The sequence below is a fragment of the Leishmania panamensis genome (genome assembly GCF_000755165.1).
Source record: "Leishmania panamensis strain MHOM/PA/94/PSC-1 chromosome 30 sequence".
NCBI lineage: Eukaryota > Euglenozoa > Kinetoplastea > Trypanosomatida > Trypanosomatidae > Leishmania > Leishmania panamensis.
In genome coordinates this window covers 164,084-229,596 of record NC_025877.1, presented here as the reverse complement: position 1 = coordinate 229,596, position 65,513 = coordinate 164,084, and the positions used below count along the sequence as shown (strand labels likewise).

The 65,513-nt window shown below is 55.4% G+C and overlaps 23 protein-coding genes across 23 annotated transcripts in view, besides 2 other annotated features; all 23 read left to right on the top strand.

The window, feature by feature from the left end:
- LPMP_300740 (CDC16, putative) overlaps positions 1–1,311 on the top strand; it is a gene marked incomplete at both ends in the record, with an annotated part of 1,641 nt that extends 330 nt beyond the window's left edge. The window contains one exon of the mRNA XM_010702807.1: positions 1–1,311. This exon is cut by the window's left edge and continues 330 nt beyond it. Coding sequence (XP_010701109.1) covers positions 1–1,311 — 1,311 coding nt within the window.
- A 1,457-nt stretch (positions 1,312–2,768) lies between these two features.
- LPMP_300730 (fumarylacetoacetase, putative) lies at positions 2,769–3,569 on the top strand (the record flags this gene model as incomplete). Its single annotated transcript, XM_010702806.1, has 1 exon — positions 2,769–3,569. One exon carries the CDS (start codon positions 2,769–2,771, stop codon positions 3,567–3,569), a length of 801 nt encoding a protein of 266 aa, XP_010701108.1.
- Positions 3,570–3,981: 412 nt separating this feature from the next.
- LPMP_300720 (nuclear movement protein, putative) lies at positions 3,982–4,467 on the top strand (the record flags this gene model as incomplete). Its single annotated transcript, XM_010702805.1, has 1 exon — positions 3,982–4,467. The coding sequence occupies one exon, from the start codon at positions 3,982–3,984 to the stop codon at positions 4,465–4,467; it is 486 nt and encodes a 161-aa protein (XP_010701107.1).
- Positions 4,468–4,786: 319 nt separating this feature from the next.
- On the top strand, positions 4,787–4,987 carry LPMP_300710 (40S ribosomal protein S30, putative; the record flags this gene model as incomplete). The annotated part of the gene is made up of 1 exon (XM_010702804.1): positions 4,787–4,987. One exon carries the CDS (start codon positions 4,787–4,789, stop codon positions 4,985–4,987), a length of 201 nt encoding a protein of 66 aa, XP_010701106.1.
- Positions 4,988–5,450: 463 nt separating this feature from the next.
- On the top strand, positions 5,451–5,651 carry LPMP_300700 (40S ribosomal protein S30, putative; the record flags this gene model as incomplete). The annotated part of the gene is made up of 1 exon (XM_010702803.1): positions 5,451–5,651. One exon carries the CDS (start codon positions 5,451–5,453, stop codon positions 5,649–5,651), a length of 201 nt encoding a protein of 66 aa, XP_010701105.1.
- A 640-nt stretch (positions 5,652–6,291) lies between these two features.
- LPMP_300690 (40S ribosomal protein S30, putative) lies at positions 6,292–6,492 on the top strand (the record flags this gene model as incomplete). The annotated part of the gene is made up of 1 exon (XM_010702802.1): positions 6,292–6,492. One exon carries the CDS (start codon positions 6,292–6,294, stop codon positions 6,490–6,492), a length of 201 nt encoding a protein of 66 aa, XP_010701104.1.
- A 664-nt stretch (positions 6,493–7,156) lies between these two features.
- On the top strand, positions 7,157–9,352 carry LPMP_300680 (phospholipase C-like phosphodiesterase, putative; the record flags this gene model as incomplete). Its single annotated transcript, XM_010702801.1, has 1 exon — positions 7,157–9,352. One exon carries the CDS (start codon positions 7,157–7,159, stop codon positions 9,350–9,352), a length of 2,196 nt encoding a protein of 731 aa, XP_010701103.1.
- Positions 9,353–11,387: 2,035 nt separating this feature from the next.
- LPMP_300670 (hypothetical protein) lies at positions 11,388–12,581 on the top strand (the record flags this gene model as incomplete). Its single annotated transcript, XM_010702800.1, has 1 exon — positions 11,388–12,581. The coding sequence occupies one exon, from the start codon at positions 11,388–11,390 to the stop codon at positions 12,579–12,581; it is 1,194 nt and encodes a 397-aa protein (XP_010701102.1).
- Positions 12,582–13,426: 845 nt separating this feature from the next.
- Positions 13,427–14,023, top strand: LPMP_300660 (hypothetical protein; the record flags this gene model as incomplete). The annotated part of the gene is made up of 1 exon (XM_010702799.1): positions 13,427–14,023. The coding sequence occupies one exon, from the start codon at positions 13,427–13,429 to the stop codon at positions 14,021–14,023; it is 597 nt and encodes a 198-aa protein (XP_010701101.1).
- A 1,707-nt stretch (positions 14,024–15,730) lies between these two features.
- LPMP_300650 (histidyl-tRNA synthetase, putative) lies at positions 15,731–17,152 on the top strand (the record flags this gene model as incomplete). The annotated part of the gene is made up of 1 exon (XM_010702798.1): positions 15,731–17,152. The coding sequence occupies one exon, from the start codon at positions 15,731–15,733 to the stop codon at positions 17,150–17,152; it is 1,422 nt and encodes a 473-aa protein (XP_010701100.1).
- A 747-nt stretch (positions 17,153–17,899) lies between these two features.
- Positions 17,900–18,550, top strand: LPMP_300640 (ribosome biogenesis regulatory protein (RRS1), putative; the record flags this gene model as incomplete). The annotated part of the gene is made up of 1 exon (XM_010702797.1): positions 17,900–18,550. The coding sequence occupies one exon, from the start codon at positions 17,900–17,902 to the stop codon at positions 18,548–18,550; it is 651 nt and encodes a 216-aa protein (XP_010701099.1).
- A 1,053-nt stretch (positions 18,551–19,603) lies between these two features.
- Positions 19,604–21,217, top strand: LPMP_300630 (nitrate reductase, putative; the record flags this gene model as incomplete). The annotated part of the gene is made up of 1 exon (XM_010702796.1): positions 19,604–21,217. The coding sequence occupies one exon, from the start codon at positions 19,604–19,606 to the stop codon at positions 21,215–21,217; it is 1,614 nt and encodes a 537-aa protein (XP_010701098.1).
- Positions 21,218–21,445: 228 nt separating this feature from the next.
- Positions 21,446–21,729: a repeat region.
- A 3,718-nt stretch (positions 21,730–25,447) lies between these two features.
- Positions 25,448–28,207, top strand: LPMP_300620 (protein kinase, putative; the record flags this gene model as incomplete). Its single annotated transcript, XM_010702795.1, has 1 exon — positions 25,448–28,207. One exon carries the CDS (start codon positions 25,448–25,450, stop codon positions 28,205–28,207), a length of 2,760 nt encoding a protein of 919 aa, XP_010701097.1.
- A 3,880-nt stretch (positions 28,208–32,087) lies between these two features.
- Positions 32,088–32,619: a repeat region.
- Positions 32,620–35,774: 3,155 nt separating this feature from the next.
- On the top strand, positions 35,775–37,742 carry LPMP_300610 (hypothetical protein; the record flags this gene model as incomplete). The annotated part of the gene is made up of 1 exon (XM_010702794.1): positions 35,775–37,742. The coding sequence occupies one exon, from the start codon at positions 35,775–35,777 to the stop codon at positions 37,740–37,742; it is 1,968 nt and encodes a 655-aa protein (XP_010701096.1).
- A 1,306-nt stretch (positions 37,743–39,048) lies between these two features.
- LPMP_300600 (hypothetical protein) lies at positions 39,049–40,488 on the top strand (the record flags this gene model as incomplete). The annotated part of the gene is made up of 1 exon (XM_010702793.1): positions 39,049–40,488. One exon carries the CDS (start codon positions 39,049–39,051, stop codon positions 40,486–40,488), a length of 1,440 nt encoding a protein of 479 aa, XP_010701095.1.
- A 1,297-nt stretch (positions 40,489–41,785) lies between these two features.
- LPMP_300590 (spliceosome-associated protein, putative) lies at positions 41,786–43,192 on the top strand (the record flags this gene model as incomplete). Its single annotated transcript, XM_010702792.1, has 1 exon — positions 41,786–43,192. One exon carries the CDS (start codon positions 41,786–41,788, stop codon positions 43,190–43,192), a length of 1,407 nt encoding a protein of 468 aa, XP_010701094.1.
- Positions 43,193–43,755: 563 nt separating this feature from the next.
- Positions 43,756–44,733, top strand: LPMP_300580 (hypothetical protein; the record flags this gene model as incomplete). Its single annotated transcript, XM_010702791.1, has 1 exon — positions 43,756–44,733. The coding sequence occupies one exon, from the start codon at positions 43,756–43,758 to the stop codon at positions 44,731–44,733; it is 978 nt and encodes a 325-aa protein (XP_010701093.1).
- Positions 44,734–47,265: 2,532 nt separating this feature from the next.
- Positions 47,266–49,095, top strand: LPMP_300570 (hypothetical protein; the record flags this gene model as incomplete). Its single annotated transcript, XM_010702790.1, has 1 exon — positions 47,266–49,095. One exon carries the CDS (start codon positions 47,266–47,268, stop codon positions 49,093–49,095), a length of 1,830 nt encoding a protein of 609 aa, XP_010701092.1.
- A 1,289-nt stretch (positions 49,096–50,384) lies between these two features.
- LPMP_300560 (nuclear cap binding protein, putative) lies at positions 50,385–50,951 on the top strand (the record flags this gene model as incomplete). Its single annotated transcript, XM_010702789.1, has 1 exon — positions 50,385–50,951. The coding sequence occupies one exon, from the start codon at positions 50,385–50,387 to the stop codon at positions 50,949–50,951; it is 567 nt and encodes a 188-aa protein (XP_010701091.1).
- A 710-nt stretch (positions 50,952–51,661) lies between these two features.
- Positions 51,662–52,972, top strand: LPMP_300550 (glycosyltransferase family 28 protein, putative; the record flags this gene model as incomplete). The annotated part of the gene is made up of 1 exon (XM_010702788.1): positions 51,662–52,972. One exon carries the CDS (start codon positions 51,662–51,664, stop codon positions 52,970–52,972), a length of 1,311 nt encoding a protein of 436 aa, XP_010701090.1.
- Positions 52,973–53,812: 840 nt separating this feature from the next.
- On the top strand, positions 53,813–56,512 carry LPMP_300540 (hypothetical protein; the record flags this gene model as incomplete). The annotated part of the gene is made up of 1 exon (XM_010702787.1): positions 53,813–56,512. One exon carries the CDS (start codon positions 53,813–53,815, stop codon positions 56,510–56,512), a length of 2,700 nt encoding a protein of 899 aa, XP_010701089.1.
- An 882-nt stretch (positions 56,513–57,394) lies between these two features.
- LPMP_300530 (hypothetical protein) lies at positions 57,395–60,823 on the top strand (the record flags this gene model as incomplete). Its single annotated transcript, XM_010702786.1, has 1 exon — positions 57,395–60,823. The coding sequence occupies one exon, from the start codon at positions 57,395–57,397 to the stop codon at positions 60,821–60,823; it is 3,429 nt and encodes a 1,142-aa protein (XP_010701088.1).
- A 1,412-nt stretch (positions 60,824–62,235) lies between these two features.
- On the top strand, positions 62,236–63,684 carry LPMP_300520 (hypothetical protein; the record flags this gene model as incomplete). The annotated part of the gene is made up of 1 exon (XM_010702785.1): positions 62,236–63,684. One exon carries the CDS (start codon positions 62,236–62,238, stop codon positions 63,682–63,684), a length of 1,449 nt encoding a protein of 482 aa, XP_010701087.1.
- Positions 63,685–65,513: the final 1,829 nt, after the last annotated feature.

Below are 65,513 nucleotides of genomic sequence, written 5' to 3'. Positions count from 1 at the left end.
TTTGTAGCCAAAGCTGCTGAGCTTTCCGGCGACCCCGCGAAAGCTGTGCATTTTTACAAAATGGCACTTGAAGCTGACCCATTTTGTGGCGAGGCATTCAGTGCACTGACAGAGCGTCATCTTCTAGATCACTGGGAAATACTGGAGCTTATCAATTCACTCCGCATACCACCTGAGATTGAGGTTTATCGAAGTTCTCTGAAAGCACGCATCGGCTGTGATTATATCACATCTGGTATCAGCGGTGTGCCTCGGACGCTCGTGCTTCTTGCTGGAGCAAAAAAAGAGTATGAGCGCAATAATTTGCGCCAGGCACTCTCGTTGACAACAGAAATTCTGGAGATGGAACCGTATCACCGCCAGACATTGTGTCTGCATCTATGCATCCTTGTTGATTCAAAGGCAACACCACTGCTTTTCGAAAAGGCACACTTTCTTTCCAAAAACAAATGTTACACAGAGTTGGCAGTGTACGCAATCGGCTGTTTCTACTATTCACTATCGAACTACGAGCGAGCGGGACGGTACTTTAGCCGAGCAAGTGAACTCGATTGCTATTTCGCTGAAGCGTGGATAGCATACGGCCACTGCTACGCGAAGCTGGAAGAGGGTGAACAAGCATTGAATGTCTATCGCCGTGCCATGAACTTTTTCCCCGGACTTAGCGTCTGCTGCACGTACGTTGGTATGCAGTACAGTAGGGTTAACCAGCGCTCTGTTGCACGCTGCTTTTTCGAGGAGTCACTGCGAAAAAACCCTGTCGATTCACTTGTGCTGAACGAGCTTGGCGTTCTGGCGCTCGCAGAGGATAATCCAAAGCAAGCACTTGGGCTGTTTCAAAAAGCGTACGACAGTCTTCCGAATCGAGAGAATCCATCTGAACACAGTGATTGCATCTTGTTTAATTTGGCCACTATGTACCGCAAGCTACGACAATACGAAGCTGCTATTGATTACTACAATCAATACGTCAGAAGCCGACCAAACGCCAGCCACGGTCACTGTGCTCTTGGCTTCACATATCATCTCTCAGGAAACATCAAGGCTGCTATCAGCTGCTATCACACAGCCGAGAGCATCAAGCCAGACTCGTTTTGCCGAGATCTACTGCGGAGAGCACTTGAACTTGACTTTGGAATTCGCGGAAGGCTTTCATGGGATTCTGAGAGGCCATATTCATCCTTCTCGCCTGGAGAAGTCTCTTTTTCCGCGGTTTCGCGAAGGCTTCGGTCCGAGTCGACTGATGCAGACAGTGTAACCGCCTCACCACCTCCTAGTGTCGGTCGAAGCTTAGATTTTCAGCCACAATGACAGTGTCACACAAAAAATAAAATCACCCTCGATATGTGATATCCTTCTTCTGGCAACTAATATGAATACTTAGTTTATGCTCGCTTTATATATGGATATGCCTTCACATGGTGAGCCTGCCAAAGTATCGAAGGCATCATGTTCAAATCGCAGGCATGCTTCTCTGCTCCCCTCTTTCCCCCACTTTCACATCTCCCCATTTCAGCTAATTCATTTTGTTCGGTGCATTGTGCCACTGTTTTGGTATAGATGGAGTTTTTCTACATAATCGGTAGAAACTGCTATTTGCAAAGCAATGCTTTGGTGAAGGCCTGTATTTCATGTCTGAAGAGTTGATCAAAAACAAAAAACTAAACAAAAGGTCCTGCGAAAAGTGGTCAACACACACAACGAAGCTCAATTTCTGTGAAATCTAGGAGTTTTCTTCGAGCAAAACCCTTATTGGTACTACTAAGGGTGTTAACAATGAACTACTTTCGTGGTCTATTTAGGAATAACACGAAAGACTCCTGCATAAATGCTTCACCTAGTCAGGGTGCTCATCACCACAGTGGCCCTGTATCAATTGATAGGCCACCGAAAGAATGCACGCACCATTCTGAAGAATTTAGTATAAAGCAAGCTTCTTCTCATCCCCAGGAGGGACCTTCCTTGTCAGAACCCAATGAGGATGTTCTACAGACCAATAGTGATTCCCAGCCTCTACCAGAGGTACATGCCTACCAGACTTCCTCTCAACAGGAGAGGCCACCCCTGCATGAGGGTTTACACCCTGCATATCGATACACCTGTGGGGATTTCTCGGAAACTATTTCACGCGAAGAGGCGATGCTGGCGCGACAGTACAGTTTCTCCAGCCCTTCCGATCGAGGTCACGCCGTAGCAGTGGCTAGTACCACTCGCTACAGCGTAAGAGATTCTAAGAGTGGTGAGTTTGATTCTATTTTCAAGCAGTTTATTCATGGCATCGCCGATCAATAATTAATTTTTCTCACGCGTGCGTTTCTCGACACAAAGAGTCCATTGTATTGAATGCGATGAAAGTTTCTCATTGTTTTTGCTTCACCTGCTAGACACAAAAATTCTCCGGGGCTTCTTGTTGCTGTTATTAAGTTTTGGGAGAACTATGGTTCACCCTATGAAAAGAAGCAAAAACACAGTAAGCAGAGTTTATCAAGCATCGGTCTACAAAGCGGAGGCACATGGGGGCCGCTTCCGCTGCTTTCTTATGCGTGGACGCATTACATGGGTGAAAGTTCTGTTTTTCTTTTTTATGGTTCTCCTTTGTGTGGTTTGGAGACTTCTGCCTGGCAAGGCTTATCTGCCCTGAGCAACCTTAGCGTTGACATGCCGCGAAAGAAAATGATGCTCTATTGTTGATTGCGTGAGAACAGGTTTGTCTTGCATGTGCTTCTTTGCCTCTCTCCCTTTCTTTGGGAATATCTTTGTAGTACACAATGCGTTACTCACTGAGGCTTCTTTTGGCCACAAGGGCGCCTATTGCCGACTACATCGAGTATTTGCGGCAGGTAGACAAAGAGCTCCCCTCGCTTCACGAGATTTTTCCAAAGTCTAACGTAGTCGAGGATGTGGTGAAGTTTCACGCGTCTCTTTGTGCGGCAATGGAGGAGAACGCGTATCCTCTCATAGGTTTTAAAGTTCTACCACCCGAACACGAGGCTATTACTACACTGCGTGGTACGCAGCCTGTGTGTTTTCCCATCTTCGAGAATCTGTTCCAAAGAAAAAGTGTATCTATCAAGCACGATCGGCTTCAGTACATCGAAACTGCGATATGCCTTGAGGTCAGAAATCTTCTGGATGACTGCAGCACAGTGGACGCAGCTTCACTCAACACTGTTTCATTCTCTCCAAGTCTTGAGGTGTCGGGGTCACGATTTCCGTTCTACGCACCAACGCTAACTGCCATGGCATGCGATCTTGATGGGTGCGTCAGTATAACAAAAGGATGTAGCATCTCCCTGGACAGTATCAAAAGAGACAGTTTGACGACTACTCGCTTTGTCTTGACGCACAATCAAGAGCCTATTCAGACGGGCTCAGCGAAACTGTGCATGGAAACTCCATTTAGTGCTGTCGTCGCCGCAGCTGCATATGCGAAGGCGATCAAAGCTCCAGCAAAGAAGAGCCTCTTTGTCTTTTGCGGTGGAGTGTCTCCGCGCACACCCATTCAGGCCGGCACCTACGCTTTCGAATGGGGCCGCTTTGGTCGACTTACGTATTCTGTTCTGCCTTGAGGAAAGTAAAGTGTTTGTATTGATCAAGCAGAAAAGTGAAAGAGAGCCTATGGAGTGGGCAGCACTACCACTGCCTTCGTCTGCGAGGAGCCCACCGTGTGCTTGCTCGCTCACACTCCATTAACGGATTACTGAGTTGTGTGCGTGTGTGATGTTGCTCGTCGACGACAGCAAGCGGCGTTGTTTGTTTCAGAAGTTTACCCATAGAAACTATAGAATGCACCATCTGCTATTTCACAATGCAGCGATCGAATAACCTGGGAAGTTGCTTAAAGGTCATCCTTGAAGGAAAAGGACACATTCTCTACAGATGAAACCCATCTTTTTTGCATCCTTCTGCACATATGCTCAACGTGGCTACCTCAGAGCTCGTAACACACTCATTTTGCACAGCATTGCACTTCATTGCATAATGTCTCTTGTAGGTTCCCAGGAAGGGTTGACCGACCTGATTCCGTGCAACGAGCAATGCGGCGGCGACTACACGCTGTACACCTTTGGACAAAGCGAAAAGGAGGTGACAATCACTGTTCCTCTAGCACCAGGCACTAGAGGGAAGAGTCTCTGTGTCGATATTAAGCCGAAGTACCTGCAGATCGAGGTTCCCAGCAAAGGTACCATATTGGCAGGTGAGTTGTACAAGCCGATTAGCGTCCATGACAGCACATGGTGTATTCAAGACGGGAGGGAGCTGGTCGTAGTTCTCGCGAAAACCAACATACAATACGAGGAGTGGTGGCCGCACGTCGTGACCGGTGAGCGTCAGATCGATTTCAAGACGTTGAAACCACCATCGATTCGGTTTTCAGACCTTGACAGCGGTGCTCAGGCAACAGTAGCCAAAATGATGCACGAGCAGCACCAAAAACGAGAGGATCACAGGCTTGCGAATGCCTGAAAGGTGCTTTTCGAGATTGCATTTCTGCAATTGCTTTTGGAAGCGCAAGAAATGTTCGGTCTTTTTTTTCAATTGCATATAGCGATGTCACCTTTACAGTGCCACGAGATAAGAGTCAAGTTTTACAATCAGAGAAGTTCTAGAGCCATCTCGCAGAAGTGCAGAGGTGAACCACTGGCATTAATCTAGTACACGCATCGTAGCAGCATACTTGTCAATGAAGCACCGCTTACTCTTGCCTTTCTTCACGTCTACTGTCCCTCTGCTTTGCCATCTTCGTTTTCCTCAATATCCTCTACAGCTCCTCATTTTCATCATCATGGGTAAGATCCACGGCTCCCTCGCCCGTGCGGGCAAGGTCAAGAACCAGACCCCCAAGGTCGCTAAGCAGGAGAAGCCGAAGCAGCCTCGTGGCCGTGCGCTGAAGCGCCTGAAGTACACGAAGAGGTTCCTGGCGAAGGCGGTGAAGCTTGGCGAGAAGGTGCACATGAACAAGCAGCCCCCGGGCAAGGCCGGCTAAGGTGTATGCTTGCTTTCAAAGATACAGAGAGGCTCTATTTTTCTCATTTCAAGTGTTTTACTACCTAGCAACGTCAACAAACAAACACCCAGGTTTATGGGCTTTCGAGTGAGGTGCAAAGAAGTACTGCTTTGTTTCACTCTCAGTTGTGTGCTGGCACCGCGAACCCTTTTGAGTTCAGCGTTGGCCATACGATAGGCTCGATTATTGACGGCGGTTAAGTAGCTGTACGCCTTTTCTTGTGCATTGTGCACATGTTTCGCAGACAGCGCTGGTTGGCATAACAACTTCACCTCTTTTTCACCATCTTGCCATCTTCGCACGTCCTCTCCCTTCTCCACATAAGCGGGTTCTTTGGTACACTCCGCCGGCTAACCGCTGAATAATTCCTTCTAAACCCATTTCTTCCTCTCTATTCCCCCATAATAATTACCACTGTCAATCAGCATCTTTCGTCGTTATCATGGGTAAGATCCACGGCTCCCTCGCCCGTGCGGGCAAGGTCAAGAACCAGACCCCCAAGGTCGCTAAGCAGGAGAAGCCGAAGCAGCCTCGTGGCCGTGCGCTGAAGCGCCTGAAGTACACGAAGAGGTTCCTGGCGAAGGCGGTGAAGCCTGGCGAGAAGGTGCACATGAACAAGCAGCCCCCGGGCAAGGCCGGCTAAGGTGCTTGGAGGCCGTGGTTTGAGTTGTTGGCAACGCAAATCGTTTTCTTTCTGTTTTAGTTTCTATTTTTCTTCAACTTTCCTCCATGTTTGATCCTCAATGGCTGTACGAGAGCGCTGGACTATGTATGAGTCGGGTGACTCTGCGAGGTGTACTATGAGACTGGCGACCGTCTTGAATTGTAGCCATGTAGAACCCTCTTCACCTAACTCGTACAGAGGATGGATTCTCTCTCTGCTTCTTGCTTTTGCTTTTGTATCTTGCCACGACCGCGTCTCACAGTTTTGTGCTCAGCGCTTCTTCAGATATCTCCAACGAACCCGAACTGCGAAATCCAGTAAACCCCCAGCAGGTCGATGGACTGCGTGATGCAACAATGGCCACAGGCACGGAAAGGCGACACCCATTTCCCTCGCCAGGGACGTGCATGCTCTCGCGCTGTGACTTGTGTTCTAGGCCTTTCTTGACACTGTGGTCAATATGTCCTCAAGCTGACCTTATTACTTTCCTTCGAGTGTGACAGGACCTGCTTTACTGCATTATCTGCTTCTCGCTTCACTTTGTACGCCTACACTCCCTCCTCACCACTATACGCGACTGCGTGCATTACACAAACACACTTTCGAAAAGAATCTCATCATGGGTAAGATCCACGGCTCCCTCGCCCGTGCGGGCAAGGTCAAGAACCAGACCCCCAAGGTCGCTAAGCAGGAGAAGCCGAAGCAGCCTCGTGGCCGTGCGCTGAAGCGCCTGAAGTACACGAAGAGGTTCCTGGCGAAGGCGGTGAAGCTTGGCGAGAAGGTGCACATGAACAAGCAGCCCCCGGGCAAGGCCGGCTAAGGTGCTCCTGTGCTTTTTTCTTTTCGGTAAGGGATTCGATGGCTGTCTTTGTGTTCATTTAACATTTGCAAAAAAAAAACTGCAGCAAGAACGCGTATCGGAGCTGCGTGGGGTCTTAGACAGTCGTAGACATAGATTCAGAAACGCTACAGTTCTGCGTACCGCCGCACTTCTACCATAGTGGCCGGGGCCACGATGTAAGTGCTGCCTCCAAAACGCACCTTCGCAGTGCCTGCTTTCCACCCGAATGCCCTTCAAGTCGTTTAGCCAAAGATGCACTCTGTGCTCGCGTGTAATACACATTCCACCGCTATTCCTGATGCCTACCTTCCTCACTAACTTTTCCTCGCGGCTCTGTAAACAAAATTGGTGTGTTTTCCCTTTCAACTGTATCATCTCATGACAAACAGGAAGCATACAAGAAGATACACGTTGTCTGGGAGAGAATCACATGTGAAGACAAACAGCCTGAGGATCCTAGTGTGCGGTGACGCTGTGTTTTCACGAAGTAGAGGTGTGCCTGCCGAGTAGTTGCATTCAACCCCAAGAGGGGGGAAAAACGAGCACATATCTGAATTGTAATGCATACTCGCAAGCGCACGCAGCCGCTACAAGACATCAAAACGGATATATCAGTTTAGGCGTGGGGATTGTGTGAGTGGAAATGGGATGCCTGAATTCCAAATCCGCGGCGGAAAAGACGACCCCGGGCGCGGTGGGGTCTGGTTATCACTCCCAAAGTAACAAGAGGCATAACCATAGAGAGAAGAAGGGGATTTTCTCGAAAGCCAACACACTCAAGGAGTGGCCAGGTTCTTTCGACAATGATGAGAGGACTGAAAAGGCGGAGTCGGATGCAAACAGAGCAATACAGGCCTCCGCTGAGCGGTTCCTGCGTTTTATCCTGGAGGGTGCGGAGCGCTTCTTTAGTAGCCTGCCCGATTCTCAGGCGGTGAAGCAAGTGATTGCATTGACGTTTACTAATTCCTGTGCTGAGGTAACACGCACCAAGTTCCGTCTCAAGCTCGATGTCATCACGGCTCTTCTGACGTCATTAGCGCGGGAGCTCAAGCTGCCGTTGATAGAGGCATCTGTGCCGCAGGTCGAGGAGCGTGCCATGGATGACGGCTTCTCACGCATTCTACTGGCGTGGTTCTCGAACAACCCGTCGTATGAAAAGATGATTTCGATGATCGCGGGTCAGGCGGTGCTCAATACTCTGTACATCCGGTACGTGGTGAATAAATGCGTTTCGTTCGAGGACATTCTAGCCTATCAGTTCCGCTGGGTGTCTGTGAACAAAGCTGCGACGGAAGTGTTCAATAGGTTCACTGACGGGAGGGAGTCGATGACATCAGAGCAACTAGGCAAGTTCTTGCGTGACGTGCAGCGCAGCGAGGCCACGGATCGCCAGGCTTTGGAGAAGTTCAAGTACCGCTTCGGTGGCGGCATCCACAGGTACAACTTTATCAGCTATAATGGGAGCGTGTTGACAAATAATGCCATCGACCCTGCACGGACGTCTGATGTGTGGCAGGACATGACGCAGTCCTTCACGCACTACATGGTCTCGTGCGTGCGCATCGAAACGGAGGAGGACCTCAACCGTGCCACGGCGGATGGAGCGCGTGCTTTGGTGCTCAACATCAATAAAGCCAGCAACGGAAAACTCATGGTTGGATCGTGCGAGTTGCAGACCATATTGGAATGCGTGAAAGCGAACGGTTTTACGACGAACACGTACCCGATCATCCTGTGTCTTTCCCCTGGAACACCTATGCCCATTCCTGTTCAGGATGAAGTAGCGAAGATGATCAACGACACCTTGGAGTCAGCCGTGGCGGAGGGACTCATGTTTGAGGGCGCCATGATCAATGACCCCATGTTCAGCCCTGGTGCGCTGCGCAAGAAGGTACTTGTCATGAACCATCAGGACCGCCTGAAGCCCTTCATTGGTTTCCTGGTAGCCGATATGAACAAGGATGGCCTCGGCGTTCGAGTCACTGATGTGATGGAGGGGACACCGGCGTCGAAGGGTGGGGTGCTCAAGGATGATTGGCTGACGCACATAAACGGGATTCCTATTCAGAACAAGCTGCATCTACGAGAAACCCTGGCGCAACTCAAGGTCGGCGATGAGTTCACTGTGCGCCGAGAGAACTTGAATGAGATCAAGGTGGTGGTGGGCGGAACCATCGATCCGCAGGACACGACCGCGTCCGCGTCTCTCTCTAGCATCACTTTCTTCAATTACTCTAACAGTACTGACCCGAAGCCATGGGACACGGAGCGCGTCCCCGCATCGAGTCTCGTCACGACTCAGTTGACGCGGAAGGACTTACTGACGCATTTCGCGTTCTGCACGGTGAACTCTGCTGATACGTCTATTGACCTGCCAGATGCAGAGGGCACTGCGGCCAGCCTGGGCATCCAGTTTGTTGACGTGGATAACAGCGAGCGGTGCCTTTCCTGGGCACGTGGACGGTTCTCTGACAACGGTCGCTGCGGGTACATTCTTAAAACCGACATCGACACAGCCAAGTCTCCTGAGTTGAGCTTCAGGATCATTGGTGGTCCACGCCTCCTCAACTGCTCACCCTTGACGTCGATGAATGTCACCATCCATGGCGCAGGGGTAGCGCGTATGAATGGGAGTCAGGTTTCCTTTACGGATTGCGACCAGTCTACGATAGCAGTGGTGCAGATGACGTTCGAGGCGAACGGCATGGAGCGGACCTTTACCTCCGCTTTCTGCCCTGCTCTTCTTCGCTACGGTTACCGGGCCCTTCCTTCGGTCCTCAGTGGGGAAGAGCGCGCCTCGAAGAAGCAGATCCATGGCATCTATTGCTTCATCAAGTAGAAATACCCGACAGTGTGGCCCTGGTCTCTCTGGTGAAGGTGAAGGTGGGGCTGTCTTTGTGTGAGCACTTATGTCCCTCCACGTGCGCTCCATCAAAAGATGGGATGCTTCGCATCATTTGTTTGTCCTCCTTTGTGTTTCTTGCTCCATCCTTCCTGCCCCCTTCCGTCTTGGCCTCGTGGGGGGCTTACTAATTTTGTAGTAGTCCTTTTTTTTTTATAGCACAGTTGCGTTTGCACGGGACCGAAAAGAAAAACCTGAACCGATGCACGGGGACACGAGCACCCACAAATGCAGGCATTTCTATCGAACTTTGCCCCGAGCCCTTTTAGTACTCTTCTTTTACCATTGCTGTTACTCTTCACACAAGTTGTTGTATGGTTGCTAAGAAAGGATCGGGCAGTGGGTTCTCTAGCAGCTCAAGATCTTCTCTCTGCTACGGGCATCCGTGCTGCGAGGATGTATTTTTTCTTCCAGTTGCAGCACAGATGTACTCGCAAAAAAAAAAAAAAGACCATGGCGCAGTTTTTTCGGCGAAGGAGAGAAATGAAAAGCGGTATTTGAATTTGTGTCGAGGTCGACTACGTCTGGTTTCCGTTACTACAGCTCTGATAGGCTACGCGGGGTAATGAAGGGTCTCGCCTCACTCATGCGGCACTCGAATTTGTGGCGTGGATGTTGCGAGCAGTTTCCATCATACAAGACAGCTATTGATGTAGCGCATTCGTCTTTTTTTTCTTTCAGGTTTTCCATTTCCACTCTCAATATATGAAAGAACTACACGAAACATACCCCCTTTTCGAGAAGTTTGGCTAGTAGTTTTCTGCGTTTGCCCGCCTTGTGCTATCTTTTTTTCTGTGTTCCACTTGGTCATAGCTAAAGTTGTTGGAGCCTCTCTTGCGAGAGCAGTGCATCTTGCTCAGTCTCGTCTCTTTTATTGTTGTCTACTCAGCACGTCGAAGTGAAATCACGGTCATTAAAATGACTCCTCTCTTTTTCTCGTTCGCTTCGAGGTAGCTCGCCGCACACTTGAGCTCAGTGTGCGGTCTCCTTCTGCTGTGATTTATCAACGTGTCTTTAGCGTACTTGTTTGTCGCTTTTCTTTTTTTTTTTAATTTGTGCGTGTGTCTTAGGGTTTCCTCACTCAGTTTTTCTCATGGAAGGTACCATTTACGTCCACATGCTTCAGGTGTGGTGAGGGGAGACGCACCGCTCCTCTTGCTTTTCTTCCCTTTCCCTGTTTTTAGTGCTGGTTACCTGTGACGTTGTCCTCATCGCAGGCGGCGAGGCGTAGGGAAGAGGAAGGGAGTTTGACTTTTGTACATGTACACACATTCACACATCTGCACGCACAACCCGGAGACCGATGCATTTTTTCCTGTTTGTATTGTTCTTGCGACTGTTGACTGGCTTTCACGGCTCGACCTCCCCTCTCTCTCTTCCGCTGTGCAATTTTTTTTTTTCGGTTGATGCATTCTCGTGTAGCTTGCGTGCGATGCTCGTGAATGTGTGCACGTCTGTCAGGGGTGTATGTATGTGAGTCGTGGTAGTGCGTGTATTGCGGTGGGCAGCAGCGGGGTTTGTTCTAATTTCAAGGAATTAACACAAGCAACACAATGTGTTGCATCACACACACACACACACCCAAGCCAGGACGCACCGATTCACGACGCCTCTGAGGCCACGACCTCTTTTCGTGTTACGAATCCCTTATTGTTCTTTACGTCGACTTCTCGTCTCTCTCCTTCGTTCGAAGACTGTGTGGTGTGACGAGTGCGTGCCGCAAAGAAGCTTCCCCCACTATATCTGCATGGGCCTGATACATCGAATCCTTGAGCGCGTCTCGGCACCTCAGAACCAGCTCTATATGTCGATCTTTCCTCTTTCCCTCGTCTACAACATTTCCTGCTGACCTCTTCACTAGCGTTCTAGCAAACGTTCTTTTTTCTCTCTCGTTTGTGAGCGATACAAGCAGCGCCAAACGGCGTTTTCGCATGAGCGATTTGTTTTTCCCACAGACAAAGAAGCGTGTGCCATGCTTCGTCGGACGTCGCACCGACTACTGGGGTACACCCCAATAAACCCCGATACGTCGCCAATGCTCATGTATAGCCAGTGTCACTGGCACTACAACTTACCGCAGGGGATGGAGCGCCCTAGCAGTGTGAACCGCTCTCTTCCGGCACCCTACCAGCCCCATCACAGCTCCGTGAACAAGTACCGTGGTGTGTGGATCTCGACGGAGATGCACCCTGCCTTTCTTGTAGGACTTGAACCGCAGCTAAAGAAGCTTCCTCACGGGCGTGCGGTTCCGCACACACCGGTCGCGGAGGTGATTGATGAGTTTGAGAGGTTTAGTCCACTGATCGACGACGCCGCAGCCCGCGATGGCTGGCTTGCAAAAATTTTTCAGCACTGTGCCTTTCAGCGCAGCGGGACGGAGGCGATGGCGCTGTGGAACAAGCACTGCGCTCCTCGATTTATGCGCGATGACAGCACGTCTGCGCCACCTCTCCCGCTCGTGCAGGCTGTTCTCTTCTGCTGTAGCAAGTCGGACAACACAGAGTGGCGACCCATCTTTACGAAATGTCTAAAGGATGGGTGGAACTACACTCCCTCCTTCGACACACCGCAGTGGAGCTACCTGCTGAAGAGTCTTGGTCGCCAAGGAGACGAAGCGGGGGTGAGGCTGGTGCTGGAGGAGATGGCAGACGTGCAGGCGGATCTGGATCGTGTGGAGGCGCGCTCACTCGTATACGCACTAAACGCGGTACATGATAAGGCTATCTACAACTACGTCAAAAAGTACCTCTTCCACTTTGGCGAAAGGAAGGTGAAGTTTTTGCGCATCACGTACGCCGACCTGCGTGGGCACGGTGCGGAAAAATTGCGCGTGCCACTAAAAGAGAACGACTCGATGTTCTACCACGTCTGCTGGCATGCCAGTATTCGTCAGCCGCGCCAGTTCTCTCCACGACAGCTCTACTTTGACTACACCCCATCCCATCTCGCCGCAAGTGGTCACAGCTCGAACGCCAAGGTAGACGGCATTGTGAAGGACAAGATTGAGAAATGGAAGGCGGAGGGTTTGCTGCCGGAGGATTACGTTCACGAAGATCGCGTCTACGATCGCACCGCAGCTTTTAAGAGTGTAGCGCGTCAAGAGAAGTGGAAGAAAGTCCCTCGAATCGTCAAGAGCAAGCGCTTCGGTTACTCAGGGGAGCCGTGAGGTTGTTCCTGACCTTTTAGCTCTTCTTCCGTTTCTTGTTGTGCACGTCGCTGTTCCGAAGGCGCCGCTTTGGCCCTCATCGCGTGGGTTAACCGACTTACCTGAGTCGCCTCTGGAAGAGGGTACCTCAGGGACAACACGCAGTACAACTGACTGCATCGTCGCTTTCTCTTGCGAGAAATGCTGTGGGGCAGAGATGGCGTGTGCGACGCTTGCGCTGATGATTGTTGTAGTGTATGCGTGTAGTAGTGCGTGTGTGTATGTACTTGTCACTATTCACGGATATACTTGTGTGCATGTGTGTCTGGTTTTCTTACTGTCACCAGTGATACATGTAAACGAACAAAGACCACGATGGAGTGAAGGCACGCGTGTGCGTTATAGTGAGGCCCATGAAGGAACAGTGTGTTGCAAAGATGAGAGATGCAGAGTGGAGGGAAGAGCAGAGGGCACATGTGGGTGGTAGAGGCAAACCCCCTGTCCATGTGGAGGACTACCTTAAGGTTGAACGGAAAGCACATTCATACATCAAGTCTTCCACACGTTGGTGGTGGGGGGGGAGGAGAGGAGGAGGTGGCGCCATGCTGTCTATTTTTCCCTATTTCCAAGGCTTTCCTCCTCTCCCTTTCCCAATGCCGCTCCTTTGTCCTTTCTGAAATGCGCTGTTATTCTTCCCTTTACCGCGTGGTGCTGTTGGGTTTTCTCTTCTTTTCTCCTTCTCATCTAGAGCTAACCCTCCGTGTGACAGAGTACTCTCGCAAGCATCTTCACACCCACCGAAAAGTTTCTGCTCTCAAAGTCCACGGTGGCTCGTCGTCTCATCAGCAGCAGCATTTTCCTTCGCCATGTTTCGCATATGCAGCGTGTGGTGCTCCAATGCCCTACACAACAGTACCCCATTTGTTGACGGCGCTCTGCAGCTCATGAAGCTACACCTGGCTCACCGGAACGCTGTGGCCGACAAGAACAAAGCTGCGTGCCACGCAATAGAGCAGGAATTTTTTCGCGAGGTGGAGGTGTTTCGCCCTTGCTTCACCATGGCTGCCTCGTTGGAGGTTGCACAACAGTACTCCAAGAAACTTTACGCAGCGCTCAAGTACTTCCGTATGGACGATGATCCGCTTATCCGCCAGCTGGACTTGCTCCTGGGACGAAAAGGAATGCGGGATGGACGTCATAGGGATCAGCGAGGCTTCTTCAAGGGTGCCCACACATCCTACGCGTCTGCGTTCGGCAAGGTCGCGGAGAGCGCGCACAATAACTTAGAAGAGCACGTTGAAACAACGCTGCCGACCGAGCTGCCGCATGCACCAAAGGTGGACCTGACTGCTCCCCGACGCCCTGGTGCGCTTTGGATCAACCAGCGTTACAGAGGGCACTGGGTACTCCAAGAGCCCGACATCGCCATCACGCGCAGTGAGCGCCGCGAGGATCCGTGGTAGTCTTCGAAGTATCTTTTCTTCACATTTGCCATCATTGGGTTAACAGAGTACAAGCACCGCAGGACGCGTAGAAAAGAGAAGACGATCGAGTTCGAGGTCATAATATTAGGGGAAACTCTTTCGAAGTCCTCAGAGGTGCGCACGCGTATCCCTGTAGGGCCCGCGTTCTCTTTTTTTTTCTGCACATTTCGCCGTGCTGCGCTGCAGTCCGTCTCTCTTTGCGTAGGCCACATCTGTGTAGTCATGCAAGCGAACACGCCCCTATTTTTTTGCGACTAGCGAGGCTTTACGTGCTTTTGGAACCCGATCGAGGGGATTCCTCTCTGCTCCCCCAGCGTCTTTCCCTGCTGTATCATGGAGCTCTCTCTTTCTCTCTCTCTCTCTCTCTCTATATCGTTTTACTCCTATTCTTTTTCTCATACATAGACACGAAAGATGCAATTGCAATGTGGAAAGGCTAAGCCTGTGCCTCCACTGATGACTTCAGGGGCACTGAACCCGTTAATCGAAGAGGATACAAGTGACCGTGTTACCTCTGGCGCGAGGGAAGTTGAAAGAGTCACAAATTCAGGGCTAACCAACTCGTTCGACTGTCGTGGGGGCACTAGCACCCTTGCTGAGGGCTCCTACATTTCGGGCAGCGCTGTTGTTCATACTGATATGGCTGCATTTTCGATTGGCGCCTACTTTGTTTTGTGTGCCGGTGCAGTTGTGCGTCCCCCAGTTCGCGTCTATGTAAACCAGGGTTTCGCGTGCGCTGAGCCGCGTGTCCGTGTCGGGTCGTTTGTGTACGTGGGAGAGCAGGTGGTATGTGAAGCGGCGGATATCGGGCACATGGTTAGACTTGATGCGCAGTGTGTGGTGTCCACTGGGGCGCACCTTCCAGATGGTGTGTGGCTGCTGGCTCGAACGTGGGTGCCCCCCGAGGTGACGCTGTCCCCCTACACCGTGTACGCCGGGGTTCCAGCGACGCCTATCCGAAAGCTGAATGCGCGTTCCTATCAGCTACTGCACATGGAGTTCCTGCGCAGGCGACGTGAAGCTTCATGACGAGACTTGTATCCCTTTTGAGTGTCCGCAAATGGTGAGGGGCTTTACACTCCGTGGACGAGCGCCGCACAATGTACAGCCTGGAAAAGCCTGATGAATTGTGTGTCTGTCTCTATGAATGAAGTAGCGCTCCCTCTTTTTCTTCTTCCCGTAGTGCATCTGCGTAGCAACACGCACCTGCCGCACGCGTTGTGGCAGCGGCAGACACGTGAGGATGATGACAAGATTCACTCTGCTCCTTATTCTACTGACAGATGGAGCCGTTCTAGTAATGCACAGAGAGGAAAAGCAACTGTCAACGGAACTTCAAGATGATGGACTCACATTTCCGCTTACTGCTTCTGTGCGTGCCGGTATTGCTCTTCCCTTATGTGACTGGCACCACGTCAGTGCTGTCTCCCGACTTGGCCATCACCTTCCTCTTTACACGTGTGTCATTCGAACGAACTTCATGCATGTCTCTCTCCCTTGATTCTCTCTGCGGGACTTTATTCTCCACCTTTGCACCTCTCTCCCGGTCCGTATGTGTGTGCGCATGTGCGCGTGTGCGTCGGCCATGTTCGATATATGGGCGGTTTTGAGACAACAGTTTCACACTAAGACAAATCAACAACGAAGCATTTCTATCGCCGGTCGTCTAAGTGGGTGAGCGTCAGAATGTCCTCGACGGCCTCACTCAATGCCGAGCTTCTTGCGGAAATCAACGACCTGAGGGTGAAGCTCGCCGAGAAGGAGGCGCTGCTGCAGCCGGAAGGGGTAGTATCGAAGAGGTCCAAGAAGAAGAGCCAGGCGAACATGATTGAGAAAGAGCCGGTGCAGGGCTGCCGCGACTTCCCTCCGGAGGACATGCGCGTGCGCAGGCACCTCTTCGGCGTTTTCCACGAGACGGCCCGAAAGTTCGGCTTCGAGGAGTACGACGCCCCGGTTCTAGAGTCAGAGGAGCTCTACATCCGCAAGGCGGGGGAGGAGATTACAGACCAAATGTTCAACTTTGTGACAAAGGGTGGCCACCGCGTCACACTGCGACCGGAGATGACGCCGTCATTAGTGCGTCTGCAGCTCTCGAAGGGCCGCTCTCTCCTTCTGCCTGCCAAGTGGTACTCCATCCCGCAGTGCTGGCGCTACGAGGCCATCTCTCGCGGTCGTCGCCGTGAGCACTACCAGTGGAATATGGATATCGTCGGCGTGAAGAGCGTGGCTGCAGAGGTGGAGCTTTTGTGTGCAGCGTGCACAGCAATGAGTTCCCTCGGCCTCACCGCGCAGGACGTCGGCGTGAAGGTGAGCTCGCGCAAGTTGCTGCAGTGCGCACTCACCGGCGCTGGTGTGCCAGATTCTCTCTTTGCCTCCGTGTGCGTGATTGTCGACAAGATGGAGAAATTGCCTGAGGAGCAAATCCGAGCGGAGCTGAAGGAGTTGGGCTTGGATGCCCAGCAGGCGGATGGCATCATCAGGACACTTAGTCTCAAGTCCGTTGATGACTTTGACAAGGACCTCTTTGACAAAAATGGCGCCCTCTCGGAGCTCACGGAGCTCTTCGTGCAGATGCAAATGTACGGATACGGTGACTGGGTCCAGTTTGATCCGAGCGTTGTGCGTGGGCTCGCTTACTACACCGGTATCGTTTTCGAGGCGTTTGACCGCAGTGGTGAGTTCCGCGCGATCTGTGGAGGTGGCCGTTACGACAACCTATTCACCCTGTACGGAAGCCCACAGCCTGTCTCATGCGTCGGGTTCGGGTTTGGCGACTGCGTAATTGTTGAATTGCTGAAGAAGAAGAGGCTGCTTAACCCGTTGCCGCATAAGGTGGATGATGTGGTGATTCCGTTCAACGAGTCTCAACGAGGCACCGCCCTGAAGGTATTGAAGCAGCTGCGTGACAAGGGCCGCAGTGCCGACATCATTATGGACTCCAAGAAGATTGTACAGACTTTCAGCTACGCAGACCGCATCGGCGCTGACCGCGCCGTGCTGATTGCGCCGGACGAAGCAGAGAAGGGCATGGCGCGAGTGAAGATGCTGCGCGAGGGGCAGGGGAGGGAGGATGACCGCGGTGATCTTGTGCCCTTCGAAGAGTTGTAGCCTGCAAAATTGCTCTCTTGAGCGCCTCCATTGACATACGGAGGCGGCTGCACTGTCTCCTTTCTTTTCTCTTCTACGGTCTGTGAGCAAGCAGCGTCACCGCCCCCTCTCTGAGGACGCTGCGCGCAGATCACTGTCGCAGGAGCACCAAGCACTTGCTCATCTGAGGGTCATTCTTCTCTTAAAAGGAACAGCGCTCGCTATTTCTTCCTCCCCCATTTTTTCGGTTTCGCGCCGGTATGCTACGCGTGCTGCCTCGCTTTGCTAGTCCTCTCCACACTAAGTAAGTCGAAAAGTTCGCACACTTTATGGCCTCAGTGACATGCCAAAGATGCACCTGCACCCACATTGATGTGCGCACGCTAGAATCGCAGGGTGTGGGCTTTGTGTCTGTATATGGGATGCGTCCGTTCGCAGTAAGAAGAGGCGGGGTCTTTATTCAAAGTTGGAGGAGTGGCGCGTCCTCTCACCCTGTCGGACTTGTGCACTTTTTGGCCTGTCTTCCTCAATATCCGTGTCTATGGCTCTAATCTTGTTAAGGGATAGCAATATGCATCACGACTTGTTTGCTTCCAACAAAAATGCGCGATTTCCCCTCTCTTGCTTTTATCCTTCACTTTAGCCGCGTCTTCACCCCTTTCTTGTCTCTTGTTTCTTCACTCTCCACAAAAACACGACTGCCCAAATCGTCATGCCCCCGAGCTGGCGTAGTGTCCACCTCCCCTCTCATACCTTAAGACAGCCGCAATGAGTGAGTATCAGCTAGACGTGGGTCTGTTGACGGTGACGGATGTGTCCACTGTGAGTGGACCAATGCGTCGCGAGGAGGATCTCATCAGCTCTTGCACAAATGCACTCAAAGCGCTCCTCGGCGAGTTTGTTCATTTACCGACAGAGGTGAAGAAGACCAAATACGAGAGTGCGACGACCTTAGTACAGCTGCCGCAGCCGGTGATGCAGCTGCCTCGCGAGAAGGCGCTGCCGAAACCGAAACCGCTCACCGCATGGCAGAAGTTTGCGGTCAAGAAGGGCATCGACATTCATCGAAAGAAGTCAAACCGCGTTTTTGACGAGGATCGCCAGGAGTGGAAGGACAAGTGGGGCAAGCGTGCCCGCGAGGACCGCGACAAGTATGACTGGCTGCGTGAGGTGAAGTCAGGGTACATGCCTGCCGAGGATGGCGGAGACCCATTTCTTGATGACCTCCGCACGAAGCACGCTCGCCTAGAAAAGCAGAAGAAGAAGGAGGAGCACAACAAGCGCCGCTCCGTGCACTTAATGCAGGCACAGGAGGAGGTGAAGCACCTTTCGGCCGCGTCGCGCAACCTCTCTACAGCGTCCAACGGCAAGTTCGAAAAGGCAAAAAAATTTAAGAAAAATACAAAGCGCCTCGCTTGAGTCTCCCGGGATCACAGCTGCGTCGTGACGGGCGTATACGTATTACGAGGGTACCATATCTGCGCCTGCTTTGCTGAGTAAAATCGTGTGGTTTCTGGCTTGGCTTCCTATCTGTAGTGTAGGAGCTAGTCGGTCGTGTGTGTGATTGAAAGTGGAAAGGACTCCCCTATCTGTGTTTTATCACGGGCACTGGGAGAGGTCTCGCACCCTCGCTTGCGTTCTCATGCCCACAAGAGGGATGTTATCGTTATCTGACCCACATACACGCATACAGACGCACTCCGCTGCGCGTTAAGCAACAAACGAGCGGGAGATGAGGGCAAGACACCGGCCGTTGCGACGGTGCTTGACAGAGAAGTTTATGGTTTGTTTTCTCACCATTGGTAACTCGAATAATGCGTTCCATTTATTTTCGTTTCTGTCTGCGTTGGCCTTTGTCGATACTGAGGTAAACAACCATACATCGAAAGTACGCATAAGTGGGCAGGCTCACTTGAAAAGCACATGGTGGACATCGTGGCCTAATGGAGACTTCACGGCGATCGTGTGGTCTGGGGCAGAGAGCTTCAGCTATATGTGTAAACACAGTCGCACAAAGTGTGTCTCATGCTTTTTTTTCTTCGCTACTTTTATGGTTCCCTTTGACGTGTTCGTAGGCCTCTAAGGGCGGAGATTCGTAGGTGCCAATGGGCCATCATCGCTCCGTGGGCGCAGGTGTCCACTACTTTTTACCCCCTTATCTGCGCTTCTTTTTCATCAGAGGGGCGCCCTCTTTCACTGTCTCTGTGAATCGGACTGTGCTTCTTTGGCCTTCACGCAACGCACAAGGAGAGGTGCGAGCAACGCGAGGGCCTCGTGCACGAACGGAGCTCAGAGCGGCTGAGTTCCTTTTCTGTACTCCCAAGTGCTGCTCCATCTTCGTGCGCGTTTAGTTTTCTTTTGATAGTTTACGTTCACGTCCAGCGTATTCACGCTCTCGAAGGCACCGCTGCCGTCTGTACGAGCACAAATCTTCTCTCTCCCTTTGCTAGTTGCTTCTCTTGGTCATACCTCATGGGCTCAAATCACCCAAGGGGTAGCGCCGACGCACCTCCACACAGGGAGGAGGAGCAAGTTCACGCCGACACCGAACATAGCGCTCCACCTCCTACTTCCAACGTAGCAGCGCCGAAGGCAGCGGAGGTGCACATGACGGTAGGTCCTACCACACCGCCTCCGTCAGCGGAGCAGGTGCCTATGGCGGTACCGGGAGAGGAGCTGCGCAAGCTTACGATTCCACAGCAGCAGCGCTCGTACCGCAAGCTATTGACGATGGTGGAAGTGCAGGAGTTGATTTCCATAAACCCAGACCGCACGCTGGTAGTAATTCATGACAAGGTCTACGATGTGACTACTTTTCTCCCTTTTCATCCTGGCGGCAGCTCCGCGCTGCGGAGCAACAACGGCAAAGACGTGACGGAGGCCTTCTTCAGCATGCATAGTGCTACTGCAGCAGAGAAGCTGCCCGCTTTCTTGATTGGAGAGCTAGCGGCACCCGAGAATGCGTCTGCCGCTGCTGAAGAGACATCAACTGCTACTCTCGTCCCTGCGCATGTGCGTATGGCCGACATCACGAGGGCCCTCAGTGTGGATCCAAGGCGGATCATTCTTCTTCTTTTTGGCTATGCCTACGACGTGACACCAATGCGCGACAAGCACCCTGGTGGCCTACACGTGCTGCTGAACAGCAACGGTCGTGAGTGCGGCGACGTTTTTATGCGCATTCACGGCCCTAAGGCGAAGAAAATGGTGCAGCAGTTCTGCCTGGGTCCTGTGGAAGGTGTGGCAAACGGGCAGTCTCCGCTACGATCAGCGGCCGCGGTTGAGTTAGATTCCGCTGACACCCAACCAGCGGGACTCAAGGCTCAGTCCGCTCGGATTTTGGAGATAAAGCTGGCGAACTCAACGGGCACCATCCAGTACTTCACTTTTTCATGCTGGAAGCCACTCGACATCATTCCTGGTGGATATATCAAGCTCTACAGCAACCTGCGTGCGGATGAGGGCCGCTTCTACACGCTGTTCAAGACGGAGGTGACGAGCTTCACGATTTGTATGAAACACTACCCCACTGCCCGCACATCTGGGTACTTCTTTGACCGCAAAGAGGGCGATGAAGTCTTCTTCGACGGCCCTTTTGCTCCCTCTTGGCGGCTCGACATAGACCCCTCTGTGCAGCGCGCTGAGCCGAAGGAGCGCCACGTGGTGCTACTTGCTGGTGGAACTGGTATTACACCCCTGTACTCCATCTCCTCCAACGCGCTCGAGGCGCAATCGTGCAGCGCCACCTTAATTTTCTCTGTCCACACACCCGACGATCTTATCTTGGGAGAAGAGCTCAGTCGACTTGCCGCCTGCTACTCAAAGGCTCTGCCGATTCAGAGGCACACATTCCGTGTTGTGCTTCTCTTCTCTCGCGCGTCACAGCAGGATGCATCAGTGGAGTCCACATCCTTCGCCTCGCACGTGCTTTGTGGCGGGCGTCTCACGGCAGAGACTTTAAAAGGTATAGATATCCCCCCTGCTCAAGCGGCTGTCCTGTGCGGTCCTCCCGGCTTCAATGAAGCCGCAGCTGCTGCAGTGCTGGAGGCAGGGATCTGCACAGCCGCCCAGGTGTATTGCTTGTAGCGGAGTTGTGAAACACATTCGCAGCATGCACTGCACGTAACTGTTAGAATTGCGTACACTGCGATAAGGTGAAGTTATACAAGTCATCCAGTCACACAGCTGCATCTTCTCTCTAATTTTTCACTCTTCAGGCCTCTTCACGGACATATCACCAAAGGCAGCGGCTGTACAGCCTTACTGTCATATGGTTGGCACCTTCCTCCTTTTCACCTGTAATTCACTCATTCCCCCTGATGACGAGGAACCCCACAGTGCGGTATGAGAGTCTAGCACCCAGTCTGTGGGGTGGCCAACCGGCCCCTCTCTCCCTGCCACTGCCGGGTCGTCTCTGGTAGTGACGGAGTCAGGCGCCTAAGGCGCAGAGGGGGGGGGGCAGAGCGATTCATCGGCACTGATGTCGGCGGTCGGGTTGTGGATGGCGTTGCGTTTTGGCGACCTGCGACAGTGAGCACGTTCATGTCGCCCGTGCGATAGGCAGAGTGCCCACGCAGCCCTCGCTGCCTACTGGTGTGTGTGTGTGTGTGCGTTAGCACCTTATTTACCTTACACTGCAAGGAGTATTCGCTTATGTGCAAGGAGAATTATTTTCCATTCCGTTCGTATTTGATTTTGTTGCGCAGAAGTCTCAACTTTCCTGGAACACGAGTCGACGCTGACTCAGCTTACCCTTTACGTGTTATACAGAGGAAAGAAAGATCCTGAGGCAGATAGGCATACAACGATGGGAGTCACAAGGCCAGCTTGTTTTCTCTCGAGAGGTGACGCCGTATTTCCTTTTTGTGATAGGTCGTCAGAGCATAGTTGCCGCACGTGCGGACACACTGCTCCGCTGTAGCTGTTTATCCGCCGTTTCTCCTTATTTTTTGTACCTCTTTGGTGCTGGTGTCCTCTAGGATAAAGAGGAACTAAAGGGCGTGCTGCCTTCGAAAGTAGCGGCGTTCTGCTAGCTTTACCTTCATCCGTCTTCTCTCTCCACGTCTGCTCGCGTTGTTGTCACATCGCCTATCAATGTCGCTCCTTCTCGCTTTCCTCTTCCCTCACTTTTTTTTTCTACACTTTCCATGTTACTATTACCTATCGTGTAGTTTGACGATCTGCATCCGTTGCGAGTGCTTGTACAGTTCCCCAGGGACGACGTAGTTGACGCGCTATTTTCTGTGTGCGTGTCCGGGAACCTGTGCTGAGCGAGAAAGAGTGTACGTGCAGTTGGTGCGAGCGTATGTATGCGCGTCTACTCCCCTCTCCCTCCCGCTTTACAATTCACAAATTCCTCAGAAATTCCCATATTCGTAACCGCCTGTCGCAACGAACTTCAAGAAGGACCAAGCGAGGAGGCGAGGTAGCAACAATAGAGCAAGAAAGGAACCCATTACTGTGTGTTTTCCTGTGTGCGCCGGTACCTCCGTCCCCTTCCCTACAAAGGCGTGGCGCACACCTTTTCTGTGTCCGCTTACCACCAACTCTCATCACCACCAAAGGACGCGCACCATCGTTTTTTGATCTCCGCTTTTTTTTTTCTTTGGCTACAATTTCACATCGAAAGCGGGCCCCAGTTGACTCCCAAGCGGCGAGAAGGGAGAGGGGAAGTAAGGGGATCTTTTCACCTTTTCCTTTAGCTAACCCAAACCAATCACACACGTACACACACTGCCGAGCACTGTACATCCATTTCCGTTTCTCTCTTTCTATCCACCTGAGTCCCCTCCGTAAGAGGAGGTGTGCTCTTTGAGTCATTGCCACACCACTTCGCCTTTTGCTATAAAGAACGGAGACGAGCGGCGCATTCCCTCGGCACTTCACGCTTCCTCCCTCCAAGAAGAGTAGGGGTATCGCAGCTTTTTCTCTACCTTCTCTATGTTCTTTGTCCCTTTTTTACTTGTCTGACTTCAGCACTGCGCGTATCTACCGCCGAGGTGGTCTCTCTCCTTGTGCTTTCGCTTCGTAGTAGAGGAGAGGGAGTTGCAGCTGGGATACGGGGCGGGGAGAGGAATGACACCCACCCACAGAAAGCGAAAAGAAAACAACAAGGTATAGCGTGACGGCAAAAGCAAGTGGAAGATCATTATCAGACTTCTTTTCCTATCTTGCTCCTCTCTTTTTCCTTTTCTCTCTCGTACTGAAAGGGCCGTTTAGGAACAGCGTACACCCTGCTACATTTTTGTTAGCGTGCGCTCTGAAGTGTGCGTGTGCCCCCCTCTTGACGTGGCAGAGCGGTGCCGCGGCTGCACATATACAAAAGTCGTGTATAAAGTGTTTGAAGAGAAACTTCAGGGATAGAGAGCGAACGCAAATTGTGGTACCTATTAGCCCTTGTTTCTTGGGTCGGTGTTCGAAATCCTTTATATATATATATCTTTTTCTCTTGATTTCTTTGTCTTGTCGTGTGTATGTGTATGCCTGTGCGTGCGGTTGTGCAGCTTTTTTTTTTCCTTTTATCTGACGCTTGGATATACTGGTGCGCAACTTCTGTGCATTCTATCTTCTCTTTTCTTGTTTGTCTTGAAGTAGTTTTTCGAAGGCACTGGCGCGAAGCAGCGGAGGAGGCAAAGTAGGGGAAGGCACAGCAAACGCACACGCAAGGCGCGCGAGGAAACAGGGTGGACCAGCGTAGACGCACAAGGGGGGTGCAACAGAGATCGTTGTGTGCTAACTCTGCGCGTGTGTGTGTGTGTGTGTGTGTGTGTGTGTGTGTGTGTGTACATATCGACTTTGTGTACGTGCGTGCGGGAGTAGGTTCTAAAACGCACAGGCAGACACGTGCAGGGGAAAAAAGTGATACAGTCGCAGCTGCTTTGTGGCCTTCTTTCTTTTTCACCACCTCGCCTTTCACGTTGGCTTAAGTGTGCATGTCTGTGGGTGTGTTCATCCCCCGCCTTTGTTGTTTCTCCACCGGAACGCCTTCATTCTCCTCCTTGATTGTGCCACTTCTGCACACATTTTAGCTTGCCTCGCAGGCTCCTATAGTTTACTTTTCTTTTCCCTCGCCGTCTTGCTTCGCTTCCTCTGGGGGTTTCTCCTCTTATTTCCCACCCTCACTCTTTTTGTTTCGCACGTGTGTGTGTGTGTGTTTGTGGGCCAAGGCCCCGGAGAGCAGCTCGAAGAAAAGGCCTGGACAAGACCCCCTTCCCATCCCAGCTGTACCACCTTACGTCGACTAATACGACAGCGTGGCCTGCGCATCTCTGTCTTCTCCCCTCTTCTGCTCTTTCCGCATCTTTTGTGTTTGTTTTCGCCATCCTTCTCCTTTTCCTCTTCGAATCCACCCGAATTTTTTTCCATTCCCCTCTCTTTCTCGCGCGCTCCACCCACATCTCCTTCCTCTCCTTCTCTTTCCCTCCTCGGCTGGTTTGTCTCTCCTTCTCCCGATTGCTCTTTTTTTGACCGTCTTTACTTCGCTCGTTTTCTTGTTTTTCTTTGGTATCTTCATCTTTATTCGCTGTCGCTGCCGCTCTTTTTGCTTCTCTGTTCTTGTCGTGTGTTTGCCTCCTTCACTGCGCGTGTTTTTTTTTTCTGTGGTGAAGCGGTGGCTACTGTTGGAGCAGTCGCCAAAGGCATTTCTCCTCCCCTCTCCTCCTCCCCCCCTCCTCCTCCCTCTTTTGCACCTCCTTCCGTTTCGCCTTACATTGGACAGCCCTTTCCCCCTCTTGCTGCTGTGTTTTCTTTCCCACACATTTCGGTGCTCTCCAGTACTATTACAGCCACTGCCTTCATTTCTCTCTTTCCATTGCGCGCGCCTGGCTTCACCCCTTTGCAATTTGGTCTCGCGCCTTTCTCTCGACTGCCTCAAGCGCAATCGACTACAAGCTGTTGCACTCTCCCTCTCTGTTCCCGGTTTTCCCCTGTGCCCATCTTCTTTCTTCTCCCCCTTTTGGTATTTCCTTCTTGTCGCCCTTTTCTTGCTTCTCGAGTCTATTTTACCCCCCTCCGTCGTCCGTCTCTCTCTCTCGTTTGTTGATTAAGCGAGGGAGTACCTTCAGAGAGGAGCGGAAAAAGATAGCCAGCCAGGCGCAACTTCAGTCACGCACTCACCATACCGACTCACGTTGGCGCCTACCTGCGCATCCACACGTGTCAGTTTGTGTGCTTCTGTGTCCACGTCTGTGTCGAGGACGTGGCTGTCATCTTTTCTCTTCTTCACTTACCTTCTCTAGATTTCTCCTTGCTGGCGTGAGGCTACGTTTTGTGTTTTGTCTTCTTTTAAGAGTACGTGTTTATAGAGCATTTGAGCCAATGAATATGCACTCCCGAAAGAACGTAGGCCACGCGCGACCAAATGGGGTCAACATTGGCCTCGCCACGGAGATCAGCTCCCCCATGTCTCGTGACTGTACCGCCTCCCGACGCATTGTCAGATCGCTCAAGAATCCGCTGGCATGCGTGATGCAGTTGGTGCCACTAGACAGTGGTGAGAACAGCCGTCCACCTCATCTGCTTTCACGTTTCAACACGGCTAGCATCCCAAGTGAGGCTTCCGTGAGTGAGGTGCGCAGTGAGCTCTGTAGCGTTGCCATTGAGGAGCAGACGGAGGATTCGACGTCGTCATTCTTCGACCATCGCAGGTCATGGCATGGTTGCAAAGTAGGCAGCTCCATGGGCCGCAGTCGTGCGTCACGGGCAGGCCACGGGTCTCGTGCCCGTATGCGCCGCAGCTTTCCCAGCGGTAGCAGTCGCGAGGTGGAGGAGAGTTTTCTCAGCTACAGTGATGACCCGTCTTTCTACGCGTGCGACTCCGACGCGTCATCGAACTCTGCAGAAACGGAGGGCTCAGGCCACAGCATGTCCTACACAGTCATCTCCGACAGTGTGCCCAGCTGCAGCCTCACCGGCCTCACTGAGAACAAATCCGCACCCACTGGGTGGGCGAGCCGTTTCCGCAAGTCCAACGCTCCGCCTCCGTGTAGGGAGTCCAACAGCTTTGGTAGTATCTTCGGCAACGGCGGGATCGACCCGTACAGCGGCGTTAGCGTCAACGCACACCATCAGCCCCGCAACAACGCCGCCGCGGATGTGGCAATGGGGATAGCGGCAGGGCCTCGCATAGCGGTTGCTGTCCCGCAGAGGGACCCGGCCGTGGTTGTCCTTTCCCCTTCTTCATCTAGTACGCGGGCGAACACAATCCGGCCGTCGCATACCGCGGCGTCCGCAGCAGCGCAGAGCGCGCCAAGTCCTGCAGCGGCGCGGCTCGGTGATGGAGGATCGCAATTCACTGCGAACACCTCTTCTGTGGGTCCGGGTATGGATAGCGGCAGGCCTCTGAACAACTCCGTTGACCAGCGGCCACGCGTGCAGAGTGTCAAGCTTCTGGAGCGTGTTGGACGAGGCACCTTTGGCGATGTCTATCGCGGCGAAGATCTGGACAGCGGCAGCATCATCGCTGTGAAGGAGATTGTTGTGCCGCATGACTTCACCAAGGATGTGGAGAAGCAGTTGGCTGCGCTTGAGTCGGAGATTCGCGTCATGCGTCGACTGCACCATCCTCACGTCGTGACGTACCTCGGCGCTGTACGAGAGGGTAACTCCCTTCGGATTTTCATGGAGTTTGTAGGGGGTGGCACTGTGGGCAGCAAGGTGGAGAGCGTTGGCGGTCTGTGCGAGGAGAAGACGCGCGACTACACAGCCCAGTTGCTAGAGGGACTCGAGTACCTGCACGTCTCGCACATCCTTCATCGAGACTTGAAGGGCGATAACCTCTTCCTCACAGAAGACGACCAGCTCAAGCTGGGCGACTTTGGGCAGAGCAAGGAGTTGGCGGACACCCTCATTACCCAGTCTGTGCAAGGAACGCCAAGCTTCATGTCACCCGAGATGATTGCCTGCTCTGGATACTCGTTTGAGGCAGATGTGTGGTCGGTGGGGTGCTGCGTCATTCAGATGCTTACTGGCAAGCCGCCATTCGCGAACCTTGACAACCAGATGGCGGTGATGTTCGCCATCATCAGCTCCAAGATCGAGGATCAGATTCCGGCAAGCGCCACCGAAGGCGCGAAGGACTTTATTCGCATGTGTACCAAGACCAATATCAAAGACCGGTGGACCGCCTCGCAACTGCGTCAGCACCCTTGGATCCTAGGACAAAGCGCTCCAGTGGCCGCAACAGTAGCCGCGCTGACTAAGGGTGCCGGCGAGCTGAAGGGGACAGCTAGCCGCAAATCCATCGCCACGCACCTATCATTGGAGGCAAAAGGACCGAGCCAGCTGAACCCGCACCCTGGCAAGCCTTCTCGGTCCATACTGTTAGACACCGCTACCCTTGGGAAGGTGAAGAACCGTGATGGCATCAAGAAGGGCCCAAGCAGCAGCAGCTTCGGTGGGTATCAGTACTCATACGAGGACGAGACAGGTGACCATGAGGCGGGTTGCACCACGAGCAGCAACCTTTCTTCTTCCAAAAGCGAGACGGCAAGTTCCAAGAATGCCGCGGTCAGGCACATCAGCGCACCTTTTCCGCAGTCGTCCCCCCATAGCGAAGGTGCGTCGACTGGCAGCCGTCATGCGTCACCTCTGACGTTACCGGAGGCCTTGCCAAGTGGAGGGCGCCAACACCGCGGGCGCGGGAGTGCCCGTGGGCCGATCCTGGCTCAGTCCGATTCGCTAGTGGTGGTGGGAAAAGAGGGTGGTGGTGGCAGTGGTACGCGGGGGCGGAGGAAGTCGCCACTGGAGCCAGCGCAGCGGCTGCAACGGCCGGTGCAGTGCCACAAGGAGAAGTCGCCGCGTCACCAAGCATTGATGGTGGGCAGCGCCGTGGCTGTGGAGTGCCCACCAAAGAGACGATCGAACTCGAGCCTAGCATCGCGCACTCTTAATACACCCATTCATGACCGCACCAGCCTTGGTGCCTCCTCTCCCAACAAACAGCGTGGCGATGTGCGACCGGCAGGCTCAGCGATCTACCGTGGCTCCGGGGCGGGCAACCAGTCGGTCCGCACCACACAGAATGACACTTCCTCCTTCAAGAAGCGCCAACCAGCGCCATCACGGGCTGAAAGATGATCACAGGGTGTAGCTGACACAGTACGTGTGCATATGCGCACATTTAGGTCTCGCTCTGAGAGGCTACGTACCCAAGTTGTCGCCTGCTACTCGTTCGTCTGCGTTATGCTCTCGACGTTCACCACTCTCCGATGTGCTCGTTTCTTCTTCACTCTCGTCATCTCTCCATCGTACTTTTTTATGCGTTCACTCCTGTGGCTCCCTGTCGTTATGTGTATCTGTGCTTTTTCCCCCTTTCAAGTCGTAAAATGCGGATCGTCTTTTGGTGGAACGCCTGCGGTGCCGATGTAGGGCAGTGCGGGAATCTGCGCTTGTGCTCAAGATAGGAGAAGCCAAACGTTTTTTTTCTCTTTCTCCGTCTCACGCGTTGTGGTTGGTGTACTTCAGTATCAAGCTGTCGGTGCGACCCTTTCTGTTCACACTGCCCCTTCATGACGCGTGTGCGTGGGTTTATGTGTGTGAGGTGGGAACTACTTGAGAGCAGGCGACGTTCTATTTTTACTGGAAGGACGGTCGTGGCCGACCTGCAGGTGTGCGTGCGTATGTGTGCGTGTGTGTTTGTGTGCGTTGCACTTCTACGTGAGTGCCCCCCCCCCTCCCCCCACCCTCTTCCCCCTCATCATTTCCTTTTTCTTGCACCTTCCTCACTCTCTGCTTTCTCGCTTTCTCCCGCTTCTGCTGCTCGTAGATTCACTGCCCCCCTTTTTCTTTCTCGGCTCGGCTGTGCAGAGTTCATAATTGCCTCCCCCCAAATCAGACATAGCTCTCTTTTCTCTTTTTGCCTTTCATTGTTGGGAGGCAGTGGGTGATAACTGTAGGCCGTAACACATTGATTATACGCCCCTCTTGGCCGAGGCGCTGCGGACGTCGCACACACCACCACCACCACCACCACTACTCCTGTGTTTCTGACTCTGCCCTCCTACTCCACCGTCCCTCCTTCCCTCCTCTCCTGTACCCGCTTGGGTGGATGTATGAAGACAATAGGAGAATAAAAGAAAACACTGTCACATTTTTCTTCCCTCCTGCCGGCTTTTTTCTCCTTTTTGTCTTCTCGTGCTCTTGATTTATCCTCATCATCTCGTGGTGTCTCTGTGCCTCTTCTTTCCACGCTACCGGTATGCGCTAACACCCCCTTTTCTCTCACCTACACAGATGCACGCATACAAGCCCCACACCAAGAGGAAAGGGCAGGAAGAGAAAGGGGGATATCAAGGCGGACAAGAGGGAGAGGTCGGCCAGTGACTGCCCGCTCGCGTGATGCACCGCGCTGCAATTTTTTGCCTGTTTGGGCGTGTATTATTCGGGTAGTGCTACGACGTTGTTCTCTCTCCCCCCTTTCCCTTTTTAATCACGTTTCACCCTTCTTTATTTTGCCTCTCACTTCACACAGCACATCAGAGAGCGACTTGCGTGTTCCATCACAGGGAAAGGTGAAGCTGTGAAAGAGAAGGCCAGAGCTGCCTCCCCGCTTCTCATCGCTTTCCCTTTCCTTTCCCTGCATAATGAACCCAAAGCAAAGGGCTGACGCAGCTTTTTTCTCCTTTTATACACAGCGCCTCTTGAGGGGACTCCAAGGGAGAGACACCCCCACACAGCAGGAGAGGCGCGAATTGAAATGCCAGCTAACCAGCCGACGACGACAAGCCCGCGAAAAAGAAGGATGAAAGGGCTTGAAGGGGTTGAGGAGGGACATCAGCAGCCATGGTGATGTGATCGGGCCTTTTCACACAACGTTTCACAACGCGTACACCGTTACTGTTCTAGACTAGAGCTGTTACACCGCATGCACATATGCGTCGTGACTCTCCTTTATCAAGTGCGTGTTCCTCTTTTCTCTCTCTCTTTCTCTCGGAGTATGCGTTTGTGTGGCTTCTGCCGATCACGCGGCCCGTTTTGCACTTCTATACATCACGCCAACTAAAAAGTCGCGAGCGCATCTTTTTTTTTTCTTGACTCAGGAGTGGGCAAGCGCAACAAAAAAACGACGCTCGCTGCGTCTATGCGTGCCTTTATTTATTTATTTATTTATTTTTCTTCTTCGTTTTCCTCTTCTCTTCGTGATCCTCTGTCTTTTGTGTGTCTATACGTTTGCATGTATGCTTGTCTCTTTTTTTTTCCCCTTAGCCGCATCTTCGCTTCTTCCTCTCATTTTACCGTTTACTTTTCCTCCTATCTTCCCCCCTTTCCTTTATTGAGTTCCGCTTTCATCGAGTTGATCATTGTCGCCGCTTCGATGTGTGCTACTGCAGCCCCTCCACCGCCACTTGTACCGACGGCTGTCGAATACACCCACACCCACACACGATTCACGTTCCGGATAAGCTCTTGCACCCAGGTATTTGCACTTACATGTGTACGTTCTGCTCAGCACGCGCTTCGCTGTGGCCCCCCTCCCTCAAATCTCTCTTCAGTGCACTGGACCTCTTTCCTTTCTTCTCCTCTTTCCTTTCTCCGCCTTTTGGTGTCGACACCAGTGGCGTACAAGAGAGTAGGAGGGTGGGGCGGGGCTTTCCTGTTTCGGCCCCCCCCCTCTTGTTGGTTTGACTGCTGTTATGGTGCTTCTCCTCGCCTCCCTTTTCTCTCTGATTTTGTCTGTTTTGGTTTTCTGTTGCTTTCTTCCTGACTCTCGACTATAGCACGGCTCTTTCGGTGCGTGCGCCTCCCCTTTCCTGCCCTTTCTTTCCCTCTTCTGCGTTTCATGCTCTCTTGTTGTCTGCCATCTCTCAATATATTCACCTCGGGCTGCCTCTCTGTGGCCGTATTGCGTTAGTTTTTACCTGGTTGGCTACGCCCTCTTTCACCTTCAGCTTCTCTAGCTTTTATTTTTCGTTACTTCTCTCTTTTTCTTGCATATGTGGATTTGGCGGTACACCACAACCTCCTTCTCCCCTTCTGCTACAGCGCGCACGTCTATGCAACACTGGTGAAGGTTTCTGTTGTTTTCTTTAGTGCCTCTGTCATGTAGAGCCCTTCAGGAGCAGATGGGAAGGGGAGGGCGGATGCTGGAGGTGATGGGTTGGGTAGGCCAACGAGTGTGTACAAAAGGGGAAAGGGAGGGGTAGATGATGAGTCAGGAAGAGAGAACGCAGAGGGCCTCCCCGTGCTTTGGTAGAAATCTCTCCCCTCTTTCATACAGTGACAGCCCGAGCCGTTGACCCCAAAGGGGTTCTCTCTTTCAGCCCCTCCTCCTCCTATGTTTGTTGTGCGTATATTCTCCACTTCACACCTCTGCTCCACCTCCCCCCTTTTGTCTCCGGCTGTGTGCCTATGCGTGTGCGTCTTCTTTACCTCTTTTTTTTTATTTTCTTGACGTGCGCCTCCTTTTGTTTTGTTTGCCTCCACCTCCCCCCTTTTTTCTCTCCCCTCTCTCTCTCACTAAATATGCGTACGGCACTCCTTCGAGCATCGTAAGATGAATACCTTGTTTATCTTGTGTACGTTTGGCTTGTATAAATATTTGTGTGTGTGTGTGTTTTCTGTCGTCTTTTTATCATTCACTGGAGCTCTCTCTCTCTTATTCACTCAGTACGTAACGAAACTGTTGGGAGTACATTTCTGCTCCTCTCTTTTGCCTGCCCGTTTGTTTTGCTATCGCTCTCCCTCCCCTCCCTCTCTCACAGCTGGTCATTCTCTATTGTCGTTATTATCTTCCTACCACAACCTCCCCCCTTTTTCTTGCCCCCTCCCCCTGCCCCACACACTCGCATTCGCTCCCTCTTTTATCCCCCTTTTTTCTTATACATTTTTTTTTCGTTGCTTCCGACCTTCTCTTCCTCTTTCCGCACCATTTTTGCTCTCTCTCTGTTTGTACGTCGTCGCCAGGGACAGCGACAGCGCGCGAGAGAGGAGGGGAAAAGCCCCTTTTCGTGCCCAATGTGTCCGCTCTCTGCCATATAACGCGAGTTGAACCCCACACGACAAGGCTTATCAAGGCCCATTACGCAACGTGAAGCAGGCATAGACACGCGCTACAGCAATGCGCCGACTCAGGCGTCGGGACACCGCCCACGCCTCAAACACTATCCATCCCCGCCCCGCGGGCCGCTACCTGGCGCATCCTTCGGGGTGCTTCAGCCTTCTCCCCTCCCCCCCACGCACACGCACACACCAATAGGCAGCGAGGGCTGCGTGGGATGCGTTCAGGTCGCGTGGGCACTCTGCCTATCGCACGGGCGACATGAACGTGCTCACTGTCGCAGGTCGCCAAAACGCAACGCCATCCACAACCCGACCGCCGACATCAGTGCCGATGAATCGCTCTGCCCCCCCCCCCCTCTGCGCCTTAGGCGCCTGACTCCGTCACTACCAGAGACGACCCGGCAGTGGCAGGGAGAGAGGGGCCGGTTGGCCACCCCACAGACTGGGTGCTAGACTCTCATACCGCACTGTGGGGTTCCTCGTCATCAGGGGGAATGAGTGAATTACAGGTGAAAAGGAGGAAGGTCAGTTAGTGAACAGACGGGTGCGCTTTGGTGCTTCTTCTGGTTTCTCCAATTCTTTCCCTTTTTTTTTTCACTGCCGGCCCTTCCTCTTCGTCCCCCCCACCCTTGACACGCTCAAAGACTCCCAACCTCTTCATTCGCCCATTGAACAGCGTCTGTATTTTTACTCTTTAGGCGCTTTTCTTGAGCGGCACCTGCCGAGGTTGAAACCCGCGTCCAGTTCGTTTCTGCCCTTTATGGCAATTTTGTTCTTGTCCGTTTCCTTCGCAGTGTGGCCGTCGAACAGGCGACGTTCTCTTGTCGATTTTTTTGTGGTTCGCTTTCGCTTTGATTTCTCTTTAGTTGCACATGTGCTATGTTTCTCTTGCTCTCTTTTGCTCCTTCTTCTCGTTGTTCATCTTTCCATTCTCTCTCTGTCGTTGCCGCAGCTCTCGGCGCAGTCGGTTCTTGTTGTTGCTACTATTATTTCCGCTGCCAGTTTTTCTTCTGACAGTCTTCGTTTGTGTTGTTGGCGCGCCTGTGTCTTTTTCTGTTACACCCTCTCTACCCCTCTCTACCCACCCACCCACCCCACCCCACCCCCTACTCGCGCGCTCTTTCTCCCTCACAATTCGCACTCTTTTTGGATACGAAGGAAACTCGAAAAAACACCAAACGTTTCCTCACCGTCATATGTACTCGCCTGCCCTTTCCGCACATCGCTCGCATCATCTTTGCGCGTGCGTCCTGATGGGCGCTGTCGGAAGTGGTGGCACTGTTGCCTATGTGTGAAAGTGTATGCAAAGCGAAGAGAAGCGCTAAAGAAAACGTATATCACACGCAAACAGCAAAGGATGGCGCTCAATCGCAGGCAACTCTGGTGAGGGTGTGAGGGACCTGGAAAGAGGCTTCTAAGTCCACCCGAGAGGAGAGGGCAATGCCCCCTGGTTCCCTCCCACCCACCAAAGGAAAAGCGCACGGGCAGAGACGTACTCGCAGACATCAAACACACAGAAAGTGGCACCAGCCCGCCATATCAGTCGCAGCAGTACGATGATATTAGCGGGCATCTGTTGCTCACAACCCCACTGTCCTTGATTCGCTTGTTTGTTTCCCCCTTTCATGACGGCGTGTCTGCGTCTCTCTCTCGCGGTGTTTGTGTTTCTCTCGTGGTGTTTGTGTCCCCCTCTCTTTTCCCGTCTTTTTTTCATTGCTCTGCGTATTTCTTCCTCTTCTTTGTTTCGTTTCCTCCTTTGTTTCCCTACCAGCTCGCCGTGTGAGCGTGTATGAGTACCATCACTCCTTATCTGCAATGCCCACTCCCAGACATACAGCATCAGGGAAGACAAAAAAAAATAGCGACAATCAACGAAGCAGCTAATCACGCCGTCATTACTGCACTAATTGTGAGCGCGAGTATGGTGTGGTTTGTAGCTGGCAATCGACTCCAGAGCCGACAATGTCTCGGCTTCGGGAAAGAAAGGCTGGTGTAGGGCAGCCCTGCCGTACTTCTGTGCGTCCCTTACTGGAGCATATAGGCCTGCGCGCCTGCTGACTACATGTCTTCTCCTTTTCCTCTCACGCACGTTTGCATCGCCATGTCTAACATGATGGACTTCACGCAGAGTGCCCCACCCGTTGTGAACGACGGCGAGTCCGCTGTGAGCACTTTGGTGAGGAGAGGAGCATCCGGAAGTTTTTGCTGCAGCCCTAGCGAGAGGTGGCGGAGGAGCGCCATGGACACTCGAATGAAGCACGACGCGCTTTCTCTCTTCGTTTCTCTTGCTACTCTCTTTTACCTTCTCCCTTGCCGTGTCTACTTTCGTGCAACCCTCTTCGACATCACGAAGGCGCTGTCGTCTTTGTATGCCTGCGCTCTCGCGTCTTGCAGCTCAGTTATATATATATATTTTTACGTTCTCTTGGCAGGCACACTGCCACACGCTCTTTGCGTCTCTCCTCGCGCTGTACATGCCTCACAAATTGTGTGACATCATCGGCCCTGAGGAAGGGCGACTAGAAGACACGCTATCGCATCTTCAAGTGCTTTGAGGCGCCGCTCTGCGAGGGGGACGGCGAAGAGCAACAGGAGAGTGGGCGCTGCAGAAACGCCCACGTCCGGCGCACTTAAGAGCGTAGAGAACGGAGCGCTACATTCTTCTCTGTCATCACAACAGCACTACGCACTGCTGGTGTGGCCTCTCTGTTTCAAAGACACCCACACACACACCCACACGGTTTGTTCAGTACTTCAATAGGAGTAAGGGAAGGAGACCTGGAAGGCGCGCTTGCTTGTGCGCTCTTCTGACTCGAGGGCAGACGTGTGCAATTACCACCGAGAGTCTTCTGGTGCTTCGCACTCTTCTTTCTGTCTATTCCATCCCTCACACTTCACCTTCACCTTGAATCTGAAGAAATAGAAGAAACGGCAAACAGCGAGGTGGGCGAGCCAACACCGGTCTCTCTCTTTCCTCTCCACGCATGGGGCGTCTCTCTCCCTCTCTCCTTCCCTTCGATCCCTCTCGTTGTTCTTTTTCCTCCTCTTCGTGCTTCAGTTGTTAGGTTTCTTCTTTTTTTTTCTTCTCCACCTTCGATTTTGATTTCTTCGCCACAGGATGTTAGCCATCAGCGAGACAAACAACAGTATTCGGCTCGACACCGCCTTTGAGCTCAATATCGGCGCCACCATTCTACCGGACCGCGTCACGGCAGGACGATTTCTGCGCAGTGCCGCTGCCCGTGAGGCTACTTTAGCTGCACAGATACTAGCCGTACATCCACCAGCCTCAGCCGTGTCACTGGCCTTCGGCAGCAGCGGTCAGCGTGTTCTTCTGCACAATAACAACACCAACACCGCGAAAGCCAAGCGCTCCGCTAAGCGAGGAGAGGCACACGCGAGTGTCGGTGCCACGTTTGGGTTGGAGGATGAGTCTGCCATTCAGACACTGAACTTTGGGAAGGCCCCCACAGCGCTGGCAGCCGGACAGCTCTACAGCGCCGGGAGCACTGATATCGCTGCCACGTATGATGTGCTTCTTTTCGGCGCCGCTACCAGTCTACTGGCATACGATGTGGAGCAGAACAAGCAGGTCTTCTATAAAGACGTGGAGGACGGGGTCCAGGCGGTGGTGTGCGGCACTGTGATGAAGCCGAGTAGCGTCTCTGGAGAAGCGCCGCCGCTGGCTGTCGTTGGTGGCAACTGCAGCATATTCGGCTTCGACCGTTTTGGCGCCGAGCGATACTGGACAGTGACAGGTGACCAGGTGACGTCTATGACCCTCATGCCGTGGACCTCAGTACCAGATTCGATCTCTGCTCCCCTGTCGCTGCTCGTGGCTTCTGATGATTTCGAGGTGCGCGTGTACGATGGCGAGGAGGCGATCGCGACGGTGCACGAAGTGGATCGAGTGCAGAAGCTCGTGCCCCTGTGGCGGCCGTCACAGGCCTCAGACGCGGAGGCTGCCGCGGCTGACAGCGTTGGCCGGTATGCCTACCTGCTAGAGAACGGCACTGTCGGCATGTACGAGCGCGGTGAGCGCGTGTGGCGAGTGAGGGGCAAATCGGTACCGGTGTCTGCCGCCTTCTGCGATGTGGACGGCGACGGCGTGGCGGAGTTGGTGATTGGGTGGAGCAACGGGCGGGTTGAGGTGCGCACGGATCGTGGCGGCAACGGGCTGGAGAAGGGCGGTAGCGTGCTTTTCCGCGATACCTACTCCAGTGCTGTGGCCGCAGTTCTTTCGGAAGACTATCGGCAAGATGGCGTGCCGCTGCCTATCATCTGCACTGTGGACGGCACCGTTCGTGGATTGACGCTGCTCGAGACGCGCAAGGACGAGGCTGCTGAAGTGCGTCAGCTGCAGGTCTTGGAGGCGCTTGTGCACGAAAAGCAGCAGCTGGCCGCGCAGCTTGCCAGTCTCGAGGAACAGCTGACTCGCAAGGTCGCCGGGGAGCGGGACACGACGATGCCAGAGTCGGGGGTGGAGGTACGCTGTTGCTGCTCGGCTAATCTTGCAACAAAGTTTGTGGAGGTGCTTGTGGAGCTGACTGGGCCTGCGGCGAAGCGCGGGGACGTCGTCGTGCATAGCTGTTTCTTGCAGTGCGACATATGGGCCACCGCGGCAGATCAGGATACCATAGCCTTTGTGAATGCGGAGCCTAGTACCACGCTTACGTGCTGCTTTGCCCACCCCGATGACGTTCCGCTAATTGTCAGCGCCTCGGTGGCTGTGGGCCCACCATTTGGCGACAACTATCAGATACATGAGGTGACCATCCAGGTTCCCCGCTTCGTGATGTACCAGCTACCCTACAGGATTCCGCCAGAGCAGCTACGCCAGCGACAGGGAGCGCCCGTCACCTACCAGAAACCCAACGGGTGCGTGTCACTGCAGTGGCGCGCGTTGCTCCATCTCGATGTAATTGAGGCATGGCTGCGGCAGTCCTTCTGCCTACCGGGCGATATCGCGCTCTTCGACGCTAAAGAGCCGACTGACCCAGTGCTTCACTTGGAGCTTATTCACGTGCGCGATGGCAGCAGCTTCGGCATCGAGGTTCGCAATGCTACCGCGTCTGGTGCGGCCTTCAACGCAATTACGCTGTGGTCTGACCACTTGGCGCCATGTGGGGCGGTTATCAGCGCCTTCGTGGAGGACTTGAAGGGTGGTTGGGCGGACGAGAAGGCGGACCCGGTGGCGGTTCGGTGCGAGATGCCCCTCGAGCTGGAGCGGCTACGTGCGATCTTCGCCAGGGTGGCCGAATTCAATGAGGTGCGGATGAAACTCACGACCGAAATGGCGGATGCGGCTGCCATCGTGAAGACGCTGCTCGGGCGTGCCGAGGACGCACGGCTGCTGGGAGACATGACCTCCATGAAGAAATCATACTCAGCACTGTACGACGTTGATCAGGAACTGCTTAGTGAGAATGCAAAGCGGACCAACAACTACGAAGAGCTCAAGCTGGCCTTGAAGGAGGTTAACAGGTGCATCCAGCAGGCAGCGATGGTGCGCATCGGCCCGGCACGTGCACAGCTGATTGCTAGCTGCCGCAATGCCTTGAAGGAAAACCAGGTGAACAGTCTGCTCGAGATCATCCGGACCGGGTCCGAGTAAAGGAAGAGAGTACGAGCGATGTCGAGGCGGCATGATGCATGACCTGCGTGTGTGTGTGTGTGTGTGTTCTTTTCCCTTCTCTGCTCCTTTCTCTTCTGGTGCTGTTTCCTAATTACTCTTTTTCCTGAAGGCTGATGCGCACCATAACCGAACCCCTTCTGGCTTCAGCCATGTGGATCCATGCGCGCTAAGTCTCAGGTCGCACCTCATTGCGCAAACATGTGTCACTTCTTCTCGCCCTCTTTTTTCTATCGTTTTGCCATTCCTATTGCTCTCTCTCTCTCTCTCTCCTACCTTTTCTGAGTTACAGCGGTGCAACACCAGCCAACCAGTTGCTTCCGTGTACTGTTCCCCCTTCCCTACGTGGATGTGTGATGATCGACGCCATCGCCGCAGCTTGCCGTGCGCAGCTGTGCGATGTCTTCTTCCCACTTCTCCATTTTCCCCCCTCTACCTCGTGAGCTGCGGAGGCGGTTTACCTCTCTTTGTTTCTGTGACCTCGGCCGATGCCTGTGCTTAGTGTAGGCACAGGCATCGGCTTTCTCCCCTTTGCCTTGATCAGCAGTGTGGGTGCGTCAGGCCATCTGGTTGCTTTCCCATGTCACCATCGGTGCAGTTTCCCGCTCTACTGCTGCTTCTGCATCTCTGCCTCTTGTCCATCCCTGTTGCTCCTCTTCCTCCGCCCGCATTGGGTGGGTGCCCACAGTAGTAGTGAAGAGCCACCCTCATCATCTGTCTTCCTGTCTGCCCGACAGCACTTCGCTTCTCTCTTTGTAGAAACAAGCAGCCGAACACACACACACACACACACGTACGTCTCTCTCCCTCCCACCCGTCTCATCTCTTTTGTCTCTTGCTAGTCGCTTAGCACACCTCCTTCCCAACTGGCACAGGATTGGGCATTCTCATCTCCGAGGAAAGGCTCTGTGGGTAAGAACTTGGTCTTTCTCTCACCTCAGGCTTTGTTTCTCTCCTTCACCTTGTAGTGCTTGTGTGCTTGTGTGAGCGCGAAGGCTGCGGTTCGGAGTCGCAGCATCCGCACTGACGCGCACAGGCAGTTGAGTGAGTCATGGGTTCTCTCTCTGTGTCAGCAACCCTCTAGTGCATCCCCTTAACGTCTTCGTTTTCTTGGTCATTTACCTCACTTCCTTCGGTGGCTGGTACTCCCGACATGTTCCGCCGGATTTCTCTTCCGCTAGCGGGAAGTGCCGCCGCCACCGTCCGCTTCAACCACGGTGTGACTTCCTCGGGCACCATCCCCAAGTCAGCCTCCGTGGCCGCCACCGCTGCTTCTTCAGGTCCCTACATGCCTGCCTACTCGGAGGTGAAGAGTACGTCTGGTACCCCAGTGTTGGATCAGCTGATAGGCTACTACGTCAACATCCAGTCTCGTAAGATGTACTACAAGGACTTCCTCCGCATTGAGCACCAGGCAGTCCGCTGGGCCTTTGCCGACATTCGCAAGAATAGTGAGGCTCTGGCGCATGGTCTGCTGCAGACTGGTGTGCGGCCTGGTGATCGCGTGCTTGCAATCCAGCCGTGCAACTGCGAGACCTTCGTGCTGCAGCTCGCGTGCGCCAAGATTGGCGCGCTACTCTGTATCGTGCCACAAAACGCCATCAGCGCCGACAAGCTGCGCTTCTATCTGAACGAGTTTCAGCCTCGCCACCTCGTGGCCCGTGAGTGGATCAGCGTGCCTGAGATGAAGCAGGGAGAGCTAGTGGAGCGCAACATGCATTTCTGGGACACCATCTACAACGTCATCCCGGAGCTGGGCCTCTCCTACCCAGGTCAGAAATTTCAATGGGTACACTCGCAGGAGTTTTACTACCTCAAGAAGATCGTCATCACGGACCACAACATGAACTTGCTAGGCGTGACACCAATGCGGAAGATGCTGGTGTGGGGCCCCTTCTCGTACTACGAGCAACGCTTACGCCGTCTGTCGGCGCTGCTGCACCCTGACGATCCAGTGCTGGCACTGGAGGACCCCAACCCGGCCATGGAGGACAAGCTGCACATCACGTATTCACACCGCAACTGCGTGAATGCCGGTTTTCTCTTCAGCCAGCTCATGGAGTTCAAGGCAGAGACGCGCTTCGGTGTGATGCCGAACCACCATACGGATCCGATTGGCGCCATCATCGCTCCGTATGCGGCCCTCACCTCTGGCGCGGTGCTCGTGCACATCCACTCCGACATGTTCACAGATGATCACGCGATCAATGGCATCGAGAAGCTCTGCGTGGAGGAGGTGGAGACGCTGGTGGGACGAAAGGCGGACTTCGACCTCATCCTGAAGCACGCCGGCAACTTTGACACAGACCAGTTTGAGCACCTCCGCTCTGTCGTCATCTTTGAAGACGGCATCGAGGTCCCCGTCTCGGAGGAGTATCTCAAGAAGCTAGCCAAGGACCTCAGCCTGGATGACGTGTACGTGTTCCGCGGTCCCATCGAGGCATCCTACATGCTGACGTGGCGCACACTGAAGAAGGGCTCGCAGGGCATGGTCCCCCATGTAGAGGCCAAGGTAGTCGGCGACCGTGGCACCAGCGACGCCAAGGTGCTGGCGGCTGGCACGCGCGGGAACCTGCGCTTGAAGGGTCCGCACGTCACAGCGGGCTACTACAACAATGCTGGGCTGATGACGGAGCTTGTCGACGAGCAGGGTTTTGCGAACACAAGTCGTGAGGCGACCATTGACGGCACGAGCAACATCACTCTTATGTCTGCACAGACGTATTAAGTGCGAAAGAAGCAGCAATACATGGACAGCAGCATGCAGACGGAGTGGAGTTGCAATCCAACTGGAGGGCTTTGGCATTTTGCGGCATCGTCCCCTTCCCTGCGTCTGTGCACTGCCCTCGCACTCAGTGCATGGTCTCGAGGAGAGCGAGCGTGTGCGAGGAGTAGTGGAAGACCAACACGCTCCCACTCGGCCATCCATGTAAGAGCGAAAGGGAGAGTAGTGTGAAAGGAGCGGCGGTGGTGATTTTCGATTTTTTGACGCGGGGCCGCCCCCCCCCCCCCGCATCTCGCGCTGTTTCTTTTCTCTGGTCTTCGTTTTCTTGTCTCTTCGCATGTCCCCCGTTCGCCGTGCCACCACGCATGGTGTGCGCACGACGCTCGTGTTGTGTGTGCCCGTCTCTTCCACACTCACTCGCTCTCTCTCTTGTGCCCCCGTTGTGCCGGTCCTTTGCACTGTGCGTGTCTTCGCCGTGTGACTCCTTCTCGCTCTCCCCCGAGGGAGGGAGGAGAAGAGGAGGTCGATACGAGTCGCCCACTCGCCGTTTTTCTTTGGCGCTCTGTCCGTGCATGCGTGTCTCTGTTGTAGCAAAGAAACAGACGAGAGGAGACGCATGGCCCTTCTCTCCGAAAAGGGGAATCACTGAGTGACATGTTCTGCTGAGCACCTCTCGCCGCGGGGTAGCAGGCATGTATCTGGCGCCCTTCGCAAGCGGGCAACAACGAAGTTGCTCTGCTAACGCTAGGGGAGGAGGTGGTGGTGGCGGCTGACTGTGAGTACTCTAGCGCTCTCGACAAGACGGCAATGTGGTGTGTGCCTGCCGTCTTTGAAGCATCTCGTCCTGAAAAGCGGGGAAGCGGAGCTGCACACCCCCATGCATACTCGTGCACTGTGATGTGGGTGCTGTTTGCGTGTGTTTAGCTCTATGGTCCTCAATACCTACCACTCGAAGGGAGGATGGGCAGACGTGTGTGGAGTGGTAGGCACAGCGCATCTCTGCCCGCATACCCTCTCTCCTCTACGGACAACGTCTGTAGATGTCCCCTTGCGCTGCTTGCGTCTCTCGCTACGTGTTTTCAGCTTCTCTTGTTCTTACTTGCTGCATCTCCCTCTCTCTTTCCTTTCTTCTTCCAGTGCCCATACACCAGGCCCTCTTCCCATTAAAACGAAGGAACGCGTCGACGGTGCTGGTGTGACGCGGCTGTATACAGGGGCTGGCTTCATTGCGTGCTTAGCACCGCGTCTATGCGCAATCAGGCCCTTCTCACTACTGGTGCTGCTTTTCGATTCCATCAGCATGGCAAAGTCGAAGAAGGAGAAAAAGGCGACTCGCCGTGAGCGCGAGGAGCAGCTGAAGAAAATTAGTCAGAAAATACAAGACAGGATTCTGCTGGCTGAGGCGGCGGCCGCGGAGAGTGATACCGAGGAGATTGCATACACGCTGCCCCCTACCCCTGCGGAGTTGAGAGCGGAACAAGAAGAGCAGCAGCGCCAGCAAGCCGCGAGCGTGGCGGAGGCCGAGAAGAGAGCAGCCGCAGCGGCTGCCCGCGCGGAGAAGGATGAAGAGGATCGAGTTGTGCTACCGTCTTTGGATGGGAGTGAGGGCGGCGGGAAGGGTCGCCAGCACTCCTCCTCCGTCCTCGCCGGTCGCAAACACCACAAGATGACGTGGGAGGAGCTGAAGGTGCGGGCGGCGGAGCTGTACGGCCCCGAGACTACGGAGCTGGTCGATCAGCATGACGGCAATGCTGCTGACCCCCTCTTCACTGTGCGCATGAAGATGGAGCCGCACACGGTGCCGGTGCCGCGCCACTGGCACCTGCAGCGAACCTTCCTCTCTCGTCAGGCGGACCGCGAAGAGGCGGTAGGCATTGTGCCAGCAGAGGTTGCTGCCCTCGGTATCGAGAGGATTCGCGCCGCAAAGGATAAGATGGCGAATCCGAACCAGGTCGCCTTCATCTCGTGCTTCATGACAGGCACGCCTCTGCAGCGCAAGACGTACAACATCGAGCTGAGTCGGTGCGGGGATGTGTTCTACGAGGGTAAGTGGCGGCCCAAGACACATCACACACCGGGCGTCCTGTCGAAGCGACTGCGACAGGCACTCGGAATCGGTCCGACAGCGCCACCACCGTGGTTGTACAGCATGCAAACGATGCGCCGCCTTCCTCCCGCGTACCCAGACCTGCGCATACCTGGACTGAACGCCCCCATCCCTGCTGGTGGGCAGTGGGGCTTAGGAGAGGGCCAGTGGGGTGAGCCCCCGCGCGCGGAGGACAACTCCTTCCTCTTTCCAGGTGTCATGGACGAGGCCGCTGCCGCCGGCTCCACCCAGGCCGATCTGTGCTGGGGCACGGTTCCCCCCCTTCTCAGATCACACGAGGAGTCGTCAACTGCTGCCGGTGCATCTTCGTCCAGCGCTGCACCTGCCGCTCCTGCCACGGTGGCCCAGCAGGCCTCGCTGCGCCCCGCGCCGGCTGCTGGCCGGCCTGTCATCACCCCCGTGCCCTTTCAGCCACAGGCCTATGTCCCGCAGCAAGCAATCCCCGCAGCGTGCGTCACGCCGCAGGAGTACGTGCAGGTGCAGGACAACACGACCAACTCCACCGTCGCTGTGGGGTACGTGATGATGCCAAAGAATGGGGTGCAGTCGCAGACACCGCAGTCACCACCGTCGCGGTACCCACGCCCGCCGGGTTCCTGAGTGCATATTGCTGAGGTGTCGAGGAGCGCAGTCAGTGCACCCTTTTTTTTGTCTTGTGGCTTCCATGGACGTCTTCCGTCGACCCGTGCCTGTCTGTGAGTTGAGGTTCTGTAATGATCATGCGAATGAAGGCAGCTACAACATCAGCAAGGTCCCGCCTCCTTCGAATCATGAGGCTGCGTAGGGAGTGCGCCAACGTCTGCATGCGCATACTCGTGTGGCCTGCGTGCACTCCGCAATCATGTGCAATTCCCCTCGATGCACTTCTCTCTCGTACATGCCACCCTCCGCCAAAGGATGCACACACGCACGCATCCGCTCACCGACACGCCGTTCCTTACTGTCCTTTCTCCCCTCTACGCCATATACATGCACTTATAGCACGCGCACCCACGCTACACTTCTTTCCTCCGCCGTCTCCTCTTCTCCTCTACCAAGGGACCCTCCGAACCAAGCATAACAGCCACAGCACTCACGTCTAACACGTGCCTCATCTCTCATTATTGTTACTGCATTTCTGTACCAACACTTTCCATCCCCAAACGCGCAGACACGCACCAGTCATGCCGAGCAACAAGGACATCTACACGTTTCAGTATGGCGAGCTGAAGAAGGGCCAGATATACGCGCTGGCTATGGCAAGAGTGACAGACAACTTCGTGCACTCCAGCTTCCACGACTCCCCCAACTACGAGAGACTGCTCCTCTCCATCTTCGAGCACATCTCCAAGGATCCATCGATGGACGACAAGATGCTACAAGCCCTTGAGAACGCGTTAATGGCGAGGCAAAACGCCGTCCTCAAGGAGGCACGCGAGAGTGACAAGGATCGCAAGAAGTTTATCTTCGAGAAGCGCCCCACTGGGGGCGATCCCAACGAGGGCAGCGATAGCGACCCTGAGGAGGTGACCGAGGAGCTGGGAGCCCGAAAGGCGGCGCAGGAGGCGGAGGAGAAGCGCAAGGAGCAGGAGTGGACCAAGGCACAGGAGCGCTACGCTGCGCTCCAGCAGCAGAAGCTGGATAACGAGGAACGCCTGCGTGCTCAGGCCCGACAGGTCGACATCGATGCCTTCGAGCGCCAGCTCAAGAGCCGTGGTGCCGTGCTTGTCGACTCTGGCCTGCCTGTAAAGAAGAGGGCTGGTAAGGGCGGTGCCAAGGCGGGTCAGCTGTCAGCCGAAGAGGTAGCAAAGATGAAGGAGGAGGTGGTGCTGGTCATGAAGGAAAAGGAACGCCTTGATACGGTGCTGCACACCAGCGATGAGGAGCTGCCGGCTGCTCTCGAGGAGGCGAAGAAGTCGTTGGCTGAGTACCAGAAGAAGGCTGCTGCTGCGATTGGTGAGTTGGCAGCGCCGACGAAGGAGATGAGCAAGGGTGAGGTGACGCAGCTGCATCAGAAGCTAACAAAGCAGACCATGGACAAGAACCGCCGGGCACTGCAGCTCAAGGCAATGGAGCCCAACCCACTGCGCGACGAGCTCGTCTCGGTGCTCGAGCAGCGTGATGTACTCGCTGTGAAGGTAGAGAGTGCAGAACACGCATGAAAAGAAGGAGGACGTGCTCAACTCAGAAGTAGTTTGCACAGGCTGCAGAGGGGCGCGAGGGGAAGATGCGACTCGCGTCCCTCACGCACACAGCGCGCCGCCCGCCGCCAGAGCCTTTAGCGAAACCAAGGACGACGCATGAATGCACGTGGGTCAGAGGGGTGGGTGGCGGGGAGATACAGGGGTCGTTATCCACGGAGCCTCGCGCATACCCTCTCTCACTCACCAGACCGAGGAGGCAGCCTCCACTTAGGTTGAGAAAAGAAGTCCGTGCAGGTAAGACAGCGAGAAGAGAGAGCGGGCGGACGCGTGCATGCGACCTGTGCAATACCTCCTCCCCACTCCACTGTCGCCTCGTATGCCCACACCGCCTTTCCCAGTGCATTGTGTAACAACATTATTCTAATAAAGCAACCGTAGCACGCTGTCTGCCAAGGGGCACCCTCCTCCCCCCCCCCCCCCCACAAGCACACCCCTCGTATACGTGTGCCTAACTGCGGACCTTTTTGTACTTCTGTGCGCGTGAGTGTGGACTGCTTTGATGCAGAATGACAAGCACGGAAGAGGGAAAACAGACCAAAAAAAAAAATGGCGTCATGCCTACTGCAATGAAGGCTTCTAAACTGCTGTGCTGTCGTTTTCCACCTGCGCACTTCTTCGGCAAGCGGCGAAGGGGTGCGCCGTTGCCCCCCTCCCCCCCCTGTGTATCCACTTCTGTTGGTGCGCTGAGGCGGCTGTGGTACGGTGCGGCGCACCTCGAAAAAGAACGAAGAGGTGCCCCAATGTGTTGCGAATCATCGCGCTCAAAGGCAGAGCGAAGGTTCTGTGCGCAGACTTCCAAGCACGCACCCAACCAGACACAGATGTGCCCCGTCCCACTTAAATGTAGGTGTGTGTGCACGTCTCATGCGCCGTTCACTTTTCTGCCGCCCCTTTATTTCACCATTTTCGTTTGGTCATCTCTGCCGCTTCTCTGCTCAACATTCCGCTCTCTGTTTTTTTTTTTCTCTCCCCCGTACACTTCTCGCTGTTGCATGGGAAGCGACTACAAGGCCCTGCTTGAATCACGTTCCTCCGCCGCCTCCCTCCTTCCCTTCTCTCTCTCTCTACCTGTCCTCTTCACAAAATTTTTCCGCACAAACAAGCTCACGGACACATCCAACTCAACTTTCTTTTAGTTTCTCCTTCGTGTGTTTCCTGTGACTTGCTCGTGTGCTAGAGTGAGGGCAAACGCAGAGACACACACACACACAAACGAAGCCACACACTCACTCAGTCGCCAGCCTCTTGCTTGGCTCGCATGCTGCGTAACCCCCTTGTCGATCTGGTACGTGCCCCCCTCTCCTTGTAAAACATTGGCATACCCACACCCCAAGTAGCCGATAAAAGACAGCGTAGGTGAGTGCATACGCTGGCCTCTCGGCGCTCGAGGCGTAATCAAGGCTGCTTTCTGCGTTGCTTTTTTCTATACGCACGTGTGCCTGGTCTCGCCTCGTTTGCTTCTCTGCTGTTGTTCTCGTTTCTGGCTCTTTTCTTGTGTCTCTCCCTCTGTGCAGGCGTGCGAGGCTCTCTCGGACTGTCTCTGGCTGTGGTAGGCTGGCTTGTGCGTTGTGACGGAGAGGGAAATCGCAGAGTGACGTTTGCAAAGGGGGTCAGGGCGCCTGCGTCTTTTCCTTCCCCATATCCGTCTTTCGCATTCCCTCTGTGTGTGACTCCCCCTCTCTCGCGCGCCTGAGCTGTGGCGCGGCTGTTTCTTTTGTGCTTTCTGTCGTGTCACACGGGCCACCTCTACACCCCGGGCACGTATTTCGAAAGCTGTGCTGCGCTCAGCTGCCTCCTCTTCTTCTTCCTCTTTTGTTTCTGTTTGTTCGGTTCCTTATCGGATCAGTTGAGGCCTGCGCTGCGGTGGCGGCGAGCTTCTGTTTTTTTCTTATTCTCGTGTGCGGATCGTCTCCGACCAGACTCGACCGTTGACGGTGAGCGGGTAGTACGTGAAAGGAAAGAGAGTCTTCGATACAAGAAGCGGGGGGAAACAACAGCCGTGTGCCTCTCTGGTGCATTGCTCAGCTTCACCCCTCCACCCCCGTGTACTCTTTGGGGGGGGGTTGCGCCTCTCTGTTATTGACGTCTTTGTAACTTCTCCCCCCCTTATCTGCGTTTCTACGCACTGCGTGTGTGTGTGTGTGTGTTTTGCAGTTTTATTGGTGGGGGACTGTGTGTACCCTCGTCGTTATCGCTTGACCTCTGGAACTTTCGCCGCCCACACCGCACCCATCAGCAGACGCCGCCTGCGACTGCGGCAACAACCTCTGCAACACCAGAGGGTCTATTATCACTTGTGTGGCTGCTCTCGTGCGTAGGGAACGGGGAGCAAGCAAGCAAGCAAACGCATAAAAGAAAAGGGAGTAAGTAGGCGTGCAGTTCTGTGCTCGTGCGTGTGCCGTATTGCACATCTCTAGCCAACCTCTTTCGCAGACCTCTTCCTTGCGGAGCTTATTTTAGTAAGCGAAAGAGTTGCACCACTTCATCATCATGTCGAGCGGGTACGTTGCTGTGACGGTCATCTTCTTCGTGCTGGCCTTCGGGGTTTGCCTGCTCGTCTACCGTTACTACACAAAGGAGTCCATTAAGCGGATGCCAATTGCCTGCGCTGTGTGGCACGTGATCGCGCTGTACGTGTGCATGCTACCCTTCCCCCTGCTGGTTGTGGATGTCGATGCCTCGTTGGCAGCTCAGAACGACCCCAGCCAGAAGCAGAACTGGATGCGGCCCATCTGGATCACTATCTTCGCTGTGACATACTTCTGCGCGTGGGTGTCTCTGCCGTTGGCGCAGATGTACACGGAGGTAGGCGAGTTCACTGTGAAGGGCCGGCTTCTGCACTCCATCAAGATGAACCTTATTCTATACGCCGTCATCATTGCCATTATACTCGTGGCGCTGTGCTACTTTGTTATCATAACGGACTCCTACAGATCCGTCTCGAATGTCATGAAGGTCGTCATCTCGCTCGCCAACGCGTGGGGCCTGCTGATCTTGACGCTGTTCATGCCGGCTGGCCTGGTCGGGGTGCCGCGTATGCTGTGGCGCTACGCCGACGCGAAGCGGCTGCTGTGCAGCCAGCTGTACGAGGCCACCGACATTCAGGAGAACCTCGACTTTGCTGCGATGGACTTGGCAGCCATAAAGGCAGAACTCATCAGCATTGACCCCCAAGTCTCGGAGGAGGACCGCCCTCACCTCGCCTTTATGTTGGAGCTCATCTCTGCCGCCGACCGGGAGATTCCCATGTACCACATGGCTGCCCTGCGCGTCAAGGCAGTGCCGTCAGCGGACCGCAACGATGTCTCGCTCCTTCACCTCGAGACACTGAATCAACGGCTCAAGAAGGCGATAAAGATTGTGAACCGTGCCAACTACCGCTGGAACTCGACAGTGCGCAAGTGCGGCTCGCTGGATCAGATTGTGCGTGGAGTCAAAGGCACCAACAACCCCCTGAAGAGGATGTGGTTCCCAATTCGGCAGTACGTCTACTACACCTGTTGTTTTGTCTGCTCGGTGCTGACAATTTTCATCCTGTGGAGCGAACTGACGATGCCGCTGCGGGACTGGGCCGGCAAGCCGCTTGGTGTGATCGAACTCATGATGAAGAGCTCGATTCACTTCATCGGGTCTGTCGTTCTGCTCTTCTACATGGCCTACTGCGCCTACTGGGCCGCCTTTCAGTTTAAGGTCCATGACGTCTATGTGATCTACCCCAGCATTGCTGATAACGCATCGCTCTGCTTCAACGAGACCTTCCTGGTGCGCCTGCTGATGCCGCTGTGCTTCAACTTTCTGCTTATCTCCGGCCTCTCGTCCACTGCGAATGAGACGCGCGTGGACGTGGCCTACGGTCACGTTTACCGCAGCAACATGGACATTGGGCTCTTGTTTGGCTCCTACGTGAACAAGCTGCTGCCGCTCATGATTCCCTTCCTCGCCGCCACCGTTTTCTTCCAACTTACTCAGCAGATGTTGTCCATAGTTGGGATCGAGGTGCATAACCCGAATGACGTAGAGAATCCGGCGGTTCGGCAGCGCATCATCGATGGGAGGAAGCTGGTTGAGGCAGAGCTTGGGTACCAGCTGACCTCGCCATTTCTTCCAGGCGAAGGCGTTGACGAGGTGAAGTCACCAAGTGTGCCACCGAGGGCTGCAAGACCGGATCGCGACGGCGCTGCTGAGTCGGATGCGAAGCGTGGCCAACGCTATCGTGAATACCTCCAGAAGAAACGCGGTGGCACCGCCGGCGGTGCTGATGGTGGGTCAGAGATGATGAATTTCGGTAGTGCCGGGTCTGCTAGAGAAGAGGAGCCCTAAGCACTGTTAGCATCGACCTTTATGCTCGTGTATCTCGTCATGCCTTCTTGCTCTTTCCTTCCCACTCATCTGACTGAAGGACAGTACTGCCTGAGGTAGAGAGAGAGAGATGTGGTGCTCCTTCTAGACCCAGAACTCGCTTCCGAACACATGCATAAACGTTCTACGCAAGAAGATGCTTTCAGGGCGGGTGAGGCTGTGCACACTGTGAGTGTCCGCTGCTGTCGAGTGTTGGCCTCTCCTAATGATCTCTTGGTTTGTCTGTTGCCCGCGTGTTGTTCTTTGCTTTCCTCCTCCTAGCCGAATCTTTCGAGTGCGAGGGCGTGTGCTTGTCGTCCGTTGCGCAGCCTTCAGCACAATGGCGCTGTATCACTCTGCTTATTTTCTTTCCCCAGCCGTGTGTGTTTCTTTTTGGTTTAAAGGCACGTCTGGAGTAGTGGAAGAGAGAGAGATTGGGGAAGGAGAGCGGCGGCGAGCAGAGAATGGAGGTTTTAAGAGAGAGAGAGAGCGAGGGGACAAGGTACTGCATCACCACCGACAGTAGTTTAAAGCACGCATATCGCTCTCCTTGCTCTCTCTCTCTCTCTTAAGATTCCTCATTCTCTGTTCCCCTTCTCTTGTCACTCCTTCGAGAGCTCAGCTGATGATCAATTTTTCCAGTTTAACGCCTATCGCTTCGTTGCCACCCACCCGTCTTGCCCCGCCAGTCTGCCTGGCTTCTCTCTCACCATCCTTCCATGGCTAGCGGAAAGAAGTACCGGCATACACGCAACCACCAACTCAGTCACCGATCAATGCATCCAGGCACATATACATAAACACACACACACACATGTGCAACATTTTTCTCATGTAGACATCGGTGACATACACGTAGTATTCGCTGTGCTTCCGGGTCGAGAGGGAGCGGAAGGGAACGTGCTCCTTTTTTTCCACCACTTCAGCTGCACATTCAAGCCCGTTGCTCAGTGGGCGAACATCATTAGTGGATCACAGTAGGCACTCGAAGGCGTCAGGTAACTACCACGATGTGCTGCTGCTACTGCACCGAGAGAGACAGCAGGCACATTCTTGTCAGCCAACGCCTACATGTGCATGCACGTCTTTCTTTCTATATGCGTACCACCCTTCTTCCCCCACGGAGGCGCTTATCATGTCTGTCTCTACTTCCCCCTTCTCTTGCTTGCCTACTGTCCCTTTAACCTTCTCTCTCTCCCTCTCACCCTCATCTTCTCCCCTCCTATCCTCCCGCGCATTGCGGGGATTAGGACTGAGCCCCGTTGATACGAATGTCGAGCGATTTGGTGGACAAAGTCCCCCGAATGCAGTATGTGGATCGCCACGAGTTGCTTCGGTCTCTCCTGACGGCGGAGGAGTTCCAGGAGCGGAGACAGGAGCAGCTCAACTACAGCACTACCGTGTACGTGGGCAACTTGTCCTTCTACACGACGGAGGAGCAGCTGTACAGTCACTTCAGTCCTTGCGGACACATCCGTGATATCGTAATGGGTCTCAACGAGGCAACGCGGTGCCCATGCGGGTTCTGCTTTGTTGTGTTCGAGTCACAGGCGGCCGCAGTGCTGGCGGTGCAGGGACTCGACGGGTCGCTGCTGGACGACCGCGTTGTGTCCGTTAGCTGGGATGTAGGCTGTGACGGGAGTCGCCGCTGGGGCCGCGGCGCTCACGGCGGCCAAGTGGTGGACGGCATTCGCCAAAATCTCGACGAGGGTCGTGGCGGCCTGGGTGCCCTACGGCGCGACGCGCTGGGCGTGACTGCCTCGACTGCGGAGGAAGAGCTGGTTTCCTACGAGTGGGTGGCAGCCCCGCCGAAGCGCCGAGGAGCCACCACAAAGTAGCCTTTGCTCATGCATGTTTGCGTTATGTTGGGCTCCTCGACGACGATGCTTTGCGCTCAACATCGAAGCAACCTGCGTTGACAACTGCAGACTGTGGTCCCCTCACCCCCAGTGCAAATTTATGTCGGTTATGGCGTCCACTTACGAAGTCACCCGCACATGCACACGGTGACTGTGCAAGCGGGACTGCAGTCTTTTTTTTGGGTGCCCCTTGCGTGTCCTCTGTGCGGTGTAATGACATTGTTGTGCCTCTACGTTGGATGCTTCCCTCTTCCTTCTAAATGTTGCGAATGCGCAAACCTTTCCTCGTCAACCCCCCCCTCTCCCCCAATCCAGCAGACATGAGAGCATGCGCAGCGAAGCGAAAGAGGAAGGGGTGGAGGAGGTGTTGGGGCCTTCTCACCCCATCACTAATACTCCACCTTCTGCAGTGCAGGCCGAAGCTCAGACGTGCGCCGTTCTGCCCCTCCCCTCCCTTTTTTTTTCACTTCTCTGCGTAGCCTTTCGTGATGTTCTCTCTTTCTCCTTTCTCCTTTGGCTTGCCACGTCCACCACATCCGCTGCTGCCAACCGCCTCTTTCATTCCTCTTTGGTGGACCCATGCGCGACTCTGTCAGTGGCGGCGTGCGACTCTAGTCCTGGCTCTGCCTGCAGTGCACGCCTACGCAGACTGGCACACATGGGTGTACATGCAAAGGCAACCGCAACACATGTGGCTTCTCATTGTTCTTCTTGGATGTGCATTCCTGGCATCTCTGTGGCACGGCGTTGTGCACTACGTGCCCCTCGCACTGCGGTCGCCGCACCGAGGCCCCATGAAGGTTGGCGTGGTGCTGGGCTCTGGTGGACACACAAGTGAGATGCTGCGCGCCATTGCGGAGTTACCAGCTTCTTACTGGTTAAACACGCGTCCGTTCTACGTCGTGAGCACCACCGATCCACATTCGCGCAGCTTGGCCTCACAGCTGGAGCAGCAAGGCTTCGAGAGAGGCGCTATCGTGCACGCCATCCCACGCGCACGCGAGGTGGGTCAGAGCTACCTGACGTCGGTCGTCACCACACTCAAGGCGACCCTTGCGTGCTTTCGACTTGTCTGTACTGAGAGGCCGGACGTTTTGCTCACGAATGGTCCTGGCGTGTGCGTGCCTGTGATCGCGGCGGCCGTTGGCGTGGCATCGTGTGTGCCGTGGTGGTATGGGCGCCCTGCCATTGTCTACATGGAGTCCTTCACCTGCGTCTCGCACCCCTCCCTGACAGGGCGCTTGTTAGCGCCGTGGCTGGCGGACATCTTTACGGTGCACTGGCGTGCTCTGGAGAGAGTTGTGGCTCGGCGACGCCGCCGTGGAACGCTGGTGTACGTTGGATCTGAGGAAGTGCGTGCCACAGGCGACGCAGGACATCGCCTCCGGTCTCTTCCTGCCGAGCAGGAGGCGTACGCGCTGGTGACGGTGGGGTCGACAAAGTTCCCCTCGCTGGTGAAGGCAATGGTGCAGCCCCGCGTTTGCGCCGCCTTGCACCAGCACTTTGGCATCAAGCGTCTCTACGTGCAGCATGGCACCACTGAGGCGGTGGCACCCGCAGAGGCGACTCTCCTGTCCGAACCGCCAACAGTAGCTGGTGCCGATGCTTCTCATCCAACGAGGCGGTGGGACTGTGGGGGCCTCCTCGTGGAGGCCTTCCGGTACCGCCCTAACCTGGATGCCGTGATCCGTGGGGCCACCCTCGTCATTACCCACGCTGGTGCGGGCACCATCTTGGAGGGACTGCAGGCGCAGCGACCCTTGGTGGTAGTTCCGAATCGTCAGCTCATGTCCGACCACCAGCTGGAGCTCGCTGAGGTTCTTGCCGCCGGTGGCTTTCTCTTCTGCGTCCACGTTGCTGAGCTGACAGAGAGGTTGCCTTTGCTTGACCTGACAGCGCTTCGACCACACAGTGGCATGGATGCCGCACAGCTTCGGGAAGCGCTTCGACTGGTGCTGACGGGGCATTCTGGGAGCGGAGAGAGGGCGAGGTCAGAGTAGACGTGCGCGTGTGCGCTGCGCAATCACCCACAGCTGCTGCTGCCGCCGCCCATTGGTCTTCAATTCTGTTTGTGTGTGTGCGCGCCCAGCTGTCGATTTGATCCACGCCACCCTTCGCGCTGCTCTCATTCTCCCGTTCTCGGCAGGCATGTCTGACTCCCTTTGTTTCCAAGCTCCCAGTGTTTATCTGTGAGAGGCGACGAAAACCAAAAGACGCAAACTGCGCCACCGTACTGTCTGGCACGAGAGGGTCGCGCCTCGCACTTACCCATTACTTGCTGTGGGTGGGCGTGGCGCGCTGTAAGCGCAGCAGCGAGGAGCGGTGGTGCGCGCCGTTATCAACACGTACTCTAGCTCGTCTTAGGCACACATATACACAGACATAGGTGTACCTGTATGGGTTGCTCGAGCGGTTCACGGTGCACCGCAGCGCGACCTTCGCACTGCGATGTCTTGACTCTCTCTCTCTGATTGCTGCCCCTGTCGTTGCCGTCTTTCTGCCTCCTTCCTGCTTTGCCAAAAAATGGCCTTATGTTGGTGCGCACGTGATTTTTCATTATGTTCGTCTCCCTCTCTGCTGTGCGTGCTGAGAAGGGATACTTCCCTCTGCTGCGGTGCACTTCTTCTCACGGGCACTGGTTGCGCTACGTGAAAGACAACCAAAGCAAGTGCGTAGATCAACCTACTACCTAGCTGAACGAAGGGTGACACACACAGCGCGAGACTACGCACGAGAGTGAAAAGCCCATCGCGATACATCGCGATACACCGCGCCGCGCCGTCTGCGCTTTCCCAGCCGCTACAGACGCATACGCACAGGCAGGCGCATCACGGGCTGTAATGGATGCCGAGCGCACTGCGGTGCGCATCTTCGACCTGATCGATGCACGCCAGATCAGTCAGGCGGAGGGGGCGCTGGAGACGGCGCTGCAGAAGTTCCCTGATGACGACACCCTCCTCGCGGCTGAGGCGCTCGTCGTGATGCGCAGCGGCAACTACCACCTTGCAAAAACCAAGGCAATTGCCTTGAGCAGGAGGAACATCACGAAGCCGAAGGCCGTGAACGCGCTTGTACATGTCCTGCAAAATTGCTGCTGCTGGGACGCACTTGCATCCACGTACGAGCGCTTGAGAGCGTTGCAGAATGAGCGACAAATCTCTGAAAACCTAGTGCAGACGTACACCCGCATGGGTGCGTATGCAAAGGTTCAGCAAATAGCCATGCAGCTGTATCGACAGTACAGCGACCCCAAGTACCAAGTGTGGATGGTGCAGGCGATGCTGGCGCAGGTGCCGGCCGGCAGCTCCGACCACATGCTACTGAAGCTCTCAACAAAGCTACTGGACGCGGCCGTGCTGACAGAGAAAGGGCATGTTGTGCCGTCGACAGTGCAGACCTACGTCGACGTCCTCGCGCAACAGGGCCAGTACGCCACTGCCGTTGGCTTTCTGCTAAGTGAGCGCGCGGCAAAGATTGGTCTTCTCGCGACGCGGCTGGAGACGCTGGCACGGATGCTTCAGAAAGCGGGGCAGGTCTCGGCGGCGAATGCGGTGGCGCGACATCTCTGGAGTCAGGAGAGCGATAACTGGACTTCCTTCACCATCTACAAGGACACACTGGTGCCTGTCGCTGGCGTTGGCACCGACCAAGGGGGGAGTGCGACTTCTGTGTTGGAGGTGCTCGGTCCTGTACCAGAGATGCGCACCACGATCGACTGCACCATGGCACATCACTCACTGGAAGAGGCAGTGCAGCTCGCACGCCAGTTGCAAGAGCTGGAGGTGTCAAAGCATCCGAATAAGCATCGGCGTGGCTCCTACCTTGCGGAGCTGGACCTGCTGCACTCACTTCAGTCAACGTACATGCAGGCACGCGTGATGGCGTATGTGGAACGCTTCTACTCCAAGCCCAGCTGCTACCTTGACATCTCCACCTTCCTTACACCGGCGATCGCGGCGGGCGTGTACGAGTGGTCACGCTCTTCTGGTTCCGCGTCAGCGAGAGATGAGGTAGACAAGCACACGCGTCGTATTCTCGGCCTGCGGTGCCTTGTGGGATCGTGGGAGACGACCCCAGCCGCAGGCGAGGCTCGCGCGCTGTTCCATGAATGCGTGGAGGCCTACCAAAGCAGCAGACACCTCTCCGAGAGCCTTGCGTGGAGTGAGGAGGGATTGTGTGACGGGTACATCACCGTCGCCTTGAACATTGCCCTGCGCTGTCACTTCGCTGGCAAGGATTCTCCAGACTACTCATACCTCGTCGAGGGCCTCGACTTGATGAGCATCGTGGACCGCCGCATGAACAACCCAACGTGGCTCATCTACGCGGTGTGCTTTGCGAACCTGCTCGGCCTCACTGAGTGTGCGGCGCTGCATCAGCTCGCTTTCAAGAACGTCCAGCGTGACACGATGGCGCATTTGGGGTACTGGCCGCTGCTGACTGGGCTTGCACTGGAGGATGTTACGAACTGGGACGGCTGGGCAGAGGACTACTACAGCCTGCAGGAGAGAGACTGCAGCCTGCTGCGTGCCAAGGTGTTCAACTACACGTCTTGGCCAGCCATGCAGGATGTACATCGCTTCGAAGCGGCACAGGCCAACTCGCTCTATCGCTGGCAGTGCCCGGCCAACGCGTTCACTTCTGCGCTGTGTGGGTGCCAGACTCAGAAGGACGTGAACGAGACTTTAAAGACGCATGCCGAGGCGCTGTGGGCAGCGTGGGAGCGCCTGAGCGCCACTGGAGCAGCCGACACACTTATTGACAACACGGATTGGGTTGTCGCCAAGTCGATGGTGCTGGGCAACATCCACTCTACCACTGTCCAGCAGCTCACCGAGTCTCTCGTTTCCGTGCCGTCGCGGATGTGGCAAGTGCGCCGTAGCCGTCAGCTACTCGCCTCCATCTTCCTTCTGCACGACATGGCAGCTGTCAGCGCCCATCGCCACACCGCAGGCCAGGCGAGCAGGTCGCGCAAAGGAAAGAACTCGCACGCAGGCAGCGGTGCGGCTTCGACGGCAGACACCCCAGTCTTGTACAGTCCTCGCCTAGTCACCTCGTCTGTCTCGGTCGAGTACTTGCCTGCGGTGCAGCCGCTGGCCAGTGTGCTGCGCGCTTACGTGGACTCCCTCGGCGAAGCAGCACCTGAGACCGCGAACGCATCTGCGGAGCTGCGCACTTACCTCAAGTCTCTGGTCGCCGACTCAGAGTACAGTGCCGGTATCTTCGAAGCGTTCCTCTACCCACAGGCGTGCATCTTATCAGCCCTGTTGAGGATGACGCCTGCTGCAAAGCTGCCGGTAAAGCAGTGGGCCGCCGATGTGCGGGAGATACTGGAGGAGGCGCAGCACCGGTACGAGTCGCGCTTGTGGTCCACACTCGCCACCACAGTGGGGCAGACGCCTGCGCCTTCGGCGGACGTGGTGAGGAACATCACCCTGGTGCCAGACAGCTTCACAGCGAAGCTGGAGGCGGAAAAAGTGCACCGCATCGTTGGGTATGTGTCCAGTCTCAGGGCAGACATAGGTGCATATGTGCGTTGAGAGAGGGAGGGACGGTGACTGGTGATGAAATCCGGGGAGGAGGGCGACTGTTGTGAGCGGTGACAGGGAGACTGTCCCCCCTTCGCTCTTTTCAGCTCTGCTAGCTTGCACTCGCTCTTTCCTCTTCCTCTCGTTCTAGTGCCAGCGCCTGTTGTTGTCCTCTCTTACGCCCCTTTTTCTGTGTGGGCGGCGGCTGTCTTTGTGCGATGGCAAAGTGCATTGTTTATTCGTGCAGGATAATCTGAGGCTAACGGTGAATCGACGGAGCGTGTGGGTGGGTGGGCGGGCGGGTGAAGAGGGCGCCAAGGGAGGAGGGAGGCAGGACGCATACCTGACCAATCAGTTTCCCCTCCCCCTCTACCGACCTCCCATATCCAGCCACACACCCACACCGACACAAATAAAGTGCATTGACACACTGGCAACGACACATGCGTAAGCACGATGGTGCCGATACACAGGGGGGGGGGCATCACGCCACCCCCACCCCACACATGCAACCAGAGGCGTATCCGGTACAGAGCCGCAGTAGGCAGAGTGGCTCACACACGCCCTCGCCCACAGGCAGGTGCAGTGTTGACACGATCAGCGTAGTGTTGACTGAGTGCAGGCGTGCAAGTCGCATTGCGCTCTCTGTGACTGTGCCGTGACTCTTTTCTATATAACCGCCTCTCTTTCTCTTCTTCCTCCCTCGCATCCGCTCCGTGCACGCGCCTACTTGTCCACCACATTTTGCTCTTCAGTGGAACACACAAGACGCAGTTGTCTGAGCGGCGCAGTTCCGGCGCACATTGGGAGACGCAAGCACCTACCTCGCTCACGCTCTGGATCGCTGACTCACAGATGTACACCCGTGCCCACCCACAGACAAAGCGCAGAGACATGTGCGCCAACACCTCAGCGTCGGTACATGTGCCCACCGTGTGCGACTTGATGCGTGAGCAGCCTCGCAGCATCGGAACGTTCGCCTCTACGGAGCTGGAGGATGTCTACAATTACTCAGCGTACATGTCAGCGCTGGGCCATGCCACGACACCTTCCTCCGCCACGCGCAGTCTCGCCGACTTCCTCAACGACATCTTGTTCTCCTACACCGGGGTGCGGTCGTGGTCAGCCTTTCTGCACATCCAGCAGGAGGGGGCAGCGCTGCGGCGCCAGCTTGGCGACGGTGCCACCTTTGCGCACGAAGCTGTGCACCCGGTTCTATCGCCCGTTCTGAAGCAGTGGGCCGAGACACTTCGCACCCAGCAGGCTGCGCGTGTACGTGCCATTGGCGCCGACGAATCTCCGCACACTACCATAGTCGCGAGGGCTGCCGCTCCGCGCGGAGGGACGGCGACAGGTAAGCCACCCTTCAAATCTCAGTTGAGTGCCTCGGATGCTACCGCTGCTGTTACTACCATGCTGAATCGCAACGCAGCGAAGCACGACTCTTTTCTGACCGCCAGCGCCCCCGATGACCTCAATAGCTCCTCCTCGCTGATGGAGCGGGAGTTGGTGGTGGCGAACGCATGTGCGCGTCTCACAGCTGAGGAAGACGGCGTGTTACCTCTGTGGACGGACTTGAATCCGACGCAGCGCTGTGACCCGCTTGCGCTGCAGTGCTTGCGGACAGCTGTCGGCGCCTACTTCCTTGTGTTACTGCGCCTCGTTGACATTGCAGAGTCGCTGGCAGATCACTGGGGGCTTCTCTCGCCCAAGGAGCGGAAGAAGCTGCACCGTGCCATGACCTCCGAAAAGGCCGCGCACGTACCGGCTGACTTTCTTTTCTCCATTTTCACGGAGCTAAACGCGTCAGAGGGGCGTCTGAGCAACGCTGTTGCGGATCTCTGCAAGTGCACGCGGCTGGAGGTGATTAGGCTCAACAGTAACGCAGCACTGACGGAGCTGAACGTACTGCCGCCTCACTGCCGCGTCGTAATCGTGTGCGGCTGCAGCCTTGATTGCTTTCTCGAGGCGACGCGTCCGTCACCGCCTTTGCCGCCCTCAGCTACGCCGCCTGCCGTATACGCGTCGTTGACGACACTGGGGCTCGCCTATAACCGCCTGCGGCACCTGCACTTTGTACAGCAGCTTCCCTCGTTGCGTGTTTTGAACATGTCCTTCAACTACGTGAGTGATTTGGAGGCTGCAGTGCAGGATGTCGCCGCGCAGGGGTCACTGACGGAAGTGACGCTGCAGGGCAACCCTATCTCGCTTCTGGACGTTTACCGCACTCTTGTGGTGCGTGGCTGCGTGCACCTCGACAGCCTCGACGGCGTCGCCGTCACAGGGGAGGAGAGAGCCTTGGGCCGCCCGACCCTCGATGATGGGGACGCCGCTGCGGAGCACTCGCCGGGGAGACCTGTGCTCGACAGTTTTCCTGCCAGTGCTGCGACGCTGCCTAGCATTCGGGGGCGGCATCGATTGAGTGTGAGCACCTCGCCGACCCAGTCTTCGCAGCTGCACAACTCGTTGAGACGAGGCTGCTCGACCCTCGGAGTCCCTCAGCTCTCCACATTGTATTCGGTAGTGACCACGGAGGCCTCGCGGCAACCTGTGTCAGATGAGGTACTGCGAACAACCGTGGCGGCGGAGCTGGGTCTGGTCACGGTGAAAGGTCTGAGCAGTCTCCAACCCGTCTCACAGTCGTGCGCGGCTGATAGTTTGCTGCCCTCCTCCGACTTCTTACTTGAGCTAGCAGGTGTAGACAAATCGGTGCAGGCATTAGAGTCCAGTGACGGTCGCGCCACGCCTACACAGGTGGGCTCCCTCCTCACGTCATCGCTGAGTTCCTCCATTTTCTCTCTGCAGGGGAGCGGCAGCCGCAAGGGCCGCCACCACAGTGGGACCGCTGGGGATAGCGGCGGCAGATCCGCCTCTACCAACAGCAACTCTGCAGGTGGAAAGCGAGCCTTAACGCCGCTGTATGAGGTGTCGTCACGAGTGACAGTAGAAGGCTGCTGGGGTGATTCCAGTGTCTCCCGCAGCGGTGTGCCTCACGGCTACACAGATTGTGTGCGTGTTGCTGTGGAGGTATGTCTCGAGTCACCTGTACCCTTATCCACGCATCACACGGGTCGGCATACCGGTGCACCTGGCGCACCACCACTGCGTGTGTCCTCTGCCGCATTGGGTAAGCAGCGCAGGACTGGTGGAGTCGCGGCTGCCGCCAACGGAGCAACTTCGCCACCACCCATACTCGACCCTTACATTCCGGCCCGTGTCGCGGCGGGGGCCGGAGGCGGCGGCGGAGCTACATGCTTGGTGAGCTTCCCCCTCACGGAGGTCCTCGTCTGCGCTCTGCAGCAGCCGGTAGTGCTGCGCGTCATCGTGGAGGACACATTCCGGTACTCAGAGGCTGAGGTTGCACTGTGTGCACAACTGGACGCGGCTGCGTCGAACGCGGCTCGCGGCGGGCCGGCAAGTCGAAACAGTGCTACTATGCGGCCTGCACCTGGAGAGCTTCCATCGCACGCAGCCCTCTCCTCTCTCTCCTCGCCGCAGGAAGCACCACCGTCGGGAACGCCAAGCCACCGCAATAGCGAAGATGCCGAGGAAGAGTCAGTGATGCACCTGCGCTGCGAGCTCGGGGTGATAACGCTGGACCCTCGAGGCCTCTTTTCGATGGAGGTCGGCGGCGATTCGGCAACGTCCACGGTGGCGCCTTGCTGTCCCACACCGCTTCCCAGCTGCCGCGTGCTGTATGTGCACGATGCTGCGCTCGAAAAAGATGCACACGCGCTGAAGAGCGTAGAGCGTGAGGTGCAGCAGCGGCAGTGTCGTCTCCGTGAGGCTCTTGCGAGCTACTCGCACATGCACCGCCAGTACAGAGAAGCAAGCCGCAAAGGCCTGGAAAGTCCTGAGGGGCTCTCTTCGGCCCTGTTAGCAGGAGTCGGTAAGGACAGTGCCGCCACCGGTATGGCGTTACCGCAGTCCAACAAGCGGCGCGTCTCTGTGGCGGCGACCGCCCCTCCTTCGTCGGTGTCGATCTTATCCACGCCGTCGACCAAGAGTCTAGCCCGTTCTCGCCGCACCAGTTCGGCGGCCCCACCTGCCAGCGCATCACAGTTGCAGGGCCTCTATGCAGGCCTCAAGGCTCAGCAGTTACTCGTGGCCCAGCGAGCTGTACGTGTGCTGGCGCTGCGGACACGGCTGGCCGAGCTCCACGGCGCGTCTCTCTCTGTCAGCGCTCGGTTTTGCGTCGGACGTGGCGCGACGCCGCCGCCGTCGACCGTCGCCGATGCCGCGTTAGACGCGTTGCGCCACTGCCAAGAGACACCCGCGGTCCGCAAATCGCGTCAGCAGGGCACCAAAGGAAGTCGCCGCTAGGCAGTGGAATGACAGTCCCACTAGCGGTGGCATCGGCACGAGTTCTTTGGTGTGTGGTCGCGCCGTTGCTCCCCCCTCTTTTCTTCTCGATGTACAGCTGTACGCGGGTTGTGTCACGGTGGACGCACCCAACACGTATTTCCTTGCTTCTTTTTCTTCCCTTCTATCCCAGTTTATACGCTCACTCGCCCATTTAGGGCCACCGCCACCACCCCCTCCCACCTCTCTTTTCCTTCCTCCGAGTCTGGCGACTCCTGTGGCCCCCTCCCACCCGCTCTTCGCGATGTCTAGCCGCTGTTCTTCTGCCTCGTTTCACACTTCCCCCCTTTTCTCCTCTCGCACGCTCCCCTCCCCCGTTTGCAAATGTGAATGCGCTTGTCCGGGTGGAAGCCAACGTGTGCGAGCGAGCGAGTGGAGGCGATTTCTCCGGATTGAGGGTGCTGGCCGCACGAATGGTGGTCACGTGCACACGCGAACTCCCACACAACAGCACATATGTATGCATCTCTGTGAGGGAAGAGAGAGAGAGACGTGGGATGGGAGTGAGAGGGTGGGGGTGGTGGAGATGTCGTAGGCACAGGCAACGCATTCTAGGAGACGGGGCGAGGGGATGGTGTGGGCCAAGGAGGACTGCAACTGCATCACCTTCATGTTCCTTTTCTCATCGTCGTTCTTCCTTTGCTACCGCACCCGCGACGTTCTCCTTGCCCTGCTGAAGAGCCCAAACTCGTCGCATAGCACAGCGGCTGAGGACGCGGAGAGGAGTGTGGCAAGTGCGGTGGCAATGAGCGATGTACCCACAGGCTTCCCCACGCCTATCACATGGATGCTCATGTATGTGATAGGCGAAGAAAAGAAAACGACACGCAGGCGTGAAAGAAGAAGCGCGCGCAGTACTCTTGCGTCCGGCCTTCTCCCCAGTTTATTGGGGGTGGGACTGATCGAACAAATACCGATCGCTCCGTCGTGCATCACACATCCGCCTATTGCCACGTGGCTGCTGCCGCCCGCTGTTGCACTTCCACCTCAGTGTGGAAGTGTGCCCAGTGAAGTGGTATCACTTTTGCAGCTGATGACAGGCCGACACGTCTGGACCCCTTCCTATGACCCCACTCCTTCGCCTACTCGTAGGAAAGAAATCCGCCTTCCACACACGGGCACGATTCTTGCCTGGTTGGACAGACGCCTGCACGCCTCTCGCCCGAGTATGTGGGGAGAAGAGACCTGACATAACAGTGCGCTTGTTCAAGTAACCGACTGACGCACTAGAGCGCCGCCGCCGTGCGACGGTATCTTGCTTGCAAGCGCTTGCATACCGATACACAGACACAGACGCCACCACAGACCCAAGCGTATACACCTTAGACAACCAACCACTGCCAAAGCGTGCGTGCAGTCCGCTGCCGTGATCGATGTCCTTCCTGCGTCCTACCGTGTCGAGCCTGCGGCGTGCGGTCAGCGGTGCGCAAGACGAGCAACACTGCCATAGAGGTCCCTCTGCCGCTGCGGGTGTCGCGCAACCCTTTTCGGCACAGCCGATCTTCCACAACACTGCTACATCCGACTACTCTCACGTGTCTAGTCGTGTCAACACCGGCCTTCGCAGTCGCGTTCGTACAGCGTCTCTAACTCGATGTCCCGCTGCCGCTGCCGCGTCACGCTCGCCGTCCCTGCGTGAGTTTGCTGACAAGTGCGACAGTGTCATCCAGCGAGCACAGGCGATGCTGGAGCGCACGCACGAGCAGGAGTTGAAGGTGACAATGGCGCTTGAGGAGCGTAAGTCGCAATCCCCCGCACACCAGGCAACGCCGCTCCTGCAAACAGAGTCGACCCCGCAACGGACGCCAGCTAACACACAAGGTGGCCTCGCTTTTTCCACGTCGTCCCTGGCGATGCTGAACGCACCGCATACTACACCAGTGGCGCCCTCAAGTGCGGTATCCTTGACTGCCATCACCACTTCACCCTCTCTCCCGCTGCTCCCGGCACCTCCGCCAACTCCGGCAGGCCTCCCGCGCAGCCCGCCCCCCACGCAGTGGGACGCTGACACGAGCCTCAGAGATCCCACCAGCCACTCCTCCCCCTCGCTCTTGCAACGCCTTCGGCGATCCTGGCAGCGTGGATCCAGTCAGGCAGGGGAGACCCACGCAACTTCGCCTATGCCATCCACGCCGGATGTGGCCCTGTTTACCGGCGCCGCTCGTGTGAGCCCGCGCAAGTCTGTGCGCTTCGCCAGCCCCGAGAAGCTGGAGACAGTCACACCGACAAAGGTGGTCGAGTTATGGAGCGATGGCGACGACGACGAAGACGAGGAGACAAGTGAGGACGATGAGGAGCAGGAGCGACTGCCGCCCACCAAGAAGATGCGCTCTGAGTCGAGCAGTAGCAGTCACACGCCTCACCGCGACTCCGTCGCAGTGCTGCCAGCTCCACCTCCGTCCGCCGTCAAGTCCGACAGATGTAGCCGCAACGCGAGCAGCAACTCTTTACTTCCCTCTGAGACTCCCTCACCGTCGCGCAGCACTGTGTCCCCGCCGTCCCCGCCGTCCCCGCATAGGGAGCGCACCCGATCGCTGTCCGCCACACGCACTACCTCCCCTCAAGAGCGAGGCGGCAGTAGTGGTCGCAGCTCCACCTCCTCGACGCGCCCGCTGATGGACCATGACGAGGTCAAGGAGTACATCATACACCACACCATCCGCAGCTCTCTCTCGTGTATCTCGAGGGCCAACATGGAGGACTATCTCAGAGAGGAGGGCGTGGCGCTGCCAGCCGAGGGACATTGTCTGAAGCGGCACCTCCTCGCACGCATCCGAGTCCTCATCAAGCAGGGAACGACACCACATTCACACCAGAAATAGGGAGGCCGGGAAGGGGGACGAGAAGACATAGAGCACAGTTAGGTGTAGTGAGCTTTGCACACGTGTGTGTGTGTGTGCATTATGCGCCATCGAGTCATTTGCAGCCGAGTGGTTCTCTTGTGCACCGCCTCTCGCTCTCTCTTCCTTTCTTCTCCGACGGGGCCGAGGGGGCGTCGAGTATACGCCACTGCAGCGCAGCCTACAGTAGACTATAATGTGTTGTTTTTCTCTTTTCGTTTTGTGTTCGCACTTTAAGATGCATCTGAAACATCGGAGTGGGTGTTTGCTCTCTCGCTCGCTCTCGCTCTCTCGTTCTGTTCCTCCAGGGCTTAGTGCGCGATTTTCTGGTTACACGGAGAAGACGTGCATGTGACTTGTCTGGTATTACCGTAGAATCCGTGCGCTCCCTGTGCATGTACGTGCGTGTTTTTCCGTGCTGCATCTCTTTTCATCATTGTCCGTCAACGCCCACGAAATACGATCACCGTGCACTGTATGCCCGCCCCGCTGCTGGCGTCTGTGCCCTTTCTGATCGACCGCTCATGTGCTCGCGCAGAGGGACGTGAGAATGCCCGTTTGCAAAGGCACACTCTAAGTCTTCGCTTCGGATGCTCTAACACGTGTGATCTCTGCCTCCCTCCTCATCCACCTTTCCCGCTATCTATTCCACCACCTCAGCGTCTCTCTCTTTGGTCTTGCTCGTGCGGTGTGAGCATCGTGGCATCCGGTGCGGGACGGAGAGAGAACACAGAACGTGGGCAGGTTAAGTAGCTGGGGGGGGGGGGATGAGGCGCTTTGGGAGGAGCAGCGCAGCACTGTTGCGCGTTTCTTCTACGCACTACCTGATGCTCCGTGCACACAACACAGAACCAACCATCGCCATCAGAATGCGCTCAGTGTGAGATTTGCGGCTGTGGCTTCACCCGCAAAGCTGGCATCCCTTTTTATCGGACCCGCACGTAGCAAGGTTGCGCACGACGGGCCTGCGGCTGTATGCTTGCTTTCTCTTTATGTATTTGTCGTCGTCTTGAGCTCATGCCCTACCACCGCCGCACTTCTGGTAGCTGTGATGGTCCTCACGTCAGTCAAAGAGAAAAGAAGAGAGCGCCTTTGATGTCGATGTCACTCTCTTGCAACCCAGCCTACTCATCAGCTTCGCGTGTTGTCTCCCCTGGTTCTTTTCTGCACAACTCACCTACGTCTCTCCTCACATTCTTCCACTTTCATGGGCGGACCCGCGCCACGAGCGCTGTGCCTACCCCTCGTTTCTGCTATTCTGTCGCTTCTCTATCCCTCATTCTCTCCCTCTTCGCTTTCTGCAGTCGCGCGATTTGGCTGAGGAACAGCGCAGCCGCACACGTACCGACACCGGCGGATAGGGAAGTTGAGAAACGGTTGGACTTGAGAATTCACCCAACATCGGTGTTACCCCTCTTCTCCACAGACAAACAGAGCAGTAGCCCAAGGAGCCCGTGCAGTCTGCAGAGTCCTCTGACTTCCTCACCGTCACAACACACGGGAGGCGATCACCGACCTCCTTCGCCTATTCTTCCCCAGCTGTTTAGGTCCACGTGGAGGTAGTCGGGAGGGAGAGTGGGGGGAGGGGGCGACGGTCCATTGCTTGGTGACCGGCGCTGTATATATAGAGAGAGCGAGAGCGAGAGCGAGAGGGCACCTCTGCGGATACTGTTTTTGCTTTCTCTTTTTTCTTGGCCAGTATTGGGCAGGGTGTACAAGGCAGCTTGGGCGGAGGGTCACAGCGACGCTACACTGCAGTGAACACCAGCGGCTGAACGCGACAAAGGTAATTCCCCAGCGCCTTGCTCCTT